The following is a 72,089-nucleotide window of genomic DNA, read 5'->3' on the forward strand; positions in this document are numbered from 1 at the left end:
ATTCGATGTAATAAGTGTGTGATTGCTACTCTGTTATAAATCCTTCAAAGTACTGTGCGTGTCAGCATTACCGATCCAGGGATGACACTGATGCACAGAGACTAGACTGTTTGAGGTCTGGTCGCTACAGAGATGGCATCAGAGCACACGCTGACTGTAGAACACGACCACTAAGCTAAAGCCCTAGATCACTACTCTCTTCTCATTTCTAACTCCTCTCCTTTCTTCCACTCTTTTAGGATGGCGGATGCAAGGAACAAGTTCGCGCAACCAGATGAGGATACACCTTTTGGACGACACTTGAAGGAAGTTACTAAGTACCTAAACATCGGAATACCAAGCTTCACCGGAACCTACAACGCCACACTACTAGAAGAGGAGCGCTGGATGATTCAAGTTCATGTTCCAGGAAGGACGTGCATGCCAATCACTGAGTCCATAGAGTTTTCCTTTGATGCACCAACCTGGAGTCTAGGAAAGAGCATGGCAGCCCACATCACCATGGGACGCATTGGAGAAGTGTACCACAATGATCTCAAGGATAGTATCTATCAGATTTGTGGGCGCCGAGACGAGCAATGGGAGATGATCAGTACCAGGAAGGATAGATCTATTGCAGCTTTCATCCAGGAGTTAAACCAGCACATTCGTCGCCAGGAGAACCAGATGTGCGCAGACATGATAGAACTGAAGAAGGCAAAGACTAGGATCATGGAACTGGAGGAAGAACTCAAGGCTACACGCGAGGATTATATGGAGGAAATCGTCGCACTAGTGGAGAAGAATGACGACCTGACAAAGAAGCTAGGAGTTTTCATGGGAGACCCAGGACCAGGAGGAGATGATGATGATTCTACTTGCCCGGAGAATTACATCATCATTGACGACACCGACTCGGACCCCAGTGAGGATGATTTGGAGGATGAAGCCGGAGCAGATATTATGGAGTCTTCGACTGAGCAATTGTTCTAGTAGACCACCAAATTAATAGTAGTATTCCACCATGTATATATTATAGTCCAAGCACTTTGTAACGATAGTTAGACCGATTGTATGCCTTGTTTGAATTGATTGGAGTGATATGATTGTGTTTGTCTCATGTGCATATGGGTAGTGTTTTCCCCTCAGACCTAATAGTTTTGGAGTCACAAGGTTTGGATGTGATTTTGGGAATGGATTGGCTATCGATGTATGGAGGAAACATCGATTGCGCCAGTAAGACGATTTTGCTTACTAACCCAGAAGGAAGAAGGATTAAGTATGTATCCCGAGATGTGCCGAAGAGGACTCAAGTGAATTCCTTATCAGGAGTTGTACAGGAGGAAGTACCAGTGGTGAAGGAATTCTCTGACGTATTTCCAGAGGAGTTGCCAGGCATGCCACCGGATAGAGACATCGAGTTTTTGATTGAGCTTTTGCCAGGCACTGGGCCAATATCTAAGAGACCGGACAGGATGCCCGCTAAGGATTTGGAAGAATTTAAGAAGAAGATTAAGGAGTTACTGGATAAAGGATATATTCGCCCAAGTTCGTCACCTTGGGGATCACCCGTACTTCTAGTGGAGAAGAAAGATGGATCGTTGAGGATGGTTGTTGATTATCGTGGATTGAATGAAGTAACAATCAAGAACAAGTACCCACTGCCGATGATCAATGATCTGTTTGACCGACTACAAGGAGCTAAAGTATTTTCCAAGATTGATTTGCGATCAGGATACCACCAGTTGAAGATTCGAGAGCAGGATATACCCAAGACAGCTTTTACCACAAGGTATGGGCTATATGAGTACACCGTTATGTCATTTGGCCTGACTAACGCACCTGCCTATTTCATGAACATGATGAACAAAGTGTTTATGGAGTTTTTGGATAAGTTCATCGTAGTGTTCATTGATGATATTCTGGTCTACTAGAAGAATGAAGAAGAGCATAAGGAGCATTTGCGTTTGGTACTTGGAAAGCTCAGAGAACATCAGTTATATGCCAAGTTCAGCAAGTGCGAGTTTTGGTTAAAGGAAGTTGGATTTCTTGGACATGTTATATCCGGAGAAAGAATAGTAGTAGATCCCACCAAGGTTAACACTGTGACAAATTGGGAAGCACCCACGACAGTTGGAGAAATTCAGAGTTTTCTTGGACTCGCAGGATATTACCGAAGATTCATCGAGAATTTCTCGAAGATTGCAAAGCCTATGACGGAGTTGTTGAAGAAGGACACCAAATTCATTTGGACTGAGGAATGTGAGGCTAGTTTCCAAGAATTGAAGAAACGTTTGGTTACAGCGCCAGTGTTGATTCTGCCAGATCAACGCAAGGATTATGAAGTATATTGCGACGCTTCTTGTCGAGGACTTGGAGCAGTGCTAATGCAGGAGGGACGAGTTGTTTCATATGCCTCACGACAGCTTAAACCCCATGAGTTGAATTATGCTACACATGATTTGGAGTTAGCAGCCGTAGTGCATGCGTTGAAGACATGGAGACATTTTCTCATCGGAAACCATTGTGAGGTGTACACGGATCACAAGAGTTTGAAGTACATTTTCACACAAAAGGAGTTGAATCTCATGCAAAGGAGATGGTTGGAGCTCATTAAGGATTATGATATGAGATTGCATTATCACCCAGGGAACGCTAACGTAGTAGCCGATGCGTTGAGCCGCAAGAGCCATGTCAACACGCTCATGACCGGAGAGTTACCCAAGAAGTTAGCAGAGGATCTTCGTGAACTATGTTAGGAAATAGTTCCAAGAGGTTTTGTAGCAGCATTGGAGATTCAGTCTACTTTGATGGATAAGATCAGAGAAGCTCAGAAAATAGACAAGGAAACTGCTGAGATAAAGGAAAGGATGAGTAAAGGAAAAGCCAAGGGATTTCGTGAGGATGAACACGATACCTTATGGTTTGAGGACCACGTTTATGTGCCCATTGATCTGGAGATCAGGAAGTTGATTCTGCAAGAGGCCCATGATTCACCATATTCAATTCACCCAGGAAATACCAAGATGTATTTGGATTTGAAGGATACTTTCTGGTGGACCGGAATGAAGAAGGATATTGTGGAGTATGTAGCAGTTTGTGATGTATGTCAAAGAGTAAAGGCAGAACATCAGAAGCCAGCAGGATTGCTACAACCATTGCCGATACCCGAATGGAAGTGGGATAAGCTAGGCATGGATTTTATCACAGGATTGCCCAAGACTCGTTCAGGCTATGACTCGATATGGGTTGTAGTCGATCGTTTGACGAAGGTAGCTCATTTCATCCCAGTAAAGACCACTTATACAAGTGCTAAGTTGGCAAAGATATACATGACCAGGATCGTATGTCTGCATGGAGTTCCGAGGACCATTGTATCAGATAGAGGAACCCAGTTTACTTCAAAGTTTTGGAATCAGTTGCACGAGACTTTGGGTACCAGGCTAGAGTTCAGTACAGCCTTTCATCCACAGACAGACGGACAGACCAAGAGAGTAAATCACATTTTGGAGGACATGCTGAGAGCTTGTGTGCTAGATTATGGATCTAGTTGGGATGACAATTTGCCATATGCAGAGTTCTCTTACAACAACAGTTATCAATCTAGTTTGAAGATGGCCCCTTTCGAAGCTCTGTACGGAAGGAGGTGCAGGACACCGTTGTTGTGGGACGAAGTTGGAGACCGCCAGTTGTTTGGACCAGATTTGATTAAAGAGTCTGAACAGAAAGTGAAGTTGATTCGCGATAGGCTCAAGGTAGCCTAGTTCAGGCAGAAGAGTTATGCCGATTCTAAACGCAAGGAGATAGTTTACAAAGTCGGAGACAGAGTTTATCTTCGACTATCACCACTTCGAGGAGTAAAGCGCTTTGGAGTTAAGGGAAAGTTAGCGCCACGTTTTGTAGGACCATACAAAGTTTTGGAGCGTACGGGGGAAGTTGCTTACAAGTTGGAATTTCCCGAAGGATTGTCGGGAGTTCACGATGTGTTCCATGTTTCTCAGCTGAAGAAGTGCCACGCAGAGATGGCTGAGATACCACTGAGAGATACAGTGCCATTGGAAGCGATTCAGCTGGAAAGTGACTTGACCTATGAGGAGAAACCAGTTAAGATTCTTGAGTATGCCAGCCGAGTCACCTGCAGCAAGGTTATCAAGTTTTGCAAAGTTCAGTGGAGTAACCATACCGAGGATGAAGCCACCTGGGAGCGAGAGGAAGATCTACGGAAGGACCACTCTCACCTATTTTCTAGCCAACCCGAATCTCGAGGGCGAGATTCATCTTAAGGGGGGTAGGTTTGTAACATCCCAAATTTTCAATTTGGAATGTTATACATTAATCATCATGCATATCATATTTTATTGCATTTTGATTTGCGATCCTAGAAATTTCACGCAACTCAAGGACCCACGGAGAGAGTTGGGGATTTCGTTATTTTCATATTTGGGTTTTCTCAAATTTTGAAAATAGGATCATTTGTTTTAATTATTTTTCTCTCCGAAAAATATTTCATATCAAAATATATGAGAGGGGATAAAATGACTTCTCCACAAATAATGAAATATTGGAGGAAAAATATTAAAAACAAATATTTGATTTTATTTGGATTTTATTCCAATTAGGAAAAATACGCGTTTTTCAATATTGCATTTTAGGCCCAAATAAATGTTCATCTTGTCCGGCTTATTTTTAGAGGACGGGGAAAATTTATTTCGGGATTTTTGGAGTCCGTTTAGTATTTCTTTACTTACTTTCTCTGCACGTTCGATTTTTTTTAAAGTCAACCGCCTTACGGGCCGTGCCCGACCCGGACACCTCAGCCCGGCCGGCCTTTAAAGCCGCGGCCCGAGCCCCGCCTCAGCCCAAGTCGCCGCCACCCTGAAACCCTAGCCGCTGCCGCCGCCCCGCGCCACCGCCCGCGTCGCCCCGCTGCCCGATCCGCCACCCGCCGGAGCCCCGCCGCCTCTCGCCCGACGCCGCCACCCACCGGAGCCGCTCGCCGCCGCCACCGTCACGCGAACCGAGGTAGCCGCCGGTTTTTCTCGAAAAACCATTCGGTTTTATTTCGAAATGAGATGCGTTTTTTATATTAGATCTGTTTATTTTTTTCCGGTTTAGTTAAATAGCAAACGCCCGTTCGTGCGTTTTAACGAACGGTTTTCATTTTTTTACAAACAGCGAACGTTCGATCGTTAGTTTTTCTTTTTCTCGGATTTTCCGCGATTATTCCTGATCGCGATTTCCGATCTGTTTTTTGTTTTAGTATAACTTTTCACTCGTTTATCGGAATCAGGCGATTCAAGCGCCAAGAGTTTCTTCTCGAAATTTTCTTTCCGTTTAACCAACTCAAACAAGTTTTTGCTACTGTAAAATTTGACTGAGATCCAGATTAGTAAATGAAGCTTGTTTCTTTCGCCGTTTGACCTTCGTTGCTTCGTTTGAATTGATTCTTTTTGCAAACCGGAGTTCTTAAGTTGAACTTTCTAGTTAGATCTATTATTTTGAGTTTTATTTCGTGCACCCTTGCTTGATTGCTTATGTATGTATTGTTTGTTTGCGATAGAGGACCCGGAGTGCGAAGCGTGCTACTACGAGGCTCTAGGTTTCACGGATCATCAGCAAGGCAAGTAACACTTTGATCATACTTTTCATCACCGAGTTTTATTGCATTAGATAAATCCTCAATAAGTTGTATGATTAGGATCTGATTTATATGTGGGTTTTGGGAAGTAGATGAGGTAGTACCTATTGTCCTGTTTACTATCAAACCTTTGGGAGTTACTTCTACGTTTGCTTATATTGCTATGCTAAGCTCGTAGATGTGGATTGGGTTTGAGTGAATTCTTCATGACAGATGTGAGATTATTAATTTATGGTTCAACTTAAGGTGGCTACTTTAATTTAAATCTGGGTGGATTGAGGCACCTGGAGAAACCAGTGTTGCCTGTAGTTTTGGATATCCCGGAGTACCGGTGTGATCATCCTATGGACCGCCACCCAGACTCAAAGGGATCATGAGATTATTCATGCTACAAACTTCCATGTGCAGCCACAAGCTATTATGGGCTCTAGCATAGTTGAGTAGGTTACATGACCTCTTGAAGAGGTGGGCTAGCAGATGTAGGGGAAAGTAGGTGTATCTGTCCACACGGAGTAAAGAGTAGTGTTTCTGAAAGACTGTGTCTCGGTCATCCGTTTCTCAAACACCATGTAGTGCGAGAAATCAAGCGGGGGAGATCGAGTCTTGTGGGGAAAAGTGCACAAACCTCTGCAGAGTGTACAAACTAATCATGATTAGCCGTGTCCCCGGTTATGGACATCTTGAGTATCTAGTTCTTGGGTTATCATGTGAATCTCATCATCATGTTACTTAATTTAATTTGATTGGGTTAATCACGTTCTTAATTGGGATTGAGTTGGAGGTACCTTCTCAATGTTTAACAACCACCATGATAGTTAAATAAAATTTATTCCTTTGTGGTAGGGAAAAATTGGCTTTTCGCAAAACTGTAACCATAGAGCTTTCCACCAGCAAAATATGCATGTAGCGACAGCATTATTCTGTTCATTACTCTCTATGTGTTACTTTGCCAGCATATTCCATGTGCTGACCCATTTTCGGGCTGCAACGTATCATGTTGCAGACTTTTCAGACGACGAGTAAGGAGCCTTAGGTTATCGTCTTATAGTCAGTGATGCCGTTGGAGTTGATGGACTGACTTTATCTTCCAAGCCTTCCGCTGTTATCGTATTTTAGATGGCCTTAAGCCATATTTATTGTATTGAGTTCTCTTGAACTATTCGATGTAATAAGTGTGTGATTCCTACTCTGTTATAAATCCATCAAAGTACTGTGCGTGTCAGCATTACCGATCCAGGGATGACACTGATGCACAGAGACTAGACTGTATGATGTCTGGTCACTACACAAGACCACAAAGAGCAGAGGGGCGAAGCAGGTTCCCCCGGCAAGACCCTTGCCGGGCGGCCTCAGCGGCCCCGGCAAGACCCTTGCCGGGACATCTCGCCCCACACCAACAGAGGGAGCCACCCTTGAGCCCACGGCCCCCAACGCCATCATCAACATGGGGCCAGGGCTCGGGAAGGCACCTCTGTGGTGGCATGCAGATCTTTGTGAAGACATATTCAAGATCAGATGAGGATCAGAAGACGAAGATTCTCGGCAAGATCCCTGCCGAGGAAGGCCACCAGACCCCCGGCAAGGTCCTTGCCTGGGGTCGACAGCACACCACGGCAAGACCCTCGCCAAGGACGCTAGCGGGGCCACCGCCAAACTCACGCCGAACAAGCTTCCACCACCGTTCACATGCAGCTGCCAGCCCAACCAGCTGGGCAGGCACCTGCGTGGCAACATGCAGCTCCCAGGCCAACTCATCGAGCGCCTGCGTGGCGGCATGCAGATCTTCGTGAAGGCTCCGCCACCGCGCCACCTCAGCTGCCTAACTGCCTACATGGCACCACGCACCTCACTGGCCAGGGCGCGTGTCAAGGCGAGGAGGAGCGACGACGGACGGGACGGGCCTCGCCCCCGTCACTAATAAAGCAAGGGGACACCTAAGCTATGCATTAAATGCGTCTTGTCCTGTAATACGAGCGATAAGCTCAGGGCACTATACGCCTTTCCACCTCCTTTGTGTCACTGTGGCTGCCCCTTTCAACTATAAAAGGACGCCCATGGCATACTGGAGGAGGATTCGGCTCTTTCGAACCACGCACTGACCATAGCTAGTTCGAGAGCTCAAGAACTCTCAGAAATACACCGACCAAAGCAGGACTATGGTTTTACGCATCCTCGCGGCCCGAACCTGGGTAAACGATCCCTGTGCTGTCTACTAGCCCTACTCTCCTCGCAACCCTGCGCCCCGGCAACCGTAGTAGGGATTCTTGTGATCCCATAGGTGTCGTTCCACACCGACTTCTTTGGCGCGCCGGGTAGGGGGCGCAATTGTGAGAATCTGGTCTGGTAGTTAGCCTAGCAATTCTTCGTCGCCATGGCCCCTAAGAAGAAGACGGCCACGACGGTCCGCTCATTGGGAGCCGAACAGCCCGTGCCGGTGCGGACGAGTAGCGGACCGGTCGCGGACAGGACCCGGGCCGCGGCCCGCGAGCACCAGCATCGGCCAGGCAGTCGGAGCCTAGCGAGCGGCATCGTTCGCGCGCCAGACGACCGACTACACATCGCCGGATCCAAAGACGGAGCTGGGCCCTCCGTAGGCGGCGCGGAGCCCTCCAGGGGCGTCCTTGTGCCGACTCGGGGCGGCGCGGCGACCTCTAGGACGCCTACACCGGCGACCACCGCGCTTTCTTCCCATGGTGGGCGCGACGAGCAGCGTCACCACGTTGGTGACCCTGGGCACCGCCGTGGGAAGAGCCCTGTGCGTCATTGGCAAGATGAAGGGGTTCAGCACGCTCGCCGAAGCGCTGGTGAAAATGGCACGCAGCCGCTGGGTCATGAGGGAGGTCCTTCTAACATAGTTAGAAGTCGAAGCGCGCCGCGATCCACGCAGCTGTCGCCACCGCCCACACCAGCGGAAGTTTTGGCGCACGCGCAGCTGCTCCTCAATTTCCCTCCTGCTGCTGAGAAGCTCGATGAGTGGAGGGCCACCATCCGAAGCCTCGTCGCCGTCGCCAACAAAGACGTTCCGCGACCAGCGGGGCCCTCGGGTCGGCGCCCCACCGAGCCACCACATGCTGGCGCTGGGAGGACCGAGGAAGCTGCGGCCACGGTGCACTCTCCTCCTCCTCGCCAGCCGCCGCGGGCATCGACCGATCGTGACGACGCTTGTGATAGCATCTCCATAGCGTCGTCCGACCCACGGACCCTCTGCGACCAGCGCCAGGTCCTTCGGGAAGGAGCTCACGAAGACGCTCGAACCACCGTCGAGCGTCGGCGCGAAACGCGGCGCCAGTCGGACAAGCGGGCAGGACCCGCTATGGACCACCCGACACTGGGGGCTCCGGCGGCCTACCTTATGAGGTGGGCTGCCCGGCCTTTACCCATGAGCTGCGGTAGTCTAGTGGCCGTCCCACTGCACGTTCAAGCCCGACGTCGGCGAGAAGTACACTGGAAAAACCCATCCGTCCAAGTTCCTCAACATCTACACCGTCGCGATGCAGGCTGCTGGGGCTCGCGACGACAAGGTGCTTGCCATCTATTTCCCGCTGGCGCTCAAGCCCAATGTGATGTCTTGGTTGATGCCCTTGCCGGTGGATTCCATTTCTTCTTGGTCGGATCTATGCCATGAGTTCGTTGGCGCCTTCACAGGCGGCCACCAAGCTCATGGCCAGGCCAGTGATCTGCACATCATTCCCCACAAGGAAGGGGAGACCCTGCGCAAGTACATCCAGAGATTCAGCCGGGTGTAGTACAACATCCCCGACGTTCATCCCGCTGCTGTGATTAGCGCGTTCCACCAGAACGTGCACAATCGCAAGATGCGCGAAGAGCTGGCGATGACCAAAGTTAAGGATGTGGCCGAGCTATACGTCCTGGCCGATAGGTGCGCCCGGGCTGAAGAGGGAAGGAAGTACCCCGGCGAAGACGCCGGCGCGGAAACCGACTCTACCGATGAAGCCGCCGCTACCCCGACGAGGAAGGGCCGGCGTCGCAACAGGAAACGCAAAGCCAAGACCGTGCTTGCCGTTGAGGGATCTGACGACACCGGTGCCGGCAAGAAGGTCAAAGCAGACGCCCCCGGCAAGGAGATTGCCGGGTGCACCGCCTGCCGAGCCTTGGCGGCTACCGACAAGCCAGGAAGCTCCGGCAAGCAATACAGCAAGATCCACCGCACCAAGGGCCACGACCTCCAGAACTGCCGGCAAGTCGAGCTGCTTGCTGAGAAGCAAAAGGCTGAGTACTAGAGATGGGACAAGGAGAAGGACCAGGACGATGCAGAGGGGTCCGGCAAGAAGCGTGGCGGCCAAGGAGGCCGCCCCGGCAAGGACAACCAGCAAGAGAGGCCCGCCCGGGGCCGCGACAAGAAACAAGAAGATGATGATCACGACGAGGACGACGAGTCTGGTGAGCAAGGGTTCCAGAATGCTACGGAAGCCATGTGCGTCGATGGCGGCGCCTCGCTGCATACCTCTCATCGCCAGCTCAAGTAGTGGGCGCGTGAGATTACGGCAGCAGAGCCGTCGTTTGACGCTCAGAAGCCGCTGAAGTGGTCCTGCATGCCCCTTATCTTTGACGCCGAGGACCACCCTGACCACACTACCGCGGTCGGGTGTTTGCCATTGTTGGTCTCACCAACGATACGCAACCTCAGAGTGAACAAGATGTTGGTTGACGGCGGGGCCGGCCTGAACCTGATCTCGCCTGTTGGGATCAAAAAGTTGCAAATCCCTGATGGAGACCTCGAGGAAACGGGCACGTTTCAAGGGTCAATCCGGGGAGGAGCCAGCCAAAGGGAAAGGTCGCACTGCCCGTGACGTTTGGAGGAGAGTTGAACTACAGGACGGAGAGGATCGTCTTCGACGTAGCAGAGATCCCCTTGCCCTACAATGGGATCCTCGGCTGCCCGACACTAGCCAAGTTCATGGCGGCGTCACACTACGCCTACAACAAGCTAAAGATGCCCGGGCCGTTGACCATCATCTCCGTCCCCTCCGACAAGAAGGACGTGCTGATCTGCGCCGACCAGCTCTACCGGGAAGCAGTTGCAGCGGCTGCCGCCAAGGCACCTGCTCCTGCCGCTGAAGCCCCGGGAGGGAAGAAGAAGCCCGGCAAGACCTCTCGCACCCACTTCGGCAAGCGCACCTCCTCGGAGTGTTGTGCTACCGTCGAGACGTGCCAGAGAGCTCTAGCGACAAGAGCAAGAGACCCAGGGCCAAGCCGCCACAGACCAAGAAGGTGCCCGTCAAGGAGGATGGCACGGGAGGGGCCTTCACCATAGGCTCCACCCTCGACAGCAAATAGGAAGGCGCGCGCGTCACCTTCCTGCGGGCGAATGTCGGCGTGTTTGCATGGCAAGCATCCGACATCCCCGATGTTCCCAGGGAGGTGATTGAGCACCACCTAGCTGTCTGCCCCCACGCGCGGCCCGTCAAGCTGAAGGTCAGAAAGCAGGCTCTGGAGAGGCAGGAGTTCATCACAGAGGAGATCAGGAAGTTGGAAGCGGCAAGTTTGGTGAGAGGAGTGCTCCACCCTACGTGGTTGGCCAATCCGGTAGTGGTGCGCTAGGCGAATGGGAACTGGAGACTGTATATTGATTACACAGATATCAACAAGGCTTGCCCTAAGGACCCCTTCCCGTTGCCACGCATCGAGCAGATTGTTGACTCCACGGCCGGGTGCGATCTGCTATCATTCCTCGACGCCTACTCAGGCTACCACCAGATCTTCATGACGAAAGAGGATGAAGAGAAGACAACATTCATCACCCCATGTGGTACGTATTGCTTTTTACGGATGCCTTTCGGGTTAAAGAGTGCTGGCTCAACGTTTGCAAGAGCAGTCCAAATTGGTTTTGAACCTCAGCTCCATAGAAATATGGAGGCCTACATGGATGACGTAGTGGTAAAAACCAAGGACGGGCCAACTCTTGTGCAAGATCTGGAAGAGACATTTGCTAACCTGGGCAAGATCAACCTCAAGCTGAACCCTGAGAAGTGTGTCTTCGGTGTTCCGTCTGGCAAGCTTCTCGGGTTCTTTGTGTCGCAGCGCGGGATCGAGGCAAACCCAGACAAGATCAAGGCTATTGAGCAGATTGAGGCGCCCAAGCGGATCAAGGATGTGCGTCGGCTCACCGGCTGCGTTGCCGCCATGAGCCGATTCATCTCCAAGTCCGCCGAGCGTGCCCTTCCCTTCTTCAAAATCTTGAAGAAGGCAGGCCCAATAGAGTGACCCCAGAAGCCGAGGCAGCACTGCAGGATCTGAAGAAATACCTTTCCTCCACGCCATTACTGATTGCGCCTAAACCACAAGAGCCGTTGATGCTGTATCTGGGGCGACGAATCAAGTGGTCAGCGCCGCACTGGTGGCATAGAGGGAGGTCGATGAGGAGGCAGCAATGGCTGCAGAACCAGCGGATGGCAAGCCAAAGATTCCCCCGACAGGGCCTGGTGCCGACAAGGCGCGGCCCCCGGCAGAGTCTGGTGCCACCAAGGCAGTGCCCGCGTAGTCGAGTGAGGTGGTGCCAAAGAAGAAGATGATGCAGCACCCGATTTACTTTGTCAGCTCCCTCTTGCGGGGGCTAGGTCGAGGTATTCCGGCGTGCAAAAATTGCTCTTTGGCCTCCTTATGGCCTCGAGGAAGCCGCGTCCAAGCCCACGAAATCACTGTCGTCACCCGCCTCCCGTTGCAACGGATACTTCACAACCCAGACGCAACCGGAAGGATTGTGGAATGTGCCTTGGAGCTGTCAAGCTTCGGTTTAAAGTTTGAAAGTACCTCGACAATTCAGAGCAGAGTCTTAGTGGAGTTCATCGCAGAATGGACCTCGACGCCTGACGAAGAAATCCAGGAGACCACTCTCCCCGGCAAGGAAGCAGACCGCGACTGGATCATGTACTTTGATGGGGCTTTCTCGCTTCAAGGCGCCGGTGCCGGTGTGCTACTCGTCGCACCCACCGGAGAACACCTCAAGTACGTGATACAGATGCACTTCCCCAGGGAGATGTCCACCAACAACACTGCTGAGTATGAGAGATTGCTTGCCGGTCTCAGGATCGCGGCAGACCTCGGGGTTAAGAAGCTCATCGTCAGGGGTGACTCACAGCTCGTTGTCAGGCAGGTCAACAAGTATTATTAGAGCCCATTGATGGAAGCTTACGTAGATGAGGTGAGGAAGCTGGAGGAACGCTTTGACGATATCCAGGCAGAGCACGTCCCCCGAGCGGAGAACGACATCGCCGATTACCTGTCAAAGCGTGCCGCATTCAAGCTACGTGTGGAACCAGGTACCTTTTTGCTCCGGTTAACTCAACCATCCGTCGAACCATCAGCGGGGCAGAACAAGCAGAGGAGATCAGGTCCCGGCAAGTACTTTCCAACTGAGCCCCCTGGGGCTGCTCGCAAGGGTGCTGCCGCAGACGCTGAGCCTGCCCAAGAGCAACTGGCTCCGGCAGGGCGTCAAGCCCTGGCCGTGGAGACAGCCGCTCCCATGGTGGAAGAGATGCCTTTGGTCCTTTCCGTCGAGCCCCAGGCTCCGGCATGGGTGCAGCATACCGTCCAATTCCTCCAAACAGGGGAGCTTCCTAAGGAGCAGGAAGAAGCAGAGAAAGTAGCCCGTCGGTCCGCCCTGTACCAGTTCGTCGATGACGTCCTGTACCGGAGAAGGCCGAACGGTGTGAAACTCAAGTGCATCCCCCGGGAGGAAGGACTGGAGCTGTTGGCGGAGATACATGGAGGCATATGTGGCTCCCACATAGGGTCGAGGGCCCTTGCCGGGAAGGCGTTCCGGCAAGGTTTCTTCTGGCCCACCGCCCTCCAGGATGCGACGGCACTAGTAACCAAGTGTGAAGCGTGCCATTTCCATTCAAAGAAGCTTCATCAACCAGCCCAAGCCCTTCAAACAATCCCTCTCTCCTGGCCATTCTCGGTCTGGGGGCTCGATATACTGGGCCCTTTCCCTCGCGCTGTCGGGGGCTTTGAGTACTTGTACGTTGCAATCGACAAGTTCGCAAAGTGGCCGGAGGTGGAAGCTGTGAGGAAGGTGACTGCTCAGTCAGCCGTCAAGTTCTTCAAAGGACTGGTCTGCCGTTTTGGTGTGCCAAACAGAGTCATCACCGACAACGGCACGACGTTCACAAGCCACACCTTCATGCAGTACGTCCAAGACCTCGGCAGCAAGGTCTGTTTTGCTTCCGTGGCACATCCATGGAGCAATGGCCAAGCGGAGAGGGCAAATGCTGAAGTATTGCGAGGCTAGAGAACGAAGACCTTTGACAAGCTGCACAAGAGTGGAAGGCGCTGGATTGATGAGTTGCCGAGAGTTCTTTGGTCGATCAGGACGACGCCAAATCGAGCCACCGGCCAGACACCTTTTGCCCTGGTATACGGGGCAGAAGCAGTTCTCCCCACGGAACTCATATACGGGTCACCTCAAGTGCTCGCTTATGATGAGCTTGAGCAAGAGCCGTTGCGCCAAGATGACGCGACGCTCCTTGAGGAAGATCGTCTTCGGGCGGCTGTGAGAGCAGCACGCTACCAGCAAGCCTTGCGCCGCTACCATAGCCGCAAGGTTCATGCCCGAAGCTTTGAGGAAGGCGACCTTGTTATTCGGCGCGTTCAGTCGGCCAAGAATTCCAACAAGTTGACGCCGAAGTGGGAAGGCCCTTATCGGGTAATGCGAGTCACCAGGCCTGGCGCAGTCCGCCTAGAGACCGAGGATGCCGTCCCAGTGAGCACCTCCTGGAACATCGAGCATCTTCGCAAGTTTTACCCGTAAGGCGCGGCTTGCCGGGCCTCTCGGCAACTTTGCCAGCAAGGCATGTGACCCTTTGTACAAAGGCAGGCGCAGACCCTGAGCATAAATAAATGAAGCGCTGGCGCCCTAAGTCATAGCATGCATGCTAGGTCGAGTCTCTTCCTCGGTTAGGGTTTATAGTGCTCAGCAGCGACTAACCCCTAGCTTAGAGGTCGAGTGCGCGTCTATCTGTTCCTCTTCTGTTCTCTTTTGGTTCGCAGGGCACATGAGCACTTCTGCCGAGCTACTTGGAAGAAAGGAAACGGACCGGCGTCCCAACCCCGGCAAACCAGAGTTGCCGGGGGCTATAGGCACGAGGATCCAACCGTGGCAAGATAAGACTGCCGGGGGCTGCAGATCTAGATAAGTCTTTTTATCCCCTGTCATACATTTCAAAACAGGACTGGGGCATGTGAAGCCTCGTTTCCATATCTAGGCTGTCGTGCTCCCCTTTTTCCCATACCTAAGGATTATTTCCTGGGTCCGGATTTGGTTGTAGCCATGGCAGCAAGGAGGTGGGATGAGGAGCCTGAGGCCCACTTCATCCCTGCCTCCGCCAAGAGCGCGAGAAAGGTCGAATGGAGTGGGGGGAACAGCAAGGCCTGTTGCCGGGCGAAAAATGTTTATCCTAAACAATAATGAGGATTCGCTCCTTGTCGCGGGATTTACCCATGAACGAGAAGCCCGACAAGCATCCCTTTTTCATTAAAAACATCCCACACATGTACAGTTCGTACGAAATGAAAAACATGGACAAAGGGGATTACAAGCTTTAAATTTAACAAGGCCCGCAGGCTTACAGATTAAAAAAGAGATAAGGTGCCCGTGATCCCTTTGTTGTCCCTCTCCTCAGGAGGCAGGTCAAGGAGGCAAGAGGGCAAAAGGGGCGCCTAGGCGAGCTACGAGCAGCAGAAAGCACCAAGAGAACACCTCGGTGGCCGCCCACGGGCGGGCCAGTCATGACGGTGCCGGGAAAGAGCTGGAAGACGAGGCGGCAGGACCGGCAATACGCGATGAAGGCGTTGGTGCCCGCGTACTCCGAGTTGACGGCCTTGCCGCCCGCCCTCTTCCTCTTCCGCAACCTCCCGACGCCAGCCGCCCAAGGAGACGGCCCCGAGAAGTTCAAGGAGCTGGCCCCGCCCCCGGCAAAACCCTGCCGGAGGAGCGGCCAGGTGCAGATGCTGCTGCTGCCGCACCTGCCCAGACGCGGGACGTCCGACGCCTAGTCGGACTCGTCCCTGCTATCCTCCTCATCACTTTCGCTCGAGGAAGAGCTTCCATCGTCGGAATCTCCATCAGAGGAGCTCTCTACGCAGCATTTCAGGCGAGTTCCAAACTCTCCGTAGACCTTGACGGAGAGCAGGCCATCCTCCATTAATTTGAAATAGAGGACGAGCCCTGCTGTCAGGCTGTGGATACGGGCGAACGTCTTCCATCCACGGTGGAGGTACATAACCCGAGGAGCCGGGAAGTCGACGTCAACCCGTGTGCCCCCGTTCCCACAGCCCCTCATGTGCAACCTGAGGGTCTGGGGCAGGTCACGCTCCATCACCCGAGCAAACGGGGCGGGGAGACGAAGACGACGACGCGGAGGCCGGCGCAGCCTGATGAAGAACTCGCAAGGCTGGTCTTCATCGTGGCCCTCCATCGAGAAGGGCGTCATTGGCAGGGGCAAGGCCGGCGTGCCGCCCCGTCCTCCTCTTCCCCGAGCGCTACAGCCTCTGCCCCGGCCTCGCCCCCTCCCCCTTCCCCACGCGGCCGGTTCCACAGCCGCGGGCTCAGGAGGAGGAGGAGGGACGCGCTGTCGAGCGGCGACCCTCGCCGCCACCGTCGAGGCACCAGGATTCCCCTTCTCCATGGCGGGTGAGAGGAAGAAGCAGAAGCAGGAGGAGATAGAAGATGGGAGAATGTGGGATGCCATCCCCCCTTCCCCCTTTTTATAAAGGAACGGGGTTGGGACTCGGCCGCCCCGCTCGGCCAATCCAGACACCGGAGGCGCAAGGAATCAGGACCGACCCGCTGCCCCAACCAGCGACGGCCCGGTTTCCCACCTCCGCCGTTTGCCACTCCGGGCGCATGAAAGACGCGTGGCAGACGTGCAGAACTGAGGGGACAGGTGAAGCGACCTCTACCCACCCCGTGATCGTGGGGAGTGGACGCCTTGAAGACCCCACCCCGCCCCCGCTCAGTAAATGAACTGCGCCTCCACGCCTCATTCTTTTTACGGGGAGGGCGCGAGCCGCCTCTTTACTGCGATATTACGCATGCGTGTGGAAACCGCCCCACGCATGTCGCCCGCGTCACGCACGCCCCTCCACGCCGTGTCGCGCGCGCGGGTCCTGGGAAGCGGAGCGCGCGAAGGGTCTTACCACGGTAAAAACCGCCTCACCTGCCCGCGCACCGTTTTGGGCCTGGCCCAACAACGTGTCGCGCTTATGTGTGGCCCAGGCCCGGCGGCTCCTGTCGGTGTACAAAAAGAGGGGCACGCTTTTGTACTCCTTTACCTGTGCACGGGTAGTCAAAGCCGCGCCCACGACCACACCAAGGAGAACAGGGGAGGTGATCCAAGGTAAGACCGAAGCTCAAGACAATCAAAGCAATGCCAAGTCCAAGACCACAAAGAGCAGAGGGGCGAAGCAGGTTCCCCCGGCAAGACCCTTGCCGGGCGCCCTCAGTGGCCCCGGCAAGACCCTTGCCGGGATAGCTCGCCCCACACCAACATAGCGAGCCAGCCTTGAGCCCACAGCCCCCAGCGCCGTCATCAACATGGGGCCAGGGCTCGGGAAGGCACCTCTTTGGTGGCATGCAGATCTTTGTGAAGACATATTCAAGATCACATGAGGATCAGAAGACGACAATTCTCGGCAAGATCCCTGCCGAGGAAGGCCACCAGAACCCCGGCAAGGTCCTTGCCGGGGGCGACAGCACACCACGGCAAGACCCTTGCCGGGCCACCCGGCAAGACCCTCGCCAAGGACGCCAGCGGGGCCACCGCCAAACTCGCACCGAACAAGCTTCCACCACCGTTCACATGCAGCTGCTAGCCCAACCAGCTGGGCAGGCACCTGCGTGGCAACATGCAGCTCCCAGGCCAACTCATCGAGCGCCTGCGTGGTGGCATGCAGATCTTCGTGAAGGCTCCGCCACCGCGCCACCTCAGCTGCTTGACTGCCTACATGGCACCACGCACCTCACTGGCCAGGGCGAGTGTCAAGGCGAGGAGGAGCGGCGACGGACGGGACGGGCCTCGCCCCTGTCCCCAATAAAGCAAGGGGACACCTAAGCTATGCATTAAATGCGTCTTGTCCTGTAATACGAGCGATAAGCTCAGGGCACTGTACGCCTTTCCACCTCCGGTGTGTCACTGTGGCTACCCCTTTCAACTATAAAAGGAGGCCCATGGCATACTGGAGGAGGATTCGGCTCTTTCGAACCACGCACTGACCACAGCTAGTTCGAGAGCTCAAGAACTCTCAGAAATACACCCACCAAAGCAGGACTAGGGTTTTACGCATCCTCGCAGCCCGAACCTGGGTAAATGATCCCTGTGCTATCTACTAGCCCTGCTCTCCTCGTAACCTTGCGCCCCGGCAACCGTAGTAGGGATTCTTGTGATCCCATAGGTGTCGTTCCACACCGACACTTGTTCTTTAGGCGCAACACTAAAGGTTGCCCTGATAGTTTCTTCAGCGGCTGGAATATCTTCATCAGCCCTGGTGCTTTCAGAATCATCAACAGCCTGATTTTCATCAGCTGTGCTTGCATGTTCATCAGTTGGCTGTGCAAATGCTTCAGCCTGAGGAATTTCATGTTGCATTGAGGCTGCAACATTTGAGGTGAATCCCTCCGCCATTCTGATGAATCTGACCTTGTCTCCCAGCCAATCTGCACGGTATGCGTCAAATTCATGACTGAGTGTTTTGATCTCAGCTTGCATGGCCACAAGTTCGTCAGTTGTCATTTTGACAATGTTTTTCTTCAGAAATCGCTCCTTCTTGTACTGAGCTTTCTTCCGTTGCCTCGCCTTTTCAAACTTCCATTTTTCCTCGCCTATGAAGGCTGTCAACATGTGACTTTGGCCAGGTGTGAGATTGAAATCAGGCATAGGAGTGTTGGGGTCCTTGTGCCAGAGGTCAATGAAGTCTAGGATCAACTTGGGATCCAGCAGAAGAGGCACATTGATGCCTTTGGCTCTAGCGGCCCGTTGTTGTCTGCCTCTGATGATTTTAGCTAGTTCCTCATAATCAGCTTCGTCTTCACTAGACGACACATGGAAGGCAACCTGCTTCTTGTGAGGACTTGGTCTTGTGCCTCGTCCAGCAGTGGCCTTTGTCTTCAGCAAAGTTGGGCCTGTTGAGGACTGCGGAGGAGCTGAAGAACTTGCAGATGCTCCTGACGCAATTGAGATACCAGTGGTCCTTTGGCAAGAGGCAAGATGCACAGGTGCCGAGGACTTTGAAGCAACACTGAAGGTCTTGGATCATAGGGGACTAGAGCTGCTTGAGGAATATGCCGTGAGAGCTTTGAGGAGCTTGGCTGTGACGGCATTGCTGAGGAACTGGGCTTGTGCGCAGGCTTCCTGGGCATAGCCTTCTTGGACTTGCTAGGAGAGGCCTCAGCAGCGGCAATAGCAAAATCTTTATTGAATTTCCTCACTGCTTCCTTGGCCATTTTGGCCAACTTGGCTTGCCGCTTGGCCCATTCATCTGGATAGTCCTCACCGCGCTTGAGGCTCGTGGGATCAGCTTTTTGGCCTGGTGCCAGTGGAGGTCTTGGGCAAGGAGGGTGTAAAGCGAATTTCTTCATGTACTTAGGAGTGACATATCTGTACTCCCTCCATTCCGGTGACCATCTCCTCTCTATCCTCTGTATGTGCACCTTGCGCTGATTCTTGCTCTCCTTGCCATGTTTGGCTTCATCAGGAGTGCAATATTCCTCACAGATGTCATCTGGAATCTCAAAGGCAGTGTTTACTTCCAATTTCTTCCCTCCCTTCTGAGGTCTCTTGCCATCAGCCATTTTCTTCAGCTGAGGATTTTGAACAATGGAATTCTCTGAAGAGGTATGCAATTTGTCTTCGAGGAATGCTGCAAATGAGTTAAGTTGATGAGAACCTAGTGATTCAGCAGCGGACATGTGTACTTGTGAACAGAGTATAGGTGCGAATAATTTGGAGAGGTCATATGCGTTCTCATAAGTTTTTCAAAAGGAACAAGTTTGAGGAATATGACTAGAGGTGTCTTGAGGAATTTCACTAAGCGTTCATTGACTTAGGTTCCAGAGTTGTATAGATTGAAAACTCCACACAATTGAGGAATCTTGAAGAAAAACATTGCTTAGAGAAACAAATCAAGAACATATGCATGTGAGGTGTTTACGTGTGTGGAAGTTGAAGAATAAACACCTTTTGAAGATTTTGTGGAAACCATCAGAATCAACAAGGGCTGTAAAAATAAATTTTATTTACCCTTGAAGAAGAACACGACGAAGTGAGAGGTGCAGATGGGAAGTTCGTCCATTCAGATCTTCCACGCCCTAACTTGGCAGCGGAAGACAGCTACGGCGGTGGCGGAGTGAAGATTTCTGCGGCCAGTGCGAGTACGACGACGATGAGGTCGAGGTAGTGAAGCTCTTCCTCATCGCCGACGATGGAACTAGCGGCGACGGTAGGTCAGAGAGCTTGAGTGAGGGGAGTGAGGTCGAGCAAGATAAGTGTGGTCTGAGGAGGGTGAGGGGTATTTATAACCAAGGTGAAAACCGCCCGCCCGAGGAAAATGGACGAACGTGCCCCTGACCATTCTCATCCTAGCGACATGTGTCACCCATGAACAGAGAGGTGGAGATTGTGTTAGATCGTGGCTGAATAGACAAATCTATCATGGGATGCGAAACGGTTTGAGCGGCAAAAGCCAAAAATTGAGATATGAATATTTTAAAGTTTTGTTCGCAAATTCTTCAGCTGACAAGGACACAGTGAAGATTTTGAATAGGTTTCAAAAAGAACACACATGAAGAATTTGTGAACAGACTGGGTTGAGTTTAGCATATAGGGGGACGGGTCCGATCACATCCACTTAGCAGAAAAGTCAACTTGAAGAATGCTGTAGAGGACAGAAAACTCATATATTTATATATATATATATAGTCAATGAAGAACAAGGTCGGAAAGAGTGAAGACATGGGAAAGTTGAAGAATTTGACCGACTGAGGAAGTTCAAAAATAGAAAGAAAGCTCAAATTGAAGATTTTTAACTTTTGTTGGTGGCGTGACCCACCGTGTAAGAATGATGATTTCAGACGGCGCGTACAATTGTCGTAGGGCTTTGAAAAAAATCTTTGTTAATTTCTTCACACTTACAGGGTTAGTCTTCATTGATTGAAGAAAGACGTTACTTCACGTGTTGCACATCTAAGTCATCAATTTTGCATAAGTGTTCGAATGTGTGTCCTTTCGAAAGAACATTCAAAGATTCTAACATATTTAGCTCACACTGCAACTTGCTAAATCTCTTCTCATCCAATGGCTTTGTGAAGATATCGGCTAGCTATTCTTCAGTCTTCATGTGCTCAATAGAGATGTCGCCCTTCAACACATGATCACGAAGAAAATGATGATGAATCTGGATGTGCTTTGTCTTCGATTGCCGAACTGGGTTATGAGAAAAATTGATTGCACTCTCATTATCGAAGTAGAGAGGAACATTCTTCACCTTGATGCCGTAGTCCTTGAGGGTTTGCTTCATACATAGCAATGGAGCACAACACGAACCAGCAACAATGTACTCATCTTCAACAGTAGAGAGTGATACGCAGTTCTGCTTCTTTGAGGACCAACATACCAAGGATCGTCCGAGGAAATGGCATGTGCCTGATGTTGACTTGTGGTCCACACGATCACCAGCATAGTCAGAGTCAGAATATCCAATGAGATCAAAAGCCGAGCCCTTGGGATACCATAATCCAAGTGTTGGAGTGTGAGCTAGATATCAAAGAATATGCTTCACAGCCTTATGCTGTGATCCCTTCGGTGTAGGTTGAAATCGGGCACACATGCAAACACTAAGCATAATATCTGGCCTAGATGCACATAGATACAATAAAGAGACAATCATGGAGCGGTATACCTTTTGATCAAAGTCAATACCATTTTCATCAGCGCATAGATGGCCATTTGTGGGCATAAGGATTTTGACGCCTTTGCAATCTTGCATGCCGAATTTCCTCACCACATGCTTGAGGTATTTCTCCTGAGATATGAAGATGTCGTTGCACTGTCGACGAATTTGAAGACCTAAGAAGAATTTCAATTCTCCCAGCATAGACATTTGATATTCCTCACTCATCATATAGGCTAATTCGTCACTGTAAAGTTGGTCAGTACAACCAAAGATGATATCGTCAACATATATTTGGCACACGAATAATTCATCATCATAGGTTTTGGTGAAAAGAGTTGAGTCAAGTGAACCGGGGTTGAAGCCTTTCTTCATGAGGAATTACTTCAAAGTATCATACCATGCCCGAGGGGCCTGCTTGACGCCATAGAGGGCCTTATTGAGTCTGATGACTTTGTCAGGATGCTTTGGATCTTCAAAACCTAGGGGTTGAGCAACATATACTTCTTCCTCAACCTTACCACTGAGGAATGCACTTCTCACATCCATTTGATATAAGATGATATTATGATGGTTAGCATAAGAAAGCAATATGCGAATAGCCTCAAGTCTAGCAACAGGTGCAAAAGTTTCATCGAAGTCAATTCCTTCAACCTGTGTGTAGGCTTGAGCTACAAGTCGTGCCTTATTCCTCACCACAAGGCCATTTTCATCTTGCTCGTTGCGGTAGATCCATTTGGTGCCAATGATATTGTGCTTGCGTGGGTCTGGTCGCTTGACAAGTTCCCACACATTGTTGAGCTCGAATTGATGTAGTTCCTCTTGCATCGCTTGAATTCACTCAGGCTCCAGAAATGCCTCATCTACTTTGGTGGGCTTTGTGATAGAGACAAAAACAAAGTGACCACAAAAGTTAGACAGATGTGAAGCCTTTGAGCGTGTGAGAGGACTTGCTCTCGATCGGCACATCATTTGCAATGCAAGGATGAGCGGGTTGACGACGTTGAGTAGGCTCAGAATTTCTTCAGAGCCATTTTCTTCAGGTGCACCAGCATGATGTTCTTCACGTTCTGGAATGACTTTTTTAGCAGATTCTCCGGTAGGAATGACATCCTCAGTAGCCTTGAACTTGATGGATTCCTCAGGTGACATTTCATCTAGCACAGGAGGTAGGTTCTCTCTTTGCGAGCCATTAGTCTCATCGAACCGCACATCTACAGTTTCAACAACCTTGTGGTGCATGGTGTTGAGGACTCTGTAGGTGTGCGAGTCCTTTCCGTAACCGAGCATAAAACCTTCATGTGCTTTCGGTGCATTTTTAGAATTGTGATGAGGATCTCTAATCAACCATTTAGCACCGAAGACTTTGAAATAACTCATATTGCTTTTCTTGTCAGTGAGGAGCTCATATGAGGTCTTTTTGAAGAATTTGTGAACATATACCCTGTTGTGGCACGCAGTATCAACTGCCTTAGGCCAGAAATGATGAGGCGTCTTGTATTCATGAAGCATAGTGCGAGCCATCTCAACAAGAGTCATGTTCTTGCGCTCCACGATGCCATTCTGCTGAGAAGTATAAGGAGCAGATAACTCGTGAGTAATACCAAGTTCATGAAGATAGTCATCAAGACCAGTATTCTTGAACTCGGTCCCATTGTCACTTCTGATGTGCTTGATCTTCACACCAAAGTTGTTTGAAGCCCTCGAGGAAAATCGTTTGAAGACTTCCTGCACTTCATATTTGTAAGTGACGATATGCACCCATGTGTAACGAGAATAGTCATCAACAATAACAAAGCCATATAAAGATGCAGCATTAGTGAATGTGGCATAATGAGTAGGGCCAAAAAGATACATGTGAAATTCAAATGGACGAGTGGTAGTCATGATGGTCTTTGAGGGATGCTTGGCCTTGGTCATCTTTTCAACTTCACAAGCTCCACACAGGTGATCCTTGAGTTATTTGACATCCTCGATGCCAATGACATGCTTCTTCTTCGCAAGAGTGGGCAAGTTCCTCATGCCAGCATGACCAAGTCGTCGATGCCATAGCCAGCCTTCTGAAGCTTTTGCAAGTAGACATGTAGCAGGTTATGGTCCTGTAGAGAAATGAACAATATACAAGTCTCCTCTCCTAAAGCCTTCGAAGACTTTGGAATGGTCAGCTTCCATGATCACAACACAACGATACTTGCGAAAGACAACAACCATATCAAGATCACAAAGCATTGACACAGACATGAGGTTGAATCCTAAGGATTCGACAAGTATGACTTTGTCCATGTGTCGATCCTTTGAGATCGCAACCTTAGCTAGAACCAATACCTTGCTTTTGCCTTTGTCAGCGTATGTGATATGCTTCATATGTGATGGAGATAAAGCAGTGTCCATCAATAAGTTCCTGTCACCAGTCATGTGATTTGTACATCCACTGTCGAGGACCCACTCAGTAGCTTTTAATTGATCATCCTACATATGAATTAGTGCATCTTACGAACTCATATACTTCATCAGTGAAGAATATGACATCAAATTCATCAGATCAATTTCATCAAGGAATAGAACAGATATAGAAGTATGAGGACGTGAGAAATTAAAATTCAATTCTTCATGATTAGCTTGCGTCCTTTCAAGCATATTCAGGTCTCCAGCAAATTCTTCAAACGATTAAGTTCATCTGGAGACCTGACCCTGCATGAGAGATTAGTTCTTTTTCCTCACCACCCACATCTGGAGGGGTGGCAAAGAGTTCATCATTCTGTAAGCTCCATAAGAGAAAGGTGGCATAGAAGCTAGTCCACTTCGTTTCATAGAAGAGGGGTTATAGTAAGCATATGAATAAGCAGAGAAATTCTTCGAGGACTTATGAACATAATTATTTGAAGAATAATGCACATATTCATAGCCCGAGTACTTTGAATGTACTCGCAAGCAACCCTAGAGTGATGACAGGATAATTATGCAAGGCTCTACTGTTAAATTGGCATTTTTGCGAAAAGCCAATGAGTACTTTGAATGTACTCGCAAGCAACCCGAGAGTGATAACAGGATAATTATGCAAGGCTCTACTGTTAAATTGGCATTTTTGCGGAAAGCTAGGTTTTCTCATGCAAGTATGATCAACATTTATCAAGGGCATGAATCCGTCTGCAACAAGTATCAGGAGGTTACAGACATCAATACCAAGAAAGATTTATAAACAACTCATGCTCAAGCTCATCATGACTTCCTCATGAATCACATCAACAATATTACCAAACCGGTTTGTTTGTCATAAACATATGGACATAGTCTAAGCAGCACCACCCAACTGTCCTTGATCGTGGACACGGCTATTCGAATAGTTTGACACCCTGCAGAGGTTGCACACTTTACCCACAAGATCCGGGAAGCTTTCGTGTCATCCACGACCCGCGGTATCTCAAGTACCCGGGTAAGCACCCGATCAATACCTTTTCCTAGCCATGACTAACAAAGAGTCCACTCGATTGGTAGCAGCCCCCGTGCCAAACATTGTCACATAATAAATTTTTGTGTAGCCATGTTCCATCAGCATTTATGTCTTATCATGTCGGCTGCTCCCTAGGCTATAAATAGTTGCCCCCTACAACCACTAGCTGGTTGGCTGCTCCGAGAGAAACTGACACTTGTCATTTGAGAGCATCCCATCCTCCGAAGACTCTGAGCGAAAATCATCAAGTGAGGAAAACCCAAACTCAAACACCAACAAACCCAAAGTGATTGAGCATCACTGAAGAGATTGATCCTGCATGGATCCGACGCTTGGTACCTTTGAAGACTGTGCATCTTCCAGATGGTTAGGCATCATGGTCTAGAGCATCCAAGAGGAAATTGTGGATCACCAAGTGACCGAGTTTGTGAAGGTTTGGAAGTCACCTGAAGACTTAACACGAGTGATTGGGCGAGGTCTGTGTGACCTTAGCTCAAGGAGAATACGGTGATGACTATGTGTCCTCAGGTTTAAATACCTAGCCGCTCCAACCAGACATACAACTGTCACAGCAGTTGGAACTGGTCTACCAAATCACTGTCTTCACCAAGCCTACTGGTTCTATTTCCTCAACTCTTTCATTTCCTCATTACTCTGTTGTGTGCTTGTTCATATCTGTTGGAAGACTTTGACTGAAGACTTTCTCAATTTCCTCAGTTCAATTTCTCCAGTCTGTTTGTCTTCATCCTGTGTATCCTGTGTTTACACTTTCTGTACTCTGTGCTTGTTTTCATTTCATCATGATGACCATGCTTATGTTCTGTTATGTTTGCATCTGAGTACTTATTTCGCTGCAAGTAGTTCTTCTTTTAGGAATTTCCTCACCCTGGAATCCTCAGTGAAGAATTCATAAAAATCGCCTATTCACCCCCCCTCTAGTTGACTGAACGCACTTTCAATTGGTATCAGAGCAAGGTACTCCCTTGTTCTGTGTGATTTTGGTTTAACCGCCTGGAGTTTTAGTTATGTCGACCGCGGGTATGCTCAAGGTCTCTGCTGGGTGTCCTGCCTTCGATGGGATGGACTACCCCTACTGGAAGAATAAGATGCGAATGCATCTTGAGGCAATTGATAACGATCTCTGGTATGTTGTGGAAAATGGTGTTCCCTCTGTCACACCTTCTGTGAGTGCTGCTAATGTGAAGAGATTCAAGAAACTCGATTCTTAAACGAAGAACATCATATGTGGCCATCTGAGCAAAGGGCATTATGGAAGAGTGAGTGCTTTGGAAACTGCTAAGCTTATCTCGGATAGGCTGTCCAAGGTTAATGAAGGAGTCTCAACACAACGTGACTATCGAGTTGATGTTCTTTGCAATCTCTTCAACCGATTCAAAAGACTCGACAATCAAATGTTCAGCAAACCTTCGATCGCCTCACTGACATCTCAAATGAGCTTCAAGCACTTGGTGCCACTGACATCACTGACCATGAGGTGGTGAAGAAATTGCTGAGATAGTTTGATTCCTCATTTGACACTCTGGCACTGATGATACAAGAACGGGGAGATTACAAGTTCACTTGATCCCGCTGATATCCTCGAGAGGCTAAATACTCATGAGTTCCAGCTTGCTGAGAAGAGAGATCTCTATGGTTCGAGCTATGGCAGATCACGCGCCCTGAAGGCCAAGGCAGTCTCTGAATCTGAAGGTGAAGATTCTGGCAGCAGCCTTGGTGATCCTAAAGAACTGAGCCAGGAGCTAGCATTGCTAGTGAAGAAATTTCAGAAGTTCTCAAGGTGTGGTCGCTTTGGAAAATCCTCAAGGAGTGATGATTCCTCATCCTATGACTACAAGAAGAGGCTATGCCACAAATGCAAGAAACCTGGTCACTACATTCAAGATTGTCCTCAGTGGGAAAAGGAATCAAAGAAGAAGAAATACAAGGATTACAGTTTTGATGACTCAAAGAAGAAGAAGAAACCTTCAAAGTCTTCATCATCAAAATCCTCAAGGTCTTCATCTCACAAGAAGAGCAGCTCTAAGAAGGCTCGGGCATTCATTGGCAAGGAAATGGACTCTGAGGCTGAGTCTGAGGAACATGAGGAAGAGGAGGCATCTAAGGAGTTAGAGTCTGGTGTGGCGAGCCTAGCCCTTGCCACTGCATTCGTTAGCAAGTCCATCTTCAACACTGAAGAAAATGGCTTCCACAACAAGGCTGATGACAATGATGACTACGCTCCCACCTATTGCTTTATGGCAAATGGTGCCAAGGTACTCAAATATCCCTCCTCTGAATCAAGTGAGGATGAATCTGATGAAAACCTCAAGCCTAGCTACTCTGAACTTGCTAAGATTGTTGTGAAACAACAAAAGGCTTTTGAAAAGGTTCAAAACATGCTAGACAAAAGTGATGATATGTTGGGTGAAGAAATGAATCGCACTAAAACTTTGACTAAAAATCTTCAGAGACTTCAGTCCAAGTTTGACAATCTCCAAAGTCATCATAACACTCTCTTATCTGATCATGAGAAGCTTTCTTATGAATTTCCTCAAAGAAAGCAAGATCTTGTAAAGCTAAGGGTGAGTTATGAAGATCTTCAGAAGGAGCGTGATTCATTATTTGCTCAACAAATCAGCGCTGCTCAGGAAGAATACATTCCCCCATCTTTGAAGTGCATTGAACGTGAATCTGCTAATTCTTCACCTGAATGTTCAAATGCTTCTAATGTTACAAATTCTTCACCTGTCTTTGCTATCACTAATTCCTCATCTGAGGACATTGCTAGTATCACTAATGATGTAGGACAGGCATGTACAAAAGCCTCAAAGGACATCAGGCTCTTTGTGATGTGCTTAAAAGGCAGATCCTCAACAGGAACCCTAGGAAAGAGGGTATTGCCTTTGAGAGGAAACTCAATGCTAATGGAACATACTGGAAGCCTGAGCAGTACCCCAAAACCTCATGGGTTGCCGCAAAGGGACCTCCAGTAGATCGATCTACTCTATCTGGCTTTACATGTGAATCTCCTCATTCTTCTAATTAGTCATTTGACTCAAACTATAAACTGTTCAAAAAATCATAATGGTGAAGTATTTGCTAGATATGTTGGCACTAACTGCAGGAACGGTTCCCCTATGAAGGAAATCTGGGTTCCCAAAAGGTGCCTTGAAAGTCTTCAGGTGAATGTCATCATGACACCACCTATGAAGAATAGGAACCCCAGATCAAATTCTTCAAATGGACCAAATTCTTCATATGGAACCAAGTCCTCATACGGACCAAATTCCTCACGTGGATCAAATTCCTCAAAAGGATCAAAATCCTCATATGATCATCACCGTGCTAACCCTTCTGTTTTCCAGGGAAGATCTAAGAGCTATGAATATGTGCATTATTCTGCTAACCATTATGTTCATAAGTCCTCGAAGAATTTCTCTGCTTATTCATATGCTTATCCTAACTCCTCTTATGTGAAACAAAGTGCACTGGCTTCTATGCCATCGTTCTCTTATGGAGCTCACAGAATGATGAACTCTTTCTCACCCCTTCAGATGTGGGTGGTGAAGAAAAAGAAGTAATCTCTTATGCAGGGTCAGGTCTCCAAACGAACTTAAACGCTGGAAGAATTTGCTGGAGACCTGAATATGCCTCAAAGGACGCATGCTAATCATGAATAAATGAATCCTCATTTCTCACGTCCTCATACTGCTTTATCTGTTCTAGTGATCTGATGAAATTGATGTCATATTCTTCACTGATGAATTATATGAGTTCGTAAGTTGCACTAATTCATCTGCAGGATGATCTACCCAAAGCCACTGAGTGGGTCCTCGATAGTGGATGTACGAATCACATGACTGGTGACAAGAATCTATTGATGGATGTTCCCTCATCTCCATCGCATCTGAAGCATATCATCTTCGCTGACAAAGGCAAAAGCAAGGTATTGGGTCTAGGTAAGATTGCGAAAACAAAGGATCGACACATGGACAAAGTCATGCTTGTCGAGTCCTTAGGATACAACCTCATGTTAGTCTCAATGCTTTGTGATCTTGATATGGTTGTTATCTTTGGCAAGTATCGTTGTGTTGTGATCATGGAATCTGACAATTCCAAAATCTTAGAAGGCTTTAGGAGAGGAGATCTGTATATTGTTGATTTCTCTACAGGACCACAACCAGCTATATGTCTACTTGCAAAAGCTTCAGAAGGCTGGCTATGGCATCGACGACTTGGTCATGCTGGCACGAGGAATTTGCACACGCTCGCGAAGAAGAAGCATGTCATTGGCATTGAGAATGTCAAATTCCTCAAGGATCACTTGTGTGGAGCATGTGAAGCTGGAAAGATGACCAAGGCCAAGCATCCAGCGAAGACTATCATGACTACCACTCGACCATTTGAATTGCTTCACATGGATCTCTTTGGTCCTAACCATTATTCTGCATTCACTAATGAAGCATCTCTATATGGCTTTGTTATTGTTGATGATTACTCTCGTTACACATGGGTGCATATTGTCACTTACAAACGTGAAGTGCAGGAAGTCTTCAAACGATTTTCCTCGAGGGCTTCAACCAACTTTGGTGTGAAGATAAATCACATCAGAAGTGACAATGGAACTGAGTTCAAGAATACTGGTCTTGATGACTATCTTGATGAACTTGGTATTACTCATGAGTTATCTGCTCCTTATACTCCTCAGGAGAATGGTGTCGTGGAGCGCAAGAACTTGTTGAAATGGCTCACACTATGCTTGATGAATACAAGACGCCTCGTCATTTCTGGATTGAGGCAATTGATACCGCGTTCCACATCATCAACAGGGTATATCTTCACAAATTCTTCAAGAATACTGCATATGAACTCCTCACTGACAAGAAACCCAATGTGAGTTATTTCAAAGTCTTCGGTGCTAAATGTTCGATTAGAGATCCTCATCACAATTCTAAATTTGCACCGAAAGCACATGAAGGTTTTATGCTTGGTTACGGAAAGGACTCGCACACCTACAGAGTCTTCAACATCGTTCACCACAAGGTTGTTGAAACTATAGATGTGCGGTTCGATGAAACTAATGGCTCGCAAAGAGAGCACCTACCTCCTGTGCTAGATGAACAGTCACCTGAGGAAACCATCAAGTTCAAGGCCACTGAGGATGTCATTCCTACCAAAGAATCTGCTGAAGAAGTCATTCAAGAACGTGAAGAACATCATGCTGATGCACCTGAGGAAAATGGTGCTAAAGAAAATGTTGATCCAATTCCTCGACGACAACCCGCTCATCCTCGCGTTGCAAATTAAGTGCAGATTGAGAAAATCATTAGCGACATCAACGCACCAGGTCCTCTCACACGCTCAAAAGCTTCACATTTGTCTAACTTTTGTGGGCACTTTGCTTTCGTCTCTATCACAGACCCACTAAGGTAGATGAAGCATTTCTGGAGGCTGAATGGATTCAAGCTATGCAAGAGTAATTACATCAATTCGAGCTCAACAACGTCTGGGAACTAGTTAAACGTCCAGGTCCTCGCAAGCACAATATCATTGGCACAAAGTGGATCTACCGCAACAAGCAAGACGTAAATGGCCTTGTGGTGAGGAATAAGGCACGGCTTGTAGCTCAAGGCTACACACAGGTTGAAGGAATTGATTTCAATGAAACTTTTGCACCTGTTGCTAGACTTGAGGCTATTCGCATATTACTTGCTTATGCTAACCATCATGACATCATCTTATATCAAATGGATGTGAAAAGTGCATTCCTCAATGGTAAGCTTGAGGAAGAAGTATATGTTGCTCAACCACCAGGTTTTGAAGACCCAAAGCATCCTGATCAAGTCTACAGACTCAATAAGGCCCTCTATGGCCTCAAGCAGGCCCCTCGGGCGTGGTATGATACTTTGAAGGAATTCCTCATGAAGAAAGGCTTCAAACCCGGTTCACTTGACCCAACTCTTCACTAAATCTTATGATGGTGAATTGTTTGTATGCCAAATATATGTTGATGATATCATCTTTGGGTGTACTGACCAACGTTACAGTGATGAATTTGCCTATATGATGAGTGAAGAATATCAAATGTCTATGATGGGAGAATTGAAATTCTTCTTAGGTCTTCAAATTCGTCAACAGCGCAATGGCATATTCATATCTCAGGAGAAATACCTCAAGGATGTACTGAGGAAATTCGGCATGCAAGAATGCAAAGGCGTCAAAATCCCTATGCCCACAAATGGCCATCTATGCACTGATGAAAATGGTATTGACTTCGATCAAAAGGTATACCGCTCCATGATTGGCTATTTATTGTATTTATGTACATCTAGGCTAGATATTATGCTTAATCTTTGCATGTGTGCCCGATTTCAAGCTACACCGAAGGAATCACACGATAAGGCCGTGAAGCATATTCTTCGATATGTAGCTCACACACCAACACTTGGATTATGGTATCCCAAGGGCTCGGCTATTAATCTCATTGGATATTCAGACTCTGACTATGCCGGTGATCGTGTGGACCGCAAGTCAACAGTAGGCACATGCCATTTCCTTGGATGATCCTTGGTCTGTTGGTCTTCGAAGAAACAGAACTGCGTATCACTGTCTACTGCTGAAGCTGAGTACATTGCTGCTGGTTCTTGCTGTGCTCAATTGCTATGGATGAAGCAAACTCTCAAGGACTACGGCGTCAACATGAAGAATGTGCCTCTCTACTGTGAGAATGAGAGTGCTATCAAGATTGCTCATAACCCAGTTCAGCACTCGAAGACAAAGCACATACAGATTCATCATCATTTTCTTCGTGATCATGTGTTGAAGGGCGACATCTCTATTAAGCATGTGAAGACTGAAGAACAGCTAGCTGATATCTTCACAAAGCCCTTGGATGAGAAGAGATTTAGCAAGTTGCGATGTGAGCTAAATATCCTAGAATCTTCGAATGTCCTTTGAAAAGGACACACATCCTAACACTTATGCAAAATTGATGACTTAGATGTGCAACACACGAAGAACCGTCTTTCTTCAATCAATGAAGACTAACACGCTAAGTGTGAAGAAATTAACAAAGAATTTGATTCTCAGAGCCCTACGACAATTGTACGCGGTGTCTGAAATCATCATTCTTATACGGTGGGTCACGCCACCACCAAAAGTTGAAAAACTTAAATTTGAGTTTTTCTTCATTTTTGAAATTCCTCAGTTGTTCAAATTTCTTCAACTTTTCATTGTCTTCGCTCTTTCCGTTGTTGTTCTTCATTGGCTATATATATATATATATATATATATATATGAGTTTATGTCCTCTACAACATTCACTTATTGCTAATTCTTCATGTTGCCTTTTCTGCTAAGTGAATGTGATCGGACCCTTCCCCCTCTATGCTAAACTCAACCCAGTCTGTGCAAAAAAATTTCATGCGCGTTCTAATTGAAACTCGTTCAAAATCTTCAGTGTGTCCTTGTCAGCTGAAGCATTTGCGAACGAAACTTTAAAATTATCTTATCTCAATTTTCTGCTTTTGCCGCTCAAACCGTTCCACATTCCACGATGGACTTATCTATTCACCCACGATCACGCACGATCGCCACCTCTCAGTACGTGGGTGACACATGTCACGCGAATAAGAAGGGTCAGGGGCACGTTCGTCCAATTTCCTCGGGCGAGCAGTTTTTCACCATGGCTAAAATACCCCCTCCCTTCCTCACTTCGGTTTTACTCCGCTTGACCTCGCTCCCCCGCTCGAGCTCTCAAAACCTAGCACCGCCACTACTTCCATCGTCGCCGGTGAGGGAGAGCTTCACTGCCTCGACCTCGTCGCCATCGTACTCGCGCCGGCCGCGGATTTCTTCACTCTGCCACAGCCGTAGCTCTCTTCCTCTGCCAAGTTAGGGCGTGGAAGATCCGAACTGGCGAACTTATAAATCTACACTTCACAGTTCATCGTGTTCTTCGTCAAGGCTAATTAAAAGTTACTTTTACTGCCCTTATTAATTCTTGTATCTTCTACAAAATCTTCAAAAGGTGTTTATTCTTCAAATCTTCACACACTAAACACCTCCCTCAACATGTGTTCTTGATCTGTTTCCCTAAGCAACATTTTTCTTCGAGATTCCTCAATTGTGTGGATTTTCAATCTGTACAACTCTGGAACCTAAGTCAAAGAACGCTTAGTGAAATTCCTCAAGACTCATCTGGTCAAATTCCTCAAACTTGTTCTTTTTGCAAAAACTTCTGAGAACGCATATGACCTCTCCAAATTCTTCGCACCTATACTCTGTTCACAGGTACACATGTCCACTGCTGAATCACTAGATTCTCATCAACTTAACTCATTTGCAGCGTTCCTCGAAGAAAGGTTACATACCTTGTCAGAGAACTCAATAATTCAAAATCCTCAGCTGAAGAAAATGGCTGATGGCAAGAAACCACAGAAGGGAGGAAAGAAGCTGGAAGTCAACAATGCATTTGAGATTCCTGATGACATCTATGCAGGGTACTGCACTCCTCCTCATGACACAAAGAATGAGCGTAAAGTGCACATTCAGAGGATAGAGAGGAGATGGGCTAGAGAATGGAGGGAATATCGCTATGTGACTCCCAAGTACATGAAGAAATTTGTTGTACACCCTCCGTGCCCTAGACCTCCATTGGCACCAGGCCAAGTTGCCGATCCCTCTGGCATCATAAGAGGTGAGGAATTTCCCAAGGAATGGGCCAAGCATCAAGCTAAACTGGCCAACATGGCTAAAGAGGCAGTGAAGAAATTTAATGAAGATTCTGCTGCTGCCACTGCTGAGGCCTCTGCTAGCAAGCCTAAAAAGGCTATGCCCAAGAAGCCTGCTCACAGGCCCAGTGCTTCAACTTCTATGCCCTCACGGCCAAGCTCCTCAGCAATGCCCTCACGGCCCAATTCTGCAAAGCCCTCTCGGCAAATCCCTCATGCTGCTCCAGCTCCTCCAAAGTCCTCAGCTCCTTCTTCCAAATCCTCAGCACCTATGCATCTCGCCTTGTGCCAAAGGACAACAGGCATCTCTATTGCCTCAGGAGCCTCTCCAAATTCTTCAGCTCCTCCGCATTTTTCAACTGGCCCCACTTTGCTGAAGACTAAGGCCACTGCTGGATGAGGTTCTCGACCAAGTCCTCACAAGAAGCAGGTCGCCTTCCAAGTACTGTCTGATGACGACGAAGCTGATGATGAAGAACTCGCTGAAATCATCAGAGACAGGCAACACAGGGCCGCTAGAGCCAAAGGCAATAATGTGCCATTGATGCTGGATCCAAAGTTGATCCTCGACTTCATCGACTTGTGGCACAAGGATCCCAACACACCTTTGCCTGAGATGAACCACACTCCTGGTCAAAGTCATGTGTTGATTGCCTTCATTGATGAAGAGAAATGGAAATATGAATAGGGGAGGAAGGTGAAGAGGGCGTAGTACAAGAAAGAGCGCTTTCTAAAGCAAAACGTCTTGAAGCTTTCACTTGAAGAACTTGTAGCTCTGCAATCAGAGATCAAGAATATGAGTGATTAATTTGATGGCTACTATGCTGACTGGCTTGGAGCCAAGGTCAGATTTGTGAAGATAACTGAGAAATTCACTACCAATGTTGCAGCCCCAACGCAACAAGAAATTCCTCAGGCTGAGGCATCTGCTCAGCCTACAGAAGAACATGCCAGCACCGCTGATGAAAATCAGGCTGCTGATGAAACTACTAGTACCAGGGCTGATGACTGCATTCCAGCCACTGGTGAATCTGCCAGGGCAACTGCTAGTGTTGTGCCTAAAGAACAAGACAGGCCAGCTGAAGCTTCAACCGCTATGCCTGAAGAAACCGACCATGCCAGGGCAACTGCATCAGTTGAAATTTCCTCTGCTCCTCCTGCACCTACACGAAGTCCAATTCTTCCTTCTGCATCAGATGTGAAGAAGACCAAGGCTGCAGAGCATGCAGCTGTGAAGAAAAGGAAAGCATCAACTTCATCAGAATCTTCAGCTCCGAAGAAGATGAAGAAATTGACAAGCTCTCTTGAGAATCCAATTGATGTTGTTCCTGTCTCATGCATGCCATCAAAGGAACTCATTCCCTTTGGTGAAGACTATGCAATCCCAAGAGGATCTGATGAAGATATTCCTTCTGCTGCTTCTTCAGAGCAGTTGAATGAAGAAATTGAAGTGGATGATATCCCTTCAACCCCAGTTGTCTCATCGCCCATGCCTCAGTTCACAGCTGAAGAGGCCGGGGTTGAAGAAATGAGTGAAGAAGATGAGGATGTGGACATTGGATGCACAACACCTGTGATGAATGATGACTTTTGGGAAAGTCAGCACCCCAATTCTCCTTTGTTCACTCCTATGCAACTAATTCCTCAGTCCCCAGTACATACTGAAGTTCAAATGGGCTCTGAAGAACCTCGCACCACTCCATCTATTCATGAAGAGATTCCAGCTACTAGTGCTGATGAAATTGCTGCTGAAGAATTAAAGACCCAGACTGCCACTTAAGAAGAAACTGAAATTCCTCAGCCTGTGGATCCTGAGATTGCGATTCCTGAGGTTGTGATGCAATTGACTGACACTCCTTAGCCCAAGCCAAAGGATCCTTTCTCAAAGAAGAAAAAATTCAAGGCTAATGACTTCTTCCATGAGCACGTATTCTTCACGGATTACAACCCATATGGCTCTGCTCGTCTTAGAAGGAAGCGTTTCTGGACTACCAGCCAAGCCAATTTCTATTCTTCAGTGCTTTTCAACAAAGACAAAGTATTGCACCATGAGCATATTCCTCATGTGGACATGGAATCACTGCCTTGCTTCATGCCAGTCCTCAGTGTTCTTCATGACGCTGGACTGCTCAACTTTTGCACTGATATTGTTGATTGGAATGATGAGCTTATCCTTCAGTTCTATGCAACGCTGCACATCACAGGAAATGCTGAAGATGTGAACTCTTGGGTGTTGGATTGGATGATAGAGAATACTCATTACAAAGCACCGGCCTCTGAATTGCTTCATGCCCTGCCTATCAGTCCTCCCCTTGAAGGTGCTCGTTGTATATACCATGAACCTGAGCTTACAGATCATTACATGCAAGTGTTGATGAAGCCGCTGAAGCCCGGTCAAGCCCCAAGGACCACATTCCTCGTGAAGGAATTGTTGTATGTGCCCCAAAGACGTTGAGTCCAATCAAAGGCCACGACTCAAATGAGGAAGAAGTCGTTGGCATCATGAAGAATCTGCTATTCAATATCATGCATGGCATTCCTGTCAACTACGATGATTTCTTCATGAGGACTCTGGCCAATGTTGCATTATCTTCATTTGAGTTGAAGCTTTACGCTCCTTGGATTATGAGATTCCTCAGAACAAGGTCTTCACTCAACTACAAGGCTGATTTTCAAAATCATCTCAGCTACTTGCCCCCCATTGAAGTCCTCAAACAGACATTTTCCTCAGCTGATGAAAAGGGTAAGGCCACTGCTGTTATTGATGAAGGCATTCGTCCATTGGATGGTCAGTTTCACAAAGCTGCATCTTATTCCACCAATGATGACACTGCCACTCATGACACTGCCGCTAATGCTTCAAAGCAAAATCCTCAAGGCACAGCACCAAGGGTGATGACTGATCATGAGCTTCTCCTCAGTCTTCACCAGAAGGTCGATCGCAACCACAAATGGGTTAAGCATCAGTTTGGTTCTATTCTTCACAACATGACTGCTACACACAATGCAGGGAAGAAAAACCATTAGTACCTCCATGAAGTCTTTGGTCGCACCTGGGCTGTTCTGTCTCATCTCTATGGTGAAGAAGATCTGAAGCAAATAGGTCTCAAGCAGGACTTTGACTAGTCTCAGCCACCAGCGAAGAAATACAAGAAGGTCAAAGTTCCCTCCTTGGTGGCCAGGTCATATTCTTCATCCCGCGACACGGATGAGCATGAATATTTGGACGACACTACGGCAGGCCCTACTACAACAACCGACCTGTAACGCCCCGAGACCGACGCTTCAGAAGACTTCCTTATTTTCGTGATCGCCGTGTGTTCCTTTTAGTGCTTGCTCTTTTATTTTTGCATTGCATCATGTCATCATGCCATCATGTCATTAAATCTTTGCGTAAAAACCCAACTAGATAAATTGCATGGATCTTCGATCCATTTAAATTGAGGGAGTTCACAGGGTGACTTCTCTTTAGAACATATCCTCCCAATATTAGGAAGCTATATTAAAAATATTCCATTAACTTTGGAATCACCATAACACACTTGCAATTTAATTATCATGCCTTTTGCTTCATGCTTGTTCTCCAACTTTTGCCATAAATTCTTATCTCTTTTATCGAAGCTCCGCCTAAATCTGAACATTTTTGGACCTTCCCAACCCTCACTTCCCTTAAATCATTTGAATTTACATCGTCCAATCAGGCCACTTCTATTTTTCCTGGATCAAGCACATTTTTGTGATTCCAGGAAAATAATCCCCATGCGCAAATTCTTTCCCTAACCCTATCTTTCTTTTTCTTCTCTCTAGTTCTTTTCTGCTAAAAGAAATTAGAGAGAGAGGGAGAAGAGAGAGACCCCAGCCGGCCCAGCTGGGCCTCCCTACAGTAGTCGGCCCAGGCCACCGCGGCCTCCCGCAGCCCACCACTCAGGCAGGCCCATTTGCCTCCCAAAGCCCAACCACTACTCTGTTAACCCTAGCCCGTCTAACCTCCTAGCGCCGCCAGGGAGACCCATCGCTCGATCCTCACCCTCTCCCTCTCGTCCTCCCAGCGCCGCCACACACACGCACACACGCATCGCGCCAGCGCTCCGCCTCCTGCCGCCGGCAACCAGCGCGAAGTCCGTCGTCGGCCGCCCTATATCTTCTTCCTTCGTCTTCGCACGCGCCTCGTGCGCCACCTCCCGTCTCGAGCTCGTGCTCGACCGAGCTGCTCCCATGGCGATGCCGCCTGGCTCCGGCCACCCTCGAGCGTCGCCCCGCGCCGCAGCCGTCGTCATCTTCAAGCTCGTCGCGCCTTCGCCTCCGCGCCACTCGCCGGAGCCCCCGCAAGCCGTCCCCGTCGCCGAGTCCCCCGCCGGTCGCCTCTGCCTCGACCCCGCGTCCTCGCCTCCGGCGGCCGTCACCGCTCCGTGCACACCGCTGCCCCGAGCTGCTTCGCCTCCCTCCTCCGACAAGCGCCGCGCCTCCTGCCTCTCCGCGACCCCGCTGCAGCTCCCTCTCCAGACCGTCGCCTCCGCGCCTTCTTGCCTCCTCCGCGCCCATCTCCTGTTGCATCTCCGTCGGCCTCATCGCTGTGCTATGGAGCTCCTGCCTGAGCCGTCCCCTTCGGCCAACTCTGTTGCTGCTACCACTTCTTTGATCTTCCCTGGTACAGCTCGTTTCCAACAAACGGCAGCCCGATGGTTACCTCCACGCCAAGTACCACGACCCGCAAGACAGAGGACGACAAGCACCCCCTTCGAGCTGTCAAGACCGCAAGCGCCAAGTACCACGACGGCCCTCGAAGAGTTCGGATTCGATAAGTCCGATGATGCTCTTGTACAACTAGGTTGCCGAGACCGGGACCGGCAAGACCGACTACACGGAAACGCCAAGTACCCCTATGCGCGAAGACGCCAAGACCGTTTCGGGATTCACCAAGTACCGCTACTGTTGACTCAAATATCTACGAAAACGTGTACCACTACCGTCGCCAAGTTCGACTACCGCACGGTTACGTCAAGTTCATCTACGAAACGTGTACACCTACTTCCTTCGACACGAACGCGTTCCGCCCCGAATGCACGCTTCGAAGGTATAACCCCGAGAACGGCGCCCGTGAACGAAAGCATGTGTTGTTTGAGTTGCTTGCGTTTGCACCGTGCCCGACTTGTTCGTCGCACACTGTCACTCGTTTCCTTACCATGACGCCGTACCATGGGAACCCGGTAACCGGGAGCACCCCACCATTCTCTTGCGTGTTTCACACATCCGCACAATTCTCCTTGCGCCGGTATCTCCGTGAGCTACCGGAACCGATATGTTGCCGTGGCACCATTTTCGGATTCGTTGTCGTGGCACCCTTCTTCGTTCCACCACGGTAACAAATGCTTCATAACATGCTCGTGTCCACGTTTTATAAAATTGCATATAACTTGCATTGTCATCCGCATCATGATAACAACATTTAAAATGTCTAAATTGATGTTTGCATTAAAAATTGCTAATCGACATATGGGGATTTTCCGGCATTGTCGTTTGTTATTTCCGGTCTCATTTAAACTTGCCTAGATAGGTTGTTTAATTATGCTTCACCTCTTGCCATGGCTAATAACATTCAATATTGTTGGGTACATAAATGAGAGAGAACTAAATAATTAAATGTGGTGTTTCGTCAATATGCAACTCGTTGCATATTGAGCTCCACTTAATTTGTAGTGTTGTTTGTTGCACTTTGCCATGCCATGCCTCATTAAACCGGACATGCATCATATTTGTTTTTGCATCATGCCATGTGTATGTGGTGGTTGTTTACTATGTTGTTTGTTTCTTTCCGGGTTGCTTCTCTCGTTAGCTTCGGTTTCTTTCCGGAGTTGTGAGGATTCGTTCGACTACATCCGTTTGTCTTCTTCATGGACTCGTTCTTCTTCCTTGCGGGATCTCAGGCAAGATGATCATACCCTCGAAATCACTTCTATCTTTGCTTGCTAGTTGTTCGCTCTATTGCTATGCCGTGTTACCTATTCACTTGCTCTTCAAGCCTCCCAAATTGCCATGAACCTCTAACCTTTGTCACCTTCCTAGCAAACCATTGTTTGGCTAAGTTACCGCTTTTGCTCAGCCCCTCTTATAGCGTTGCTAGATGCAGATGAAGTTGAAGATTGCTCCATGTTGGATTATGTTTATGTTGGGATATCACAATATCTCTTATATTATTAATGCATCTATATATTTGGTAAAGGGTGGATGGCTCGGCCTTATGCCTGGTGTTTTGTTCCACTCTTGCCGCCCTAGTTTCCGTCATAGCGGTGTTATGTTCCTTGATTTTGCGTTCCTTACACGGTTGGGTGATTTATGGGACCCCCTTGACAGTTCGCTTTGAATAAAACTCCTCCAGCAAGGCCCAACCTTGGTTTTACCATTTGCTACCACCTATCCCCTTTTCCCTTGGGTTCTGCAGACTCAAGGGTCATCTTTATTTTAGACCGCCCCCCCGGGCCAGTGCTCCTTCGAGTGTTGGTCCGAACTGAGCAGACTGCGGGGCCCCCTCTTGGAAACTCGAGGTATGGTTTTACTCGTAGGATGTCTCATCCAGTGTGCCCTGAGAACGAGATATGTGCAGCTCCTATCGGGATTTGTCGGCACATTCGGGTGGCTTTGCTGGTCTTGTTTTACCATTGTCGAGATGTCTTGTAAACCGGGATTCCGAGACTGATCGGGTCTTCCTGGGAGAAGGTTTATCCTTCGTTGACCGTGAGAGCTTATGATGGGCTAAGTTGGGACACCCCTGCAGGGTATTATCTTTCGAAAGCCGTGCCCGCGGTTATGTGGCAGATGGGAATTTGTTAATATCCGGTTGTAGAGAACTTGACACTTGACCTTAAATAAACGCATCAACCGCGTGTGTAGCCGTGATGGTCTCTTCTCGGCGGAGTCCGGGAAGTGAACACGGTTTCTGGGTTATGTTTGACGTAAGTAGGAGTTCAGGATCACTTCTTGATCATTGCTAGTTCACGACCGTTCCGTTGCTTCTCTTCTTGCTCTCTTTTGCATATGTTAGCCACCATATATGCTTAGTGCTTGTTGCAGCTCCACCTCACTACACCATCATTTCCTATAAGCTTAAATAGTCTTGATCTCGCGGGTATGAGATTGCTGAGTCCTCGTGACTCATAGATACTTCCAAAACAGTTGCAGGTGCCGATGAGACCAGTGCAGGTGACGCAACTGAGCTCAAGTGGGAGCTCGATGAAGATCTTGTCCGTTGTGTTGTTTCTTTTCATTTTGATCAGTAGTGGTGCCCAGTTGGGACGATCAGGGATCTAGCAGTTGGGTTGTCTTCTTTTATCTTGGTTCCGTAGTCGGACCTATGTGTGTATCTTGGATGATGTATGATTTATTTATGTATTGTGTGAAGTGGCGATTGTAAGCCAACTCTCTATCCCATTCTTGTTCATTACATGGGATTGTGTGAAGATGACCCTTCTTGCGACAAAACCACAATGCGGTTATGCCTCTAAGTCGTGCCTCGACACGTGGGAGATATAGCCGCATCGTGGGCGTTACACGACCCCAACAACGCGGGTGCTCCTTCATCATCATGATATTCTTCAGGGGCGTTAGTCCTCATTTTTTATCCTTTTGGTCATTCGATGACAAAGGGGGAGAAATTTGAGTTAGTCTTCAAGTGGGTCTACATATATGGGCGTTTTTTTGCTAAGTTACAACTCTCGTTCTTTTGAAGACTTTATTGGATCGAGTTGAAGTTAAACCCGATGGTGGTGTGATACTCTTGTTGTGTTCTTCTGCATGCTTATTCCTCATATATGTTAATGCACGCATGCTGAATTACATCAGTCACCACATTTCAACATGCATTTCAAATTCTTCATATTATATGTTAAATGCGTGTATGAATTACAAGATATAGGGGGAGATCTCCATGATTCTACCCTTCAAGTGTGCATTGCTTCAAAAGCAAATTCCTCACTATGCACATCTTCAGGGGGAGTTCTTTTATATCTTGCAATCAAATTCCTCAATATTAATATTTACACTTCATATGTTTTATCCCCATTGAAAATTTAACCTATATTGTCATCAATCACCAAGAGGGGGAGATTGTAAGTGCATGTAGTGTCCCTTAGTGATTTTGGTGTATTGAAGACTTATAGGTTAAGGGACTGATGCATTTGTGAGTGTACACAGGTCTATAAGTCTATGAGCAGTTCGATATTTACGGAGAAAGTCGACCCCTAAAATTGAATGTCTTCGACTGAAGACTTTGGATTTCTGAGGACTTTCTGAAGACTTTGAAAGTGAAGAAATTGGTGTGACCATGAAGACTTGGTATTCATACGAGGAACATGAAGCGTGAAGACTTTTATTTCCGTAGTTTCATTTTCTCTTTCTTGAGTCATAGGAAACACCGTGCTGTTAAAGGGGGTCGAGGAAATACTAAGGAAAAATTTCCATCTGATGCTCAACTCAATATCCTACACCTACCAATCCCTTCGAGTGAAGCCATTGGAAATCTCATGCAGTTCAATCAATTTCTTCAATGACAGAGACGAAGTTCTTCTGGTCTCTGAGGAATTTGTTGTGACTGAGGAGTTAGGAATTCACCAGTGCGGATTGCATACAAGTGAGGAACATGATAGCCCTAAGGAATTTGATAGTCAAATTTCCGACCATTGTTGTGCTACGCGTCGGCTGTCCCAAAATATCTACCCACCTAATGGTCATATCGTTGAAGGGCATTTATGGCTTATCATGTCGGGCTGCTCCCTAGGCTATAAATAGCCGCCCCCTAGAACCACTAGCTGGTTGGCTGCTCCGAGAGAAACTGACACTTGTCATTTGAGAGCATCCCATCCTCCAAGGACTTTGAGCGAAAATCATCAAGTGAGGAAAACCCAAACTCAAATACCTACAAACCCAAAGTGATTGAGCATCACTATAGAGATTGATCCTGCGTGGATCCGACGCTTGTTACCTTTGAAGACTGTGCATCTTCTAGACGGTTAGGCGTCATGGTCTAGAGCATCCAAGAGGAAATTGTGGATCGCCGAGTGACCGAGTTTGTGAAGGTTTGGAAGTCACCTGAAGACTTACCATGAGTGATTGGGCGAGGTCTGTGTTGCCTTAGATCAAGGAGAATACGGTGAGGACTGTGTGTCCGGGACTATGTGTCCTCAGGCCTAAATACCTAGCCGCTACAACCAGACGTACAACTGTCACAGCAGTTGGAACTGGTCTACCAAATCACTGTGTTCACCAAGCCTACTGGTTCTATTTCCTCAACTCTTTCATTTCCTCATTACTGCATTGTGTGCTTGTTCATATCTGTTTGAAGACTTTGACTGAAGACTTTCTCAATTTCCTCAATTCAATTTCTTCAGTCTGTTTGTCTTCATCCTATGTATCCTGTGTATCCTGTGTTTACGCTTTCTGTACTCTGTGCTTGTTTTCATTTCATCATGATGACCATGCTTATGTTCTGTTATGTTTGCATCTGAGTACTTATTCCGCTGCAAGTAGTTCTTCTCTTAGGACTTTCCTCACCTTGGAATTCCTCAGTGAAGAATTCATAAAAATTGCCTATTCACCCCCCTCTCGTCGACTTAACACACTTTCAATTTTGCGTAGCCAACTATTATAGCATATTTCTACAACCCACCAACACAACACTAAACAAGGATAGAGTCATGAATAATGGAAGTATCAACGGGGCATGCAACGGAGGCAAGCCTAGCAAGGTTGCCATTCAAGTTATCATGCATTCAACAATAACGGAAAGAAATGCTATTATGATTAAAAGGGTTCATCATGGTCAAAGGGCTGCTTGCCTAGTTCATCTGAGTCTTGACATCTTCTGGTCCTTCTCCAAATGCTCTATCTACTTAGTGAACTAACGTTGGAAACAATCACAATAAGCCATACAACAAGGCAAAAATAAATGTGCTCTAAAAATTGGAGTTGGACTTTTCTAGGATACCTCTGGTCACATGAGGAATGACCAAAGTGGTTTCATTGGAAGTGGATTAATTGGTTCCTTTGAACATTTCAATATGATGGAACCAAGAGAGTAGTGGACTTGCACGAAGTGTACAGAAGAATTATTTTGAAAAATGAGCAAAGGCACCCGTCTAACAAGGAATGATTTTAGAAGCATCTAGGAGTTGGTTTCACTGGATTTGGAGATCAAATGATTTTCCTATGAATTTGCAAAGTTGGCAATATATGGAGAAATGGACCAATATTTCATTTGGCATAGAAAGTATTGGGACAAATGTTCAAAAGCTAAGTTTTGGAATTATAAGTATTTAGGAATTTGAATCATGGCATTTGTATCAAAAATAGGCTCTCTGTGATTTTGTAAAGTTTATGACAGAAATAAGAAAACTGGGATTTACTAAATAAGTGTGAAGGAAACTGCTCTGGAAAAATGTGCATGATGCACCATCAGGTAGAACATGATTTATGGAGTCACTAGAAATTGGAATAACAAATTTTGGACTTTATTTGAATTATTTGTGGATTTTAGAAGCTTACTAGAAAAAGAAAAAGGGAAAGGGCTTAACCTTATAATGCACGCACGACGAGGCTTAGTGCCAGAATGCACAGGGCCGGCCCAGCGGCTTGGCTGCACGTGCGCAGGCGGCCACGTCGTAGTCGGCTTTGTCGTGGTGCACTTTCGCTCGAGGAAAGCGAGGTCGGCCGAAGCTGTTTCCACTTAAACGGGCGCGGCCCGCCCGCTAGGTCACTGATGTGTGGGGCCTATAGCTCAGGCCGTCTCCTTCCACCCGCTCTAACAGAGCAGAGGAAGGGGAGGCGAGGCCGAGCTGCTCCGGCGCTCTCCCCGATGGCACCGGCCACCTCCAGCGGCACCCAGCATACCGGCAGGATCAGGAGGTCACTCTGCACCCGCCGAGCTACGCCATGACCGCAGGGGAGGCCGGGCGCGAACACACAATCAGCCATGGCGGGCGAGATCGACGGTGATGGTGGGCACGGTGCTATTGTCACCGGGAGAAGGTAAAGGAGCACGGGGAGGACTGTGGTGATGTTGGAGGTGCTCTGGTGGTGTCTAAAGGGGAAGGGAGAGGCCACAGGGCATGAATTTAGGAGGAGGCCGACGACATGGCTCCGGGCATGGAGGTGGGAGGAGGGCACGAGAGGGAGAGGTAGGTTGGTTGAGGGGATGCACGGGAGGGGGAGAGAGCTGAGAACAGAGAGGGCTCGGGGTGGCCTTATATGGTGAGGCCACGGAGCACCCTGGACGGCGACCACGGCCGCGGCCTAGGCGATGCCAGGGGCCAAATGAGCGCCCTGGGGCGTGTCTTGGGTAGTCGTGGGAGCGGTCCAGGCCGAGGGAGAAGGAATGGGGGAACGGGGCATGCTCCAGGAGGGCCCTGAGCTTGTGCACCCACTGGACGAGATGGGCGGCGCTCGGGCGAGCTCAGTAGGGCAAGAGGAGGGTGAGGGAGGAGGGGCCCGACCGCGTGTCATGTAGAGGACGTCGAGGTGGCCTTGGGAGACATGAGGGACAGGCCCTACGTGGTCCAGTCATTGGAATGGGCGCGGCTACAGTGCGGCTAGGCACTGTAGCGCGCTCCAGAGTGCCAATCTAGCATGCCACGACATGCCCACACGCTCTGGGCGTGTCCCACCTTGTCTACTAGCTGCTGGATTGTCTGAGGGGGACTTAGATGCTTAGGGAGTAAGGTAGAAGGGAGGGGTAAGAAGTAGGAGGGTAGAAAAGGTGCTGCCATGGTGAAAACAGAGGGGGCAATGGGGTTTTACCCCATCAATCATAGAGCTCTAGTTGGGAGGGAGTTACTGGAGGTAGAATAGGACTAGGAGAAGCTCTGGTAAATATTCGAGCTCATGGAGATTAGTGGAAGAGGTCAAAATGGTGATTAGGGAAAATGGCAGAAGGTGTTTGATGCATGTTTAAGCCACTTTCACTTTTCTCCTTCTTGTGCCACTTGTTGGGGATATGCACATGACCATTTCTCGATGTGGTAGAAATTTGGGCTCATTTGGATAAAGTTCACAATGTAACTTTTGTAAACCCTAGAAATCAACAGAAATGGATTTGCTTAGATCTAGCTAAGCTAATCTCGTCTCCTTGATGCACCACTTAGTGTAGTGTCATCATTTGGGTACTTGATCATGTCCACAAAGTTTGGGATCAAATGGAGAAAGTTGGCAATGTAGAGTTGTTCAAACTTGCATCACGTCAGAGAGGGTTTTTGGCACTTTCGTGTACCAAAATTATTTGGATGGAAATTAAACTTTGCAAGATCATCAAATCAGGTATGTGGGACTTGCTACAATTTTCCTGGATTTATTTGAAAATATTTCATATAGAAATATTTGAAATGAACAGAAATGTTTTGGAGGGTTTTGTCCAATATTTTGAACATGACCATGGGTTTAAACTCATATATATGGTAAATATATGTCCACTGAGTTTCCCTAAAGTTTCTCAAATATTTTTGAAACTTTAAAAATAATTTTTACCTATTAAAGACCATTTCTGGCCTAAAGAAAATGCCTTTAAATAAAATAGCAAAATAACTTCTAAAATAATATTTTTGTGGTTTTAGGGAGTCCTATATCTAATAGGATTCAAATATAATTTTGGGAATTTTTTCACAACCCAGATTATGTACTTGTAGTTCAAGCCTTAACTCAGGGGGTTTTTGGAAAACCTAATTTAGAAAATACTTTTTTGGCCAAATTATTTTTACAAGAAGATACTATTCTGACCTATACACATGGCATGATCATTGGGAATTTTTTTGGATCAAGGAGGTGAAGTATAGGAGTTGGAGTATTTATTTGATTTTTAGAGCACTTTCAAACAACAACAAAAATTGAGTCGAGCAAAGTTCAAAACACTCAAAAGTTTTTGTCAAACCATATTTTGTCATGAGTATTAGCTTAAGTGTTGTGGCAAGAAAATTAGGGTGTGACAGACCTACCCCCTTACAAGAATCTCATCCCTGAGATTCCTATAACAGGCGCGGGAAGGAATACGAAAGCTTGGATCTAGGGTAGTCTTCACGTCCTCATGATGTTTCTGCTTCCGAGTGGTGCTCCATTGAACTTGAATTACTTGATGGTGTGGCTTCGTGTATGGCATTCTGGTAGATCCAGGTTGCTAATGGGTCTCTCGCGATAGGTCAGATCGGGATGGAGGTCGATGTCCTAGAGATCAGGCTTGTTAGGAAGTTAGAGACACTTCCGGAGGTGGGTCGCGTGGAAAATGTTGTGCACATAGGATAACTTAGGTGGCAACTCCAGCTAGTAGCCTTCTACTCTTCGTCTTGCAGTGATCTCGGAGGGGGTGATATAGCTTGGTGTGAGCTTTCCTTTGGCATGGAAATGCTTGGTTCCTTTGAGAGGAATGGCTTGCAGATTCACCTGATCTTCGACGCGGAAGTTTACTTCTTGACGATGGTGGTTGGTATAGTTCTTCCTCCTCGACATGGCGGTCTTCAAATGTTCTCTGACCAGCTGAACGGCTTCTTCTTCCGTATTCGGGTAGACAAGTAGGTCACAAATTAAAGATGACAACCAACTTGTCCAAGTAATCTAGGAGGACTTCTTCATGGGGTACATAAAGTAGGCTTGGGTACTGGTGGTGGTCATGGTTGACTATTGGCCAAGGTATTCTTGACCTAGAGCCAAAGCCCATTAATTTTCATGATCCGACCATGCTGTGGCTTGGTGCTTAGGGGTTTCAAGGATTCTAGGGTGCGAGTGAACGTTTATCATATTATCCTTGAGCACGGTTTCTGAGATGCCAATTGTTTGATCTAGTCCTCCAAACAAATCACCTTATATCACCGAAAATAGCATCTCGTATAGGCCAACTCCAATCATCAGTCATGCTATTCATATCCTCATGGATCCCGAGAGGAGGTCTAACAAAATCACACATGTCAACTATCCCGAAACTCATATGTATGGTTATCCTCATGTAGAAATCCATGGATCATACAAGCCGCTAAGCTTGAATTAAACATCACATTCCAAGTATTCAGCTCACCCATCCAGGGTCCATGATAGTGCATCTATATCCTAAGGAAACATGTCATATACCACTCCAAGATCTTGTTTCCTTCATATGAATCAACTCCAACAGCCCATTAACTTCCATCATTCACTACATAATCCATTAATCCTACAAATCCAATGTCTATGGTGTTCCACATGATCTTCTATTGTCCTATAATCCCCAAATACCTGAAAGGGCTATCCTTACGATAGTAAGTCTACCAATTTCCGTTATCGAGGTCAAGTAATCTCCAATTTCAAGCTTATATAGATCCCTAAATCTACTTCGACAATTAATCGAATGTCCTAGTTTATCGTCCACCGAGAAACATGGTATCATGATCGAGATCATCAGTCTAAATCCAATTTACTCCGAACCATGGAGACTTACTCAACATCTATATTCCACTAGGATCACCTATTTAAATCCAAATCTCATGTCCAACAAGAATTTCTACATGTTCCCCCAAGTCATTATCGTAACATTACCACTTCCTAGCAATATCTCCTGGTTGAGTCAAATCCTTATACTTCCAAGAATTTCAGCTTGCGGACATAATTATCCTACTAAATCCAATTTACTCAAGGGAGAAGTAAATTATGCTATTCTATCAACCTGATCCACCAAGTTCATCTACTATCATCAATGTCTCGTGTTCCACCAAAGAGTCTCAGATATTTCCTCACTAGTATAGCCTCGTCAAGTCATCTTCCCTATATTCATATGCTTAAATCGGTCTTCCCTATGGCATCATCAGTTCTGGTGTTATCTTAAGATGGTAATGTGTTTGTTCACTATGCCCACTAGTTCCATAATAAACCCAGTGATGAGCAAAGGTTACTGAAGCTTAACTTGTTCTCTTGCAGTTCCGTATGTTAAGCTCATGGTTAATAAGGATTCATGCCGGGGTATCCCGTGAAGTCTCGAAGGGTCTAGGGATGAGTTTCTAATCTTGAGGGGTAAACATAACTCTACGGGGTTGCACTTGATCGAGGAGGCTGTAGCAAAAGTCTTCAGTGCTAGTTGGTTACCGAGGTGGAATCCTTGGTGCATCATGTCTTGCTGGTCTCCAGTTGATGAAATAGATGAGAGGGAAAAGTAGAATAGAAGAGGGGAATGCCTAAAGGGGGTTCTATAGTGCAAGTGCAAACAAACAAGTGCCAAAAGGGCCAAACGAAAACAGCAATGTAGGTGATATGGTCGTGTACTTGTTGCCTTTGGCAAAAGTGTGACCTATATCAAAGCACAAACAATAAAACAAGCAACACACAACATGGTTCCCTTTGAACCATCGCACGGACTCAACTTCGTATAGGGGATACACGACTCATCCTACCATAGGGGTTCTCGGACTCAGTAGTCGTGCTTGCTTCGTGTCTCGTGTAGTCTTCTGGGTTTTCCTCAGGTGTCGCGATGTCTCTTGTAGTTGTTCGATGAAACGATCCGGGTTGATCTTGAAGAATCTTCATCAACTTCTCACTTGATGAGCTGATGGGGTGAAGGTGGTTCCTCATAGCTGGCATTGACTCGGTATTCTGCTGTCTTCTTAATCATGATGATCCCTTTTGCCTTCTAAGGTGTCGATGGTACAAGGTAAGCAATTCTTTATACAATGACATTAACAATGCATAGTAGAGGTCCAGCCTGTCGGTTACGTTGATGACAACATCGACACCAAGAGTGGGGGATGAAGACAACCATTTTCCTGCTCACTATAGTGAGGCAGACCAAATGGCGAGGTTCTCATCCACAGGTGGTTGCCGACACAACAACGGTAAGGACAGGGTTGCTCTATTAGCGATGTATATCATGATCTTGCATATCCTACACCCTGATCATCATAGGACAAGGTTGCATCATCCTGGGGCAATGTCAAGGGTGTCACCATCTTCCGAGTCTTGGTTTCCTCAATCCTTGAGAAGGTGTCTTCTGTCTTGTCGTGGTGTTGCCAAACTTGTGTTCAGAAGATGTGGGTGAATGTTTGGCAAGGTGTCTTCCTTCTAGATTATTCACGAGGATTACAAGGAATCCCGTGGTCAGGGGCATGAGGGTGCTAGCGACCGTTTGCAAAAGTTTTGAAGGGAAAGAGGTCAATAAGGAAAATATATCTTTAGTATTTTAAAAACTCAGAAGAGAAGAGAAGTATAGATAGTTTTGAAAATTAGTGATAGTTTTGAAAATAGTTTTACCCTAACTAACGACCATGCTAACTAAGGCTTCCTACAGTCAGGATGGCTCTGATACCAGCTCTGTGGGGACCCCAGGTCATAAGTCGTGATCACCGAATGCACGTGTACAGTGATCCCAGAGATCAATGCTCACTGAACACACGGAAGCTGAATAACGAGAGTCTTACATCCATACATACCGTCTTACACAAGTAGGACCATTATGGTCAAGTCTTGAGTATATCATCGCAGCGGAAATCTTCAATGACAACTTGGACCCATGCCATCTGCCTTAACCCTACACGCATTCTAACTGGGAAGTGTCCTAGCTCGCATGTTCGTCACTAGAGAAATCTTCATCTTACTCCTGTTCTTCCATGCCTGGCCAATAAAATAACCTGTGGCAAGCCAATGAGTACTTTGAATGTACTCGCAAGCAACCCGAGAGTGATAACAGGATAATTATGCAAGGCTCTACTGCTAAATTGGCATTTTTGCGCAAAGCTAGTTTTTCTCATGCAAGTATGATCAACATTTATCAAGGACATGAATGCGTCTGCAACAAGTATCAGGAGGTTACGTACATCAATATCAAGAAAGAGTTATAAACAACTCATGCTCAAGCTCATCATGACTTCCTCATGAATCACATCAACAATATTACCAAACCGTGTTGTTTGTCAGAAACATATGGACATAGTCTAAGCAGCACCACCCAACTGTCCTTGACTGTGGACATGGCTATTCGAATAGTTTGACACTCTGCAGAGGTTGCACACTTTACCCACAAGATCCGGGAAGCTTTCGTGCCATCCACGACCCGCGGTACCTCAAGTACCCGGGGTAGCACCCGATCACTACCTTTTCCTAGCTGTGACTAACAAAGAGTCCACTCGATTGGTAGGAGCCCCCGTGCCAAACATTGTCACATAATAAATTTTTGTGGAGCCATGCTCCCATATTCATCATATACACTACAAAAAAATACACTTCCGTGATGATACCTGTTTGTCACAGTAGGTCATGTTTTCAGTCATGCATGTACATCCATGACAAATTTATGACAGAATCAAGATAGTCATACCTGTGCTGTCGTAGAAGTGTTCCATGACATTACCAAGATTATCATCACGGAAGTGTCCACTTCCATGACGATAAATCGCGCGTCACAGAAGTGCTTTCGTCAAGGGTGACCGACACGTGGCATCCACCGTAACAGAACGCCGTTAAGCTATCGGGTCCGGTTTTGGATCCGATAACCCGTTAACAGCCCCGACCAATGGGGATTTTGCACGTGTAAAATCATCATTGGTTGGAGGAATCATGTGTCTGCTCGCCGTTGTGACAGATGTCATCCACTCATTGGACCCAAAGCGCCAATGATACGTCGACACATGGCACGGCCCAACAGAGGCCCATTCATGTGAAAAGGCCGGCCCGTTTGACTTGGTCAAAAGGTGGCGGGTCGGCCCACTGCAAGCCTGTTAACGGCCCGTTCGCATATAGCCCATTTATAGCCCGCTAACCCAGGGCCCGTTTACGGCCTATCCGAATTAGGCCCAGTAGCGTCATCTGGGTCGTCCAATATAATTCCAGCCCGTTTTAAATTCCGGCCCATGTATGGCCCATGACATCTTTTGGCCCATATGAGGCCCTGAGCAACCCTCGGCCCATTAACGGCCCGTGGTAAAACTGGCCCGTAATGAACAGTGTATAACTTTATACCCATTAACGGCCCATTATTCCGTTGGGCCGTTTCCAGCCCATGTTATCTTTCGGCCTTCTCAGGGCCCATTTTTCTTGGGCTCATTTCCAGCATTCGTTTACTTTCGGCCCGTTACTGCCATTTTCTGCTTGTGGGCCAAATTCAGCCCGTGGTTACAGTCGGCCCGTTTGTGGCCCGTTAATACGTTGGGTCGTTTTCATAGCGTCATCAAATATGACCGACTAACGACGGCCCATGAATGGACGATTTCAACTCTAGCCCATTTACGGCCATAATGTGGTCTGTTATTGGCCCAGGTTTGGCCAACCAATCATACGGCCCTTAGAAGGCCCATTGATGATACGACCCATAGAAGGCCCATTATATCTACGCCCCGTAGAAGGCCCATTGTTTCTACGGCCCTTAGAAGGCCCAATGTTTCTACGGCCCGTAGGAAGCCCATGTTAACTACAGTAAATATGTAGCCCATTGTTAATGTGGCCTAGTTTTAAAAAATAGGTTATTGCAGCCACTAGCAAACCGCGGAAAAAGAACTGCACTGACTACAAGAAAACAAATAAACAAGACAATAAGGAAATAAATAAGCAAGCAACTTACGCTAGGCTATCACGGCTATTACACATATTACATCCACTAGGCATCAAAGTTCGCCACAAGTGCAAATATAGGGAACAAAGCAGCATATAAATGCCGCAGCAAAACAAGTCCAGAACTGAAACCACTTCAGAAGAGCTCAAGAAACAATATCCTGGGTACCCATAATGCTGGCAAGATGCTTAGCAAGCTTATTAACTTTCTCTTGTTTGGCGCTTAAGTCCTCAAACACTTGTTGTTGCACCAGAAAGTATGCATCTGAATTCTGCAGGGACTTCTTCAGTCCTTCGGCTTCCAGTCACATAACATCTGATTGATGTCTTTCAACTTGAAGTTGAGACTCAAGAAGCCGAACTGGTTCAGGCAGCGAGTTCGAAGAGCTGGTGCCAGCAATAGTAGCCAGTGACTCGAACACTACATCAAGACATGACTTTGGGGTTGTGTCAGTGTCTTCAATATAGTTTTCATCAGCTTTCTTGGAGAATAACAGGGATGTCTCACTATCTTGAACCTTATCTGCATTACTTCCTTTACCATTGCATAACGGGGTACTCTTCTCCAATATTTTATCCGCGTTCTAAAAGAGAAACAAACAAACACATCACAGGTTTACAATGTAGTATATGAAACTCATTTTGGTAAACCAGTTCAATAGTAAGGTGGACAGGATAACAACATGAAACAAACATATATCTATGTAGTATGGTCACTGTATGGTCTATATCATTCTAGTTTATGTTGCCAAATCAAGATAGATACAGTTCGAATCATATCTATTTAAGACAAAGCAGCATAGACAGAATATAAGTGTGGGAAACTACACAACAATAACAACACTTGTAATGTGCATGGCATGAGAAAATAATTGTTTATTCAATTGAAACTAAAATCAACATAGAGCAAGTTGCAACAGCAAACACGTTAAAGAAACAGGTTTAAAACTTACCTGTTGCGCCATTGGAGTTTCAATTGCATCCTTCAAATTTGAAATTAGTTGGTATGAGTAAATACATTGATGCAAGAGCAAAGTAGTATGAACCATAGCTACGGAACCTGACCTGAGAACAATTCTTCTTCTGCTTTAAGCGTTGACTTGGGGTTTGGAGTGGTGGTCCTCGTGCTTTGCGCACTATAGTTGCCTTACTAACTGATCGTGTTTGGGTGCTCTGTGGTGGAGACGGTGATGTGTCAACGGGAACTGGGTTACTATATGCTGGGGTTGGGGTTAGAAGAGGTGTAGCTGGTTCTCTGTCCAACTGGGTAGGGGTACAATCTGCGTGAGTCTGGGTTATGTGTGGTGGGGCTGGTTCTTGGGCAAGTACAACCGTAGTTCTATCTCCATCGACAGGTAGCACGATCTTTTCTGAAGATCGTGTTTTTACTCCCACAGATACTGCCATCACCACCTCCAATTGAAATGGCCGATAAACAAGAAAAGTAATTGAATGTACAGACATTGTTAGACAGACAGGTGCAATGGATAGTAGGGCAGAAAACAGGGCATGAAATAATTCACATTTATGTTGTCTAACTAAACAGAATAGCAGGACATAATTTCACATATATGAGGGCTAATTAAACAGGATAGCATGACACAATTTCACATGTATGATGGCTAACTAAACAGGATAGAATGACATACTTCAAAATATGATGACAATGTAAACAGGATGACATGATATAACTATACGATGTGTCTATTAAAGTGGTTGGCATGCCATAAATCACAAACATGCCGTCAATGGAAACATGATGGCATGATATAATTCATGGATAGAATGACGTAATTCAAAATATGATGACTATGTAAACATGATGAGATGATATAACTATATTATGTCTTTAGAAAATCGGTTGGCATGCCATAATTCAGATACATGCTGTCTATGTAAACATCATGGCATGGTATAATTCAAATATATGATTTATATACTAAGGAAGTGAGAAGAGGGCAATCGCATATATGATGTGTCAACTAAGCAGATGGCATTCAATATCGTGTATATGATGTAAAAACTAAGCATTGCAATACAACATATGCATGATATGAGTAATATAACCCTGCCAAGTTTGAGCATCCACCTCAGGGGGATAATAGGACTGGTCATCTGCCTCTGAATCCTCCTCTGAAGAGCTATCTGTAACCAGCAAGATATCTGCTTCAGCAGGTAGCATTGTCTGCTCTAAAGACCTTGTTTTCACTCCAGATTTCTCCATCACCAATTCAAATGGCTGATGCACAGGAAGAGCAGTTGAATATACAAACATTGTCGAAAAAAGCAATGAGAAATAAAAAAGGACGGCATGATATAATTAACATATCTGACGCTTGGCTAAACAAGATGGCATTGCATAATTCACATATATAATGCCTTGCAACAAGATAGCATTGCATAATTCACATATATAATGTCTTGCAACAAGATGGCATTGCATAATTCACATATATGGTAATTAGACACTAAAGAGGCGGCATTCACACAAATCATGTCTAAACTAAGCAAATGACATAGCAATGGAAGATACCATACGCACGATATGAGAAACATAACCCTGCCAAGTTAGAGCATGCACCTCGGGGGGGGGATAGGACTGGTCATCTATCTGTGAGTCCTCCTCTGAGGAGCTATCTGTAACCAGCAAGACATGCACTTCGTCAGATAGCATTGTTTGCTCTGAAGACCTTCTTTCCACTCCAGATTTTTCCATGACCGTGCCGAATGGCTAATGCACAGGTAAAGTAATTGAATGTACTAAATTTGTTGACAAATTTAACACGTAATAAAAAAATGATGTCATGACATAATTCACATATAAGATGACTGGCTAACCAGGGTAGCATTGCAAAATGCACATATATGATGCCTGGCTAAACAAGATGGCATTGCATGATTCACATATACGATAAATAAACTAAACAGACGGCATTGACACAAAGCATGTCTAAACTAAGCAGATGACATCTTTGATGTATACAGTAAGCAATGCAAGGCACCATATGCATGATATTACCAACATCAGCATGCCAAGTTAGAGCGAAGATCTCATGGGGTAAATAGGAGTGGTCTTATGCTTCTGAATACCCCTCAGAACAGTTATCTTCCTCTTGATTACGATCTGAAATGGGTGGAGGGGGCTGCCTTTGCACCCACCATGGAGCGACGTCTGCATGAAATTTTATTGCCACGCAAGGCTCGTCTCTTTTGCTCTACATGTTCAGTTCCATTGTGTACAATAACTGACATGCATAGGAATAAAACATAGTGAGATATGTAAGGAGTGCATGCACAAATCAAGAGTGAAGGTAGCAAACTTTGGATAGACCCAAAACCAATGATAGCAGGCAGATAATAGCTTTAGTTAAAAAATACAGATAATGGCTCCTTTAATGTTTCTTTCCACCCAACGTGAAACTCATAGTAGACACCCGTGATTTACCAGATAGTAGACAGATAGTACTGATTGCTGCCCCAATATGTACCCCACAACCATTTAAAAACTCAAGTTTCAGCATAAGTTTGGACCTGACTTGGAGTCTAATAGGTGAACACGACGATATTAGCATGTCATCATATTAAGCGATGCATAACGTAAGAAGACACGGAAGAGTGCGACCTCTCTTGCGGACCTGTGTAGTCCTCAAGGTCATTTGCTCAGTTGATGATGGTAATGTAGTTGTTGTGGCTGCCGGCCGCGGGGAAGAAGATCTGAGGCGGCGAAAGACAGTCTGGAGAGCGGATCCCTGCTGTGGTGAACCCTTCCGTCGTTGAAGCAGCTGAGCTGGGGTGGAACACAGCCCCGCAGGAGCAAGACAAACCACACAAGTTTTTCTTTGACACATACCTGTAACAGAAGTAATTGTGTAAGGACTTGTTTGAATTTGAGGATTCTAACAATGCAGGGATAGGAAATAGACAGGAATAGGATAGGAATGCACGTGCAAAATAGAGAATTTAAAAACACAGGATTTCTGCCAATCTGTGTGTTTGGTTCACAAGAATTGGAAGATCACAGGATGCAAAGAAGCATGGTGAGATTAAGTCAAACCACAAGAAGTGTACAACCTCTTTGGCGAAGCCATGTCGATCTCAGCGTGATTGGGTTGGCCGGTGAGGATGCTCAGGCTGACTTGGCTGTCGGAGGAGGGGAAGAAGATCTTAGGCGTCTGGAGATGGAGCCTGAGGTACTGCTCCGCTGTGATGGAGGGTTTCGTCATTGGAGCAGCTCCGGTGAGTTGTACGACGCCGAGGCTGAAGCAGGACAAGAGAGACAACGTTAACCTGAGTGGAATTCGAATAGCATCTCCAATAGATGACGTAAAATACATAACCACAAAGTACTAGATATATAGATCAGCCGTTCATCTTTGAACTTAACTATTGAAACTGAATTTAACTGCTGAAACTGAACTTAACTGTCAAAACTGAACTTAACTGTCGAAACTGAATTTTGCTGTCGAAACTGAACGCACTAGAGGGGAGGCTACACGTCAGTCGACTGACTTTTTCATCTCTGGTAAGTCGATTTTGCAGCCGTTGGATACGAAATCAAGGGCCTGCAGTTCATCTTCAACCTCCACCCCCCTGAGCCGCCAGCCACCACCGGCCAAACAGCCGCCCCCCGCCGCCCCGCCTGCCCGTAAATACTCCCCACCGCCAGTCCGCCGCCGCCCCGGCCATCCCTGTAGGCCCCCCTGTGCCGAGCTTTTTCTCCGGCGATCCCCACGCCATCGCCCCCCACCGCCGGCGACCACCGCCCCCACCCTGAACCCTAAGATAGATAGTGGGGTACCTCTCCGGCGAGCCCCCTCCCCGCTGCGGCTGGTTCTTCCTTAATTCCGGCGAGCCCCGCCACCCCCTGAAAATCGACTGACCCAAAAGTCAATTCAGTCGACTGAAGTGTAGCTAAATCAAAGCAGCATCGCAAGCAAGAGCAAGAGCGAGAGCAGCAGCGCGAGCAAGAGCAAGAGCAAGAGCAGACCGGGCATGGGACCGAGAGCAAGAGCAGAGCAGCAGCGCGAGCGAGAGCTAAAGCAGCAGCAGCTCCTACAGATGTGGACGTCACTGCCGAGGGAGAGACGCCGTGGAGGAAGTGGCCGGGGATGCCACCATGGATGGAGCCGCTCCATGTCGGCTCGGGACCGAGCACCGGCAGCACCGTGAGATTGAATCAACAAGAAAATGCGGCGATTAGTGTACAACCTCTTTGGTGGCGCCGATTAGGCCGCAGCTTCATCCGAGGAAACGGTGATGATGATGGTCTTCCGGTGGTGAAGGTGAAGATGGCGGTGTGGGAATGGAGGTGGTGCGAAAGACGAGGGGAACGTCGGGGCAGCTCCTTGGAGGTGGAGGACGGGGCGGCTGAACCGGAGGGACGACCAGATCGACGACGGATCCTCATCCGGTACGGTGGATGATGGACGTCGAGGTGTTGCTGTGGATGACGTCGTCGGGGAAGAGGCTCCGGCTGGGTGATGGACGGAGGAGGGTGTGGGGCTTCGCGGGTATTCCCCGCCTCGGTGTACGAATGGGTGGGCGGATGGGATGGGAGTGGGGAACCATGGCTTAGGGACGTGCTTGTCCGAAATGTGGGGTAAGTTACAAAAGTACCCCCACCGATTTGGCGCGGTTCTTTCGGTTCAGGGGTATCATGGGCATTTCGCGTGTCGGGATTTCATAGGAGGTGGGTTTTTTCGCGCGCGTTGTAATTTTGGAATAGCAAGGCGCGGGTTGAGATGGTGGGAGTTGTCGGAGCACAACGAGACAAAGATATATCTTAAATATTACGGGCGAACAAGGCGCGGGTTGAAATTTCCGGACAAGCCTAACATGTACTGTACCAAATCAATTCGCACTACAAATGTCATTCAAAACTTTGAATTCATGTTATGTTCAATTAAAATATTTCGCTACGTGCATAATGCATGAAACCCAGTACTCAAATGAACGTTTTAGTGCATTCCAAACGTATATACTACCGCTTCAATATGAACTAGATTTGAATTCGTTTCTCTATTTGAATAAGATCTACAATAATGATTGTTGTGAAGTCAAAGCATTTGAATTCGTTTCTCTGTTTTAATAAGATCTACAATCGTCATTATTGTCAAGTTAAACCATCATTTGTGTATTATCTTCACAACACACCAGATGATTAGTCTCGAGTTACATATGAACTATGTGTACTATATGATCTCGAACTCGATTTTTTGAATCCACTTTATGTTGATTTCAAATCATAGTACATTTCATGCTCTAGCTAGATCTTCACAAACTAAACCATGTCTCATATGTATAATGTGTTTATCACATTATGTATGGTGCCCCGCCCCCTACGCCTACAAGTATTTAGATGTGAGTTGCAAACACCACACATTACCACAAATTCAAATAAAATGTGAGAATGTTCGATATATAGTATTGTTTAGATTGTTCGATATTTAGTTGTAAGCTGCAAACGCCACACATTATCACAAATTCAAATAAAATGTGAGATTGTTCGATGTATAGTATGGTTTACATTGTTCGACATTTAGCTGTGAGTTGCAAATGCCATGCATTATCACATTATGGTATAGCACGTGCAAAACCACAACACGCGTATCACCGCTATATTCATGCATGCATATGTTTAAAACACTATGATCTCCTATTCAAATATATGAATCCACTTTCATATCAAATTATGATCTTTGTTAGTCTGTTACACCCACACAATCCTCTAACCTTTGTAGCTACCACTAACTTTCTCTCGTGCATGCACACGCCCTCCTCGCCCTCCCCCTCCCTCAGCATTCTATCCATCGCGCACATTCATTTTTTTTCTTTAGGTCGTTCTCCCACAGTCTCCACAACTCCTTTCCGACACACACCGATCGATAAACCTCTCCAGCGATGTCTGCCTACAACATACACACGCACCTTCAATCTCCTCCTTTATGTGTCCTTGCCTCGTGTCTCTCATACGGTCCCACACACGTGTAAACTCTCGCCCCTCTTTTCATCGATCTCACAACCGCACACTCCTCCCCCTATCTAGCTAGTAGATGGGCCTCTCGCACCACCTCCTAGCTCCATTCTCTCTGTCTATCCGTCTCGCCGGGCCTTATTTATCTCTAACAAATGGACGTACACCGACCGATCTACCGCTATACATATAGCTAGCTAGGTCCTTATAACTCGTTTTTCCCCACGCATCGATCGATCTACCTCATTAGTTATGTCTCTCCCTTCCTCCGACAAACAACAATTGATCTACCGATCAAGTTAGGTTTGCTTACCAAACACATGGTTCCCCTTCATCATCCATGGATGTGTCCCGACAGATCTATCATGCACAAGCACACACAGAAACACATCCCCACTCTTATTGATAATATTGCAGTTCCACCCCTAGTTTTCTAGTAGGCCTCTCCCACAATCTTCGAGAAGCAACTCCATCACCCATCCAGCACTCTACCCCTCTCCCTCCCTCTCTCTCTCCTCTCTCTCTATCTGTCCCATCCTATTTCCCGTCCTTCAGTTATGTATGGATGTCGACCGATCTCCCTCAAGACATAGCTGGGTCTCTCCTTCTAACACATATACGAGTCGTTCTACCTCTATAGTTAGGCCTCTGCCTACCCCTCCCCCACCCCCTCCCACACACACACACCGATACATCGAGCGCTCTAGTCATGTCTCCCTGCCACACACAAACTTGACCTGTGCCCTCCGACGTTCCGGTAGCTAGGTCAGTCGCCCTATATCTTTGACTTGCACACACACACAATTTCGATGGCTCTCTTCATCGATCTCGCACCCACCCTGTTGGGGATATTACTACTGGGTATAAACCGGCCAGGAGAGGCCGGGTTATCCCCATAATGAGTTATTTATATTTCAAGCCCATGAAGACAAGGAGTGTGGTGCTTTACGAAGGCCCAGGGCCCAAATGCGGATTAGGGCCTGTAGACATAAACCGCCATATCATATGTAACTTGTGTTGTAAGATAAGAAAGGGTAGAAATCGAGCAGGACACGTTTATGAGCCGGCCTCAGGATTCTGTAAACCGCCGGGCGTCAACCTGTGTATATAAAGGGACGACCCGACGGCGGTTTAGGAACAAGAAACAACAACTCGAGAGCCAGGCATAGCGGATTCGCTCCCTGGTCATCGAAACCATAGCAATTCCACAACAACTGGATCAGGCCTTTACCTTCACCGCAAGGGGCCGAACCAGTATAAACTTCCGGCGTCCTTTGTCCGCTTTAACCCCTTTAAGCTAACCCGTCGCGATGGCTTCACGACTAAGTCCTTTCAGTAGTACATCTGTCGTGACAAAACCACGACAGTTGGCGTCCACCGTGGGGCTATCGCACGATGGTTTCGAGTACTTAGAGGGCAACTTCGAAGGGCTCAAGGGATACGCTATGGGACGGATGACTAAGAGTCATCGCGGCAAGCTCTACATCGACGACGCAGGCTGGGGCCCCGAGGCCGGCTCAATTGAGTACGGGTACCGGGTACCCTTCGGCGGCATTCACGTTTTCATTGGCAAGATTGGCGAACCAGGCCCTGAGCCGGACATCTGCACCGACATCGTCGAAACGGCTCAGCGTGCGAGACCCGCCCAGGTTCAGCCTACCATGAAGCATGCCTTCGTGGGAGTCATTCATGGAGCAGAATCTGAGGTTAGATTGTCATCTGGTGGTGAGACCGTCGTTTACTCGGATGACGAGTCATCGACCAGAGAGACCGACTCATTGTACCAATTGCAAGATGGCCGGATTGGGGGCTGTTCCGATGGCAACAGTATTCCGGACCCCTTTGATCTGCCGAGTCGGGTTGTGATCTTCATGGCCGGTACACAGCCTGCGCTGCACTCTTCATGGCCGGGAGGCCCTGCATGACCGCCGGCTCAGGTTTTGTCCGACCTGTTTGATTCTTTTGGCAACTTTGCTAGCAGAAGTTAATCCGGCGAATCAGGGTGAGCATAACGCGGAAATTGCGAAAGTGAAGGATCAAATAACTGAGGCCAAGGCAGATCTGGCAGCCGAGGATACCAGGATGGCCACAGAGCGGGATGAGTTGGAGGCACAGGCTTACCGGCTTATGTTGGATCAGAGTGCGTCAAACGATGTCATGAGGAAAGGTACCGGTCTCACTTGCCTCCGGTTTATGAGGCCAGGCATCTCTTTAATACCCCAGGAGCAGGAACCAGTAATCAGCCAGTGGTAAACCGGGTGGAGGCACCTGGAATGGGGGCGCCAGTTCAGCCACGTCCGATAGATCCGCCTCATCAGAACAACGTCCTGTCACAGCACGTCCCAACACCACCGGGTCATTACTCTAACCCGTTGGATAACATTGTTGCCGCCGCTTCACGACTGGCAGCTCTCCCGATCGAAGGCGAGTCTCCAGTAGCAGTTGAGACACGACGGGCTAGGGAGCTTCTTCAAACAGCCTTGACTCAGCAGCAGGCTTATTCGTACAGTCGCGAGAGGATTCATTCCACTCCCCGCCCAAGCTGGAGTTACAGCAGGCGCATTGATGAACCGGCTGTGTCAAGCAGTGCGCACAACCGTAATCGGCCTCGTGGCCACGACCCGGCAGGTGGCGGTGCTGATGTTCAAAACGTGGTGGACCAAGGAACAGCACATCGAGAAGCCGAGTTAGCGGCGCAGTACACGGCCCGTCAGCTTACTCCGGTTCGTCCAACAACCTCAGTGGAGCCAGGAGTTACCTCCAGTTCTTTGGGGGTGCCGTGTCTCACCCCGGCTTTGCATAATGTATGGCTACCCAAAGATTTCAAGGGTCCGCGTAAAGTGCCCAATTACACTGCCGATTTATCCCTTGAGTCATGGGTTGAGAGCTATGAGATGGCGATCGAGATGCTGGATGTAGATGATGTGGCATGTGCAAAATACTTCACCATGATGTTGGAGGGGACAGCTCGCACTTGGTTGAAAAACTTACCAGCTAACTCCATTGGGTCATGGGCCGAGTTAAGGGCCCGGTTCATTCGGAATTTCAAAGACACGTGCAAATAGCCCATGTCAATTGTGGACTTAGCTGCCTGTGTCCAAGAGGAAGGGGAGTCAACAACCCATTGGGTGCGCAGGGTTTCAAAAAATTTGCATTCATCGGACCGCATCAATGCTGATACAGCAGTTTTAACGTTGGAGGGCAATTGCCGGTTTGCACCTCTGAAGTTAAAGTTGGTACGGCTCAAACGTCACTGCAATGACATGGGGACGCTTATGGCAGCTCTGGTGAAGTATGCCGACTCTGATAGTACCAAGGACCCTGAGTCTGATGATGACAAGACAGGAAAGGGAAAGAAGAGCGGCAGCACCAAGGGGCAGCAGCATAACCGGGTGGGTCATGGAAACAGCGGTAAGCGTAAAGCGGATAACAATTTAGATTTTGTGGCTAATACCAACACGCAGGATAATGGTCAGCGTCGTAAGGGTAAAACGCCCCCGCGTGGTGGAGGATCAGGTCCCAATCCTGAGCGCCTGTCTCACCTATTAAACCAGCCTTGCCCAAAGCACGGGTCGCGGGAAAAGCCAGCCACGCACCTCTGGAAGGATTGTTTTATTATGCGGGAGTTCAAAAATTCAGATTTTTTCCGGTATGATCATGGACCAGCCGGCGCTTCAGGCCCCGGATCTCATGGGCCGGGTTATGGTGGAGGTAGTTCCGGTTCAGGATTTCACAATAATCAAAGCGGACATGGCAATCAGGGCAACCAGGGTGGTTATAATCATCAGGGGAATCAGCAGCAGCAACAGTCGGGTTACCAGAGCAATCCGAAGCAGTTGAATAGTGGGCAGTACCATGTCTTCACCACGAGCCTGTGCAAGCGCGATCAGAAGCTTCATAAAAGGGCAGTGAACTCCGTTGAACCGGCGGTGCCCCGTTACTTGCGCTGGTCTGAACAGCCCATTGTGTGGAGTCGAGAGGATCAGCCACCCCGGGTTGATAATCCGGGTCATCTAGCATTGGTGGTGGCACCTCAGGTTGGAGGATATAAGTTCACCAAGGTACTCATGGATGGAGGGAGTAGTATCAATATCCTTTATTATGAAACCTTCCTTCGCATGGGGTTAACAGATAAAAATCTTAAACCGTCAAACACCGTTTTTCATGGTGTGGTGCCTGGTAAATCGGCGTATCCAGTTGGTAAGATAGCCCTGGAGGTTGCTTTTGGACATGAGCATGACTCGAGTTCAGAAACATTGACTTTTGAAGTGGTGAAGATCAAGAGCCCATATCATGCCCTGTTTGGACGGCCAGCTTATGAAAAGTTCATGGCAAGGCCCTCTTATGTTTATCTGCAACTCAAGATGCCGGGCCATAAGGGGACCATCACAGTACATGGGAGCCGTAAGATCGCTTTAGAATGTGAAGAAGGTGATGCGGCCTATGCTGAGCCGGTTTGTGCGACAGAGGAGTTGAAGTTCTACAAAGACAATGTTGATCCGGCAGATATGACTTCTTTGAAGAAGCCAACTACAGAGCATGATCCGGCCTTGAAGTTTAAATTGGCTGATGAGACTAAGGTCGTTGATTTTGTTCCTGGCGATTCATCCCAGCAGTTTAGCATCAGCGCTAATCATTGCAGTATGACAGGGGCGTTTCAGCATTGCGTGTCTCCTGAAAAAGGCCGTGAGATTTTGCATGAGATCCACGAAGGAGATTGTGGTCACCACGCCGGTTCAAAGTCTCTAGTAGCCAAGGCTTTTCGTCACGGTTTCTATTGGCTGACGGCTCATGCCGATGCTGAGGACTTGGTCAAAAGGTGTGATGGCTGTCAAAAATTCTCATGACGCGCTCATGTTCCGGCTCAAGAGTTGAGGATGATTCCAATCACTTGGTCGTTTGCGGCTTGGGGGCTGGATATGGTTGGGCCCTTTAAGAGATCTAAGGATAAGAAGACCCACCTTCTGGTGGCAGTTGATAAGTTCACTAAGTGGGTGGAGGCAGAGCCAGTCGGTAAGTGTGATGCAACTTCAGCGGTTCAATTCATCAAGAAGGTGATTTTCCGGTTTGGCTTTCCGCACAACATTATAACTGATAATGGTACTAATTTGTCCAAAGGTGCTATGAAAGAGTTCTGTCAACATGAACACATCTGGCTTGACGTATCATCAGTGGCTCACCCCCAGTCTAATGGTCAAGCGGAGAGAGCCAATCAAGAGATCCTGGAAGGCATCAAGCCCCGGCTCATGGTTCCTTTACAACGGACGCCGGGTTGTTGGGTGGAGGAGTTACCTTCTATGTTATGGAGCATCAATACCATGCCCAACAGATCCATGGGTTACACGCCTTTTTTCATGGTTTACGGGGCAGAGGCGGTTCTTCCTAGTGACATCCATCATGACTCGCCTCGTGTGGCAGCTTATGTCGAAGCTGACAATGAGAAGGCACGACAGGAAGCACTTGACCTGTTAGATGAGGAGCGTGACATTGTAGCAGCTCGTTCGGCAATTTACCAGCAAGATCTGCGCCGCTATCAAAGCCGCTGGGTTGGCACAAGAACTTTTCAAGAAGGAGATCTGGTGCTCCGACTCATCCAGGATCAGACAAACATGCGCAAGTTATCCCCGCCTTTGGAAGGGCCCTTTGTGGTCAGCAAGAATCTGCATAACGGGTCATACTACCTTATCGATGTACGAGAGCACAAAGACTCACGTAAATCGTAGGAGGAGACCCACCGGCCGTGGAATATCGCTCATCTTCGGCCTTACTATACTTGAGCCACAGGCTCTTCTTATGTACATAGTTATGACAATGTATATATTACGATCAATATAATAAACCGGAGCCTCGGCTAAAGCGGGGTCTCTGTTGTTTTCTTACATCATGTGTGGTTACATGGGGGCTTCTGTTATAAAGAGGAGTCTTGTTTGCTCATTTGATCCAGCTTATAAAGCCATATATGAAGAATCACTTGGGGGCTTGGTCGTATTCGAACCATAGCTACACCTCTTGATCGGCGTAAGGCCACCAGAGAAATCACTTGGGGGCTTGGTCGTATTCGAACCATAGCTACACCTCTTGATTGGCGTAAGGCCAAAAGGAAATCATCTAGGGGCCAAAAAGAGTGTTGCAAAAGCACAACTCAAACATAGGCACCCACTGAGCACAGCTTAAAATATTGCTTGGGGGCTCTTTGCTTCTCAAAGAACAAAGAGTCTACACCCTTATAATAGGCTATCAAGCCAGGCTTGGAAGCCAGATGTATTCACCTAAAACCCCGGGTTATCCTGCCTCTTTAAGTAAGCCACTCCGTCCAGGTAATCCTGGTATGACCCGCCGAACGTTTGACAAGTCAATCTCATAGACCCTGAACTTGTCAAAGTTAAAACAACGATTGGTTAATGTGAGGTCCATCTTAAAAGGCTTTGTAAAATGGTTTAACTCAGTGGCCTGGCAGCCCATGAAAAGCCTCGATTTTGGGCCTGGCAGCCCATGAAAAGCCTTGCATGTTCTTTTTATGCTTTTATTTGCCAAGTTTTTTCTCCTTTGATGAGGTTTATAATATTTTATGATAAACCGGCGTTTATTGGCCCAATTCGGCTTTCAACTACAAGTTGACAGTACATGATCAGTTACAATCCGGCGCTTATTGACCCGGTCTGATTTCGACTACAAGTCGCTAGTGTTATATATATGGATAATCCGGTGTTTATTACAACCCGATACGTTTTATCATAAACCGGCCAAATATGGAAGGAGTTATCAATACCCAAGATTGGGGTTATCACCCTTACTATACAAAAAGTTGGTCAATCAACAATGTGATTCAATATCACAGGTATTATCTATTTCATATTTGATTATTTTCAAATACAGGCTTGGTTATAAACCTTGGATGTATATTTGGGCATCATGACCCGTCCGGCGGTAAACCGCCAGGACATTTTCAACATCTTGTACGCAGGAACAACTTGAATAAACAGCTACGGATTACGAACGTAATATATCCTAAGCATGGTGGATTAAGGGTGTCAGGCGAAATAAATATGCACGATGGCATAGCAGACCAACTATTTGAACTAGCCTATTACAAGGCGCTTTACTGCCCAAAAGAATAACTGTTTTCAGCAAGGCTTGCAGTACGCGGAAGGCTAAACCGGCCTCTGAATCATGACTCGTCACCAGGCTGGCTTGACGGTTGTGGGTCATCTCGTGCTAGTTCATCCTCCTCCTCTCTACCCAGTGGCTGCAAGTCAATGGTTGCCCAATTGATCCCAGTTAGGGCTTGGAATACAGCTTCATCTCTTATAAGTGTGGACGGTTCAACGTCAGGGGCATAGGTGTGCTTATGGATTGGCGGGATAAGATTTTGAGCCTCAGGAGTTGGTGCAGCAACCCGTTTGTCGTTGACGTCATAACTCGCCTGATAGTATGAAAGGTCAGCTTCTTCAGCCAATTGGCAAGCCAGAGGACGCATCTCCCTGGTTATGACTCGGAGGTCATCATTGTCAAAATCTGATCTGTCTTCCCTTAAGCTCGGATAGACTTTACCCACATCCACCAGATCAAGATCAGGCACCCATGCTTTAGCCCGGGTTAGCGCGGTTAGAGCACCTGCCCTTGCAGCCGATCTTTTTAATTAGTCAAGCCGGGCAGGCAGCGTTGACAACCTTTCTAAAGTCTCTTTGATTAAGGTTGGGGTGGCTTGTTATGAGAAGCAGTGCATATGACCCATTGCGCGCTGGTATATAACTGCTCTATCAGAGTATAGGCAGCCTTCAGCTTCTTCTGCATGTCAGAGCCCAGATGAGTAATGCGAGTTCCTACATCATTACGAACATCAGTAAACCGGCAATGTATGGGATGATATGTTGAAAACTTAAAGCGAGGAGACTTACCAAACACATCAGTGGTCATAGCATTGATCTGCCGCTTTAAACGAGTCAGCTCTTCTGTCATGGGTTTAAGGGTTGCTTCTGCATCCTCAACCCTTTTCTGCAAAGTGGATTTCTCTATATCCCAATCCGCCCGCTCCTTCTGGAAATGGATGCTATGGCACTGGTCAGCTCATCTTTGGCTTTAGAGGTTTCTGCTTGCTGGGATTTGATGTTTTCTTGAAGATCAGCGGTTTGGGCTTCCTTTTTGGTCTACTCAGCCTATAAGAGATAGACATATCATGAATTTGCAGTACATATTTGAAGTACCAAGAACATAACAAGTTATACACTTGGTACTTGGGGGCTAATGCCTATTTGCTTGTTATCAAAAAAATTACAAGTCCCAAGAACAATACAAGTATTATTCTCGGCACTTGGGGGCTAATGTATATTTGCTCAAAGTAACATTATGGGTATGCTTCTAAAGTCCCGGTTCAGCTTGGAAAGATAAACCGGCCCTTGGGGACTACACATGCGAAAGTTACAATATTACAATTCTAAAGTACCGGTTCATCTTAAAAAGATAAACCGGCCCTTGAGGATAAGCATGCAAAGTTGAGATATTACAAAGTCCCGGTTTAGATTGAAATCATAAACCGGCCCTTGGGGGCTACTGGAGTTGATATTTGAAATTGAACATAAGGGAGAAATAGTTATGCAGTTACCTCATATCGCTCCTTCATCAGACTCACTAAACCGGCTTTGAAGTCGCGGCTTGTGTACAGACCATTTAAAAAACCAGAATGAATGTCTTGGGCGTTAAGGTGGGCATAGCTTGACAAATCTGTGTTCCATTTGCCTTTGCCCATAGCAGAAAGCTCGTACTTGGCACTATGCTTCGATAAAGCAACAGGATTGCCAGGGGCGGTGTGGCCGAAGCCAGTAATCATAATGTCATCCTCTTTGTCATCAGCAGCCTTCATTGGAGTTGACGGTTTATCAGCAGCCTTAGCTGGACTTGATGGTTTATCTTCAGTTCGGACCGGGCTAGTCGGTTTATCAACATGGCCCGTTGTATCAACTTCTACTTGTTCAACAAAAAAGTCATGGTCTGGCGCTGGCGGATCATTAAGCATGGCGTCAGTATTTGTTCCTTCCGGGTCTGGAGTTCTCTCCGGTTCAATAACCACATTGTCATTAGATGGTTTATTCAGCCGAGCTTTCTTGCTGGGTCTAGGCTTGGCACTTTGAAAAGCAAACATAAAGGTCAATACATCGGGTCAACATAAGGTATTAAGGGTAAATTTACAGCATAACTCACCCAGGAACTGTCTTGAGGGGTGGAAGTTGTGTGGCCGTTGACTCGCCGGAGGATGAGTGAGGTGTTCCCTGATAATTCGAATCAGACAGATTAAGAGGCTGTCAGAAACAACCAGCCTTGGGATTAGAAGTGTCAGAAATATATGAGACCTCGGATCGACGTTTCCGGACGGGAGTGTTTGGTAAACCGCCTGAGGTAACTACTTGCCCACTGTGCCGGGTTGTGCGATGAGCTTCGTGTTGCTGCTTCTTCAAAAGAAAGTTTGGGTCCAAGTGAGCTAGGGGGTGAGAAAATCTTACTTTCCGGTTTGCTTGACGGATTTTCTGTGTTGGCAGAGGATCTGAACCAGAGGAAAGAATAATTACCTCTACATCATCAGCTTGGCTGCCTTCGGCATCATCCTGATAATAGTCATTGTCAATGAGGTGTATGAAAAAAGAACCAAGAGATTCAAGTTCTACCTCTAATTCCGGATTATCCAGATCATCATCAGCATTTGGTTCAGAGGACTCAGCAGTTTTCTTCTTGGCAGGTTTCTTAGTAACCTTGGTCTTAGGGCGAGGTGTCTTGGCCGGTTTGTCATGTGGTTTCTTCTTCCAGAACGGATCATCGCCCTATCAAAGATGGACAAAATCTTGAGAGAATATTTAAAAGAGCAAGCTAAAACAAAAAGTTATGTGATTCTTACAGTTGGCGGTTTATTGGAAACGCACAAAGGACTTAACCCGCTCTTGCTATAGACAGCCTCCGGTTCATTCAGTATTTTCTTGACAGACTCAGTCACTTCAGCCTCTGTTAGCTGAATATCAATATGTTGTTGAGGATCTTTCAAACTCCCTGTGTACTCACACATTAAACCGGGGCGCCGGCTTAAGGGTAGAATGCTCCAGGATATCCAGCAGCGAACAAAGTCGACGCCGTTTAAACCGTTCGCCATAAAGGCTCTGAGCTTTGAGAGTTGTGGTGCGTAGTTGGGCCGTTCCTTTGCAGCCAGCCTCTGAGGAAATGGATGTGTGTTGCTAAGCCGGTGAGGACGATAACCCGGCAGAGGATTTTCATCAGTTGGAGACGTATCTCGGCAATAAAACCAAGTCGGATTCCAGTCCTTGGGGTGACTATGAAGCTTGGCGTGAGGGAAGCTGACATCTTTCCTCTTTTGAATAGCCATTCCACCAAGTTTAGTGTTGGGTCCGTCTGTAAACTCTGTACGATGGTTCAAATAGAAGAAATCCCTAAACAGTTCAACTGTGGGTTCCTCTTGAAGATAAACCTCACAAAATACTTGGAAATTGCAAACATTGGACACAGAGTTTGGTCCAATGTCCTGAGGATGGAGTTGGAAACTAGCAAGTACATCTCGGAAATTTTTTGATCCGGGAGGGCTAAACCCTCGACCCAGGTGGTCAACAAATACAACTACTTCTCCATCCTTGGGCTCGGGAGGATTTTCTGGACCGGGGGCGCTCCAGTGGATGACTTCTTTCTTTACTAAAGCGCCGGTTGCGACACATCCCTCTAGTTGCTCTTCAGTAACCCGGGAAGGGACCCAGTTACAAGCGTAAAACTGTTTGGCCATTTCAATGAAAAGCTGGAAAAAGATCAATGCCGGTTTAAGATTTATGACGAACAAGCATAAAGCGATGCAAGATTAGAAGCAGAAGACAGAGGCGTATACACATTGTTAATCCGGAGTCTGCCATTGTTAAACTGGAGTCTGACATTGGAGGAGTTACAAAGATAAACGAATCTGTGGTTTAAGAGGGGACTAATGGTACCTGCCGGATTATCATTTTCTAAAAAGTTAAACCACCTACATTGGCATGGAAGGTGTAGATCTAAAAAGTCTGAGTAAGGGAAAAACAAGTTTCACAGAGTGATATGGAAATTTCAGATCTACAGCGTATCAGTAAATCAAAATATATTGAGACCTAAGATACAGGTGTTTAAGCAGTTCATCAGGTTTGGATGAGTTTTTCTATACAAAGAAGATGTTTTAAGGATCAAAAAGGGGATTATAATTTGACTACGCAAGAAAAAGTCAGATCTGAGGTCGTCATTTACACTACGAAGATGACCAGAGAAGAACATCTTCGAACCTCGATGAACGCCGGAACCCTAATGGCGGATCTAGAGCAAGGAGGGGGGAAGCTTACTATTGCTAACGGATCAGCCAAGGCGCGCCGCGTTTCTCTGGTGCGTTCAGGTTGATGCAGCGGCCGGAGATGAGGTCGAGGACGGAGCTTGACGACGGTGGCCGCGCGTGAGGGTCAGGTCGGCGCAGGGAGGAAGAAGAAACGAGGAGGCACGGGGGGGGGGGGATGAAAAGGACCCCCCGGTATTATTTATAAAGCGAAGGGATAAGTGACAGGCGCGAAAATCGAGGAGCCGAAAAGTTGGATATGTGACAGAGTTGTCGCCTCGATTGTCGGAGGCTCATTAATGAAAGGGAGATATATACAATTTTTTATAATAGGTGATGTCATGGCGGTTTATTATGAGCCTGGAAGATGATGTCATGGCGGTTTACAAGATTTACGCGAAGATGCTAAAGGAGGAATGTTCCTAAGTGTTGAAGATTGACATGAACAGGTTCAAATCAATCTGGGGCGTAATGTTGGGGATGTTACTACTGGGTATAAACTGGCCAGGAGAGGCCGGGTTATCCCCATAATGAGTTATTTATATTTGAAGCCCATGAAGACAAGGAGTGTGGCGCTTTACGAAGGCCCAGGGCCCAAAGGCGGATTAGGGCCTGTAGACATAAACCGCCATATCATATGTAACTTGTGTTGTAAGATAAGAAAGGGTAGAAACCGAGCCGGACACGTTTATGAGCCGTCCTCGGGATTCTGTAAACCGCCGGGCGTCAACCTGTGTATATAAAGGGACGACCCGGCGGCGGTTTAGGAACAAGAAACAACAACTCGAGAGCCAGGCATAGCGGATTCGCTCCCTGGTCATCGAAACCATAGCAATTCCACAACAACTGGATTAGGCCTTTACCTTCACCGCAAGGGCCGAACCAGTATAAACTTTCGGCGTCCTTTGTCCGCTTTAACCCCTTTAAGCTAACCTGTCGCGATGGCTCCACGACTAAGTCCTTTCACTAGGACATCTGCCGTGACAAAGCCACGACACACCCACTTGATCCTCTCTTCGACTCTATCGATATCTATGACCCCTCCCTCTCTTCTCGTGGATCGCCCGACCCTCTATATATGATATGGATAGGCCTAAATTTCACACACATTGCATGCAAAAGTTTGTTTGAGATGTCATCGACACATATTCCCACAAATACATTCACGAAATCAACCTCCCCCCAAAACAAAAAACACTCACGAACGCACAAGCCATTTACCTAGGTTTGTATCTCTCACACCCACCCACGTAGGTGGAGGACGTGCACGGAGAGAAGAGGTGCACGCACGGCGCACGTACTCCCGTCTCTTTCCCAACCACACCCGCGCAGGAACACGGTGGAGCTCATTTCTGTACGAAAAGGCAGCCCACGTGGTACTTTGACACGTGTACTGGTTGTCCACTAGATGGAGGGAGGATCGTCTACCATGGGTGAACAAACAAATTGCAACTTGACGCGTTATGTTAAAAAAGAGGCAAACCATGTGGGGCCTACCTTAGAGGCAAGGCTCTATACACTGGAGTACTTTTGATGTGTCCCGT

At 47.4% G+C, this 72,089-nt stretch overlaps 1 protein-coding gene and 1 pseudogene across 1 annotated transcript; both read left to right on the top strand.

Annotated features, from left to right (window-relative positions):
• Positions 1–26,520: 26,520 nt before the first annotated feature.
• Positions 26,521–33,531, top strand: LOC141026003 (uncharacterized; annotated as a pseudogene).
• A 4,054-nt stretch (positions 33,532–37,585) lies between these two features.
• LOC109771870 (uncharacterized) lies at positions 37,586–41,157 on the top strand. Its single transcript, XM_045230386.2, has 2 exons — positions 37,586–38,777; positions 39,537–41,157. The coding sequence occupies exons 1-2, from the start codon at positions 37,919–37,921 to the stop codon at positions 39,671–39,673; spliced, it is 996 nt and encodes a 331-aa protein (XP_045086321.2). The 5' UTR covers positions 37,586–37,918; the 3' UTR covers positions 39,674–41,157.
• Positions 41,158–72,089: the final 30,932 nt, after the last annotated feature.

Source organism: Aegilops tauschii, chromosome 6, assembly GCF_002575655.3.
Source record: "Aegilops tauschii subsp. strangulata cultivar AL8/78 chromosome 6, Aet v6.0, whole genome shotgun sequence".
NCBI classification, from domain to species: domain Eukaryota; kingdom Viridiplantae; phylum Streptophyta; class Magnoliopsida; order Poales; family Poaceae; genus Aegilops; species Aegilops tauschii.

What these genes read in the sequence shown, in the direction of transcription:
- LOC109771870 (XM_045230386.2), top strand. Translation starts at nt 37,919, where the DNA reads ATGGCGATGCCGCCTGGCTCCGGCCACCCTCGAGCGTCGCCCCGCGCC. An exon ending in CCCGAATGCACGCTTCGAAG is followed by an intron (nt 38,778 to 39,536) that starts GTATAACCCCGA and finishes TTCTCTCGTTAG; the next exon opens with CTTCGGTTTCTTTCCGGAGT.